At 44.4% G+C, this 72089-nt stretch overlaps 1 protein-coding gene across 1 annotated transcript; it reads right to left on the bottom strand.

Moving 5' to 3' along the window:
• Nucleotides 1-39447: 39447 nt before the first annotated feature.
• On the bottom strand, nt 39448-44001 carry LOC124696614 (PHD finger protein At1g33420-like). The gene is made up of 6 exons (XM_047229319.1): nt 43913-44001; nt 42453-42841; nt 41491-41608; nt 41080-41301; nt 40346-40957; nt 39448-40255 (listed from the first exon to the last, which is right to left on the bottom strand). The coding sequence occupies exons 1-6, from the start codon at nt 43999-44001 to the stop codon at nt 39448-39450; spliced, it is 2238 nt and encodes a 745-aa protein (XP_047085275.1).
• Between the last annotated feature and the right edge of the window lie 28088 nt (nt 44002-72089).

Raw genomic sequence — 72089 nt, 5'->3', positions numbered from 1 at the left:
CGTCCGGCGGCGCACTGGCGAAGATTTGTTCAGCGGCGGAACTTAAGCAAGCAAGTGGAGCGGCGGAGGCGTACGAGCGAGGAGCAGCAGTGCGCAAGGAACGGGAGAATGCGAAGAAGAAGAAGGAGAAGGGGCGGTTTGCCCTTATAAAGAAAAAGAGGTGGGCTGAAAAACCGCCGAACCGTAGCGGTTCGGCCCGTGGGCCGCGACGGTTCGCCCCGCATATCGCCACGTGGCGCGATGATACACGCGCGGAATAAAAGGGCCACAGGGAGGCACACACGGATCCGGAGAAGTGGTTGGGATCCGCTGAGGATCAATTAATGCGCGCGCGGAAGCCGAACGGAAGTGACTACTGACACTGGCGCGTCAGTCACAGTGCGCATGTCACTGACAGGTGCGGGACCCGATATATTCTCGACTTCGCCGAGGAAGTGTTAAATGAACAAGATGCCGGAAGATAAGCACCCGGAGAATGCCTTGCAAAGAAAGAGGGCATAAGTCCGGGCAAGGGTGCCGGAGCCAAGCAGAGTGCCAGATAAATAAAACCGGTATACAAGAACATGGGAACCTGGCATGGTCTGTTGGATAGAATCCGCCAGACTATACCAGCTTCGGGGACTAATGTTGGCGGGATGACCCCCGGTATGCCAAAGGCATGCCAAACCGGATGGTCTTATCCATCAAGATACCGGTTTAATATTTATACCGGAACTCAAAGTTAGGAATTTAGCCAAGTAAGCTAAGCCGGTATCCCCAAGAGGGGCATACCGGAACCGGGAAGGAAAGATACCGGAGCACTGGAAGGAAGAACATGTCGGCTGGCTGGTCAAAGATTCCGTCAGGAGCTAAAAGACAAGGATGAGCTAAGCAAAGTAGCTTTAAACGAAGGCCTGAAGACAAAGAAGAGGATGACGGCCAAAGAAGTCGGAGGACGTCAGCCTCCCTGTTTAAAGAAGACCCCGGTGTCATCTATGATTAAAGTAGCTTTATAAAGTATCTTTGTAAAGTAGTTTGTCTAGTCAAAGATCCCATTAGGGTTTCTTGTCCTGTAAGCCACCCTCTCCCCTATATAAGGAGAGGGGGCAGCCTCTTTCATACGCGCGGAGCAATAGAGAAGATAGAGAGAGAACCTTGTAAGCTTGAACCTGTAACCTGTGGAGATCAATGAAAATGGTGATCTAGAGCGAGTTCTTCCTTGTGTCTTTCTTCTTCAACCTCTGGCCTTTGCCAAGTTCTTGAGGAAACCATCCGGAAGTTCGTCCCATCTAGTCACAAACCCTCCCCCGAATCCTCTAGCGTCCATTCGGCCCCAAGATAAGCCATCCCATGGCATCTGTTTGTTCCCCACGACGACACCACAACATTCGATATTCATGTTTAAGTAACCTTAGAGCATAATAGATCTTTGCAAAATAGACCGAGTACTAACATAGCATACACACTGTCACCTTTACACTATGAAGGGGGAATAAATCACATCAATACTATCATAGGGATAATCAATTCCATAACCTACATGAGATTATGATCATAATCTACGACAAGAACTACACGATGCACACACTGTCACCATTACACCATGCAGGAGGAATAGACTACTTTAATAACATCACATGAGTAGCACATAGACTAGTAGCGATACAAAGCACATTGCAATCATAAAGGGATATAAATAAGCACTTCACTATGCTATTCATAACAGTGAATAAGTATTCTGTGAAATATAGCCTAAGAGACCCACACGGTGCACACACTGTCACCTTTACACACGTGGGACAACATGCATATCTCATGGATATTTGTCGATACAGAGTAATATGATGAATGCAAATAAGCAAGTATGTAAGAATGAATGCACAGTTGACACAAGTGTTTGCTTCTAAGATGGAAGGAAATGGGTAAACTGACTCAACAATAAAGTAAAAGATAGGCCCTTCGCAGAGGGAAGCGGGGATTAAATCATGTGCTAGAGCTTTTCAAGTTTTGAAATCATATAGAGAGCATAAAAGTAAAATTTTGAGAGGTGTTTGTTGTTGTCAACGAATGGTAATGTGTACTCTAACTACCTTATCAACCAGACTTTCAAGAGCGGCTCCCATGAAGGACGTTATCTCTACCAGCAAGGTAGAGCATCCCTCTTCTCTTTTGTTTACACATGTACTTTAGTTTTATTTATTAGATGACACTCCCCCCAACCTTTGCTTACACAAGCCATGGCTAACCGAATCCTCGGGTGCCTTCCAACATTCACATACCATGGAGGAGTGTCTATTTGCAAATTTAAGTTGCTTACCGATAGATCGGAGCAAAACATGTGAAGAGAATTATTAATGCAAGTTAATTAATTGGGGCTGGGAACCCCATTGCCAGATCCTTTTGCAAAATTATTGGATAAGAGGATGAGCCACTAGTCCATTGTGAAAGTCCGTCGAAGTAAATGACAAGATCGAAAGATAAAACACCACATACTTCCTCATGAGCTATAAAACATTGACACAAATAAGAGATAATAACTTTTGAATTGTTTAAAGGTAGCACATGAAGTATTTACTTGGAATGACAGAAAAAATACCACATAGTAGGTAGATATGGTGGACACAAATGGCATAGTGGTTGGCTCAAGGATTTGGATGCATGAGAAGTATTCCCTCTCGATACAAGGCTTAGGCTAGCAAGGTTTATTTGAAACAAACACAAGGATGAACTGGTGCAGCAAAACTCACATAAAAGACATATTGTAAACATTATAAGACTCTTCACCGTCTTCCTTGTTGTTCAACCCAATACTAGAAATTATCTAGACCTTAGAGAGACCAATTATGCAAACCAAATTTTAGCAAGCTCTATGTATTTCTTCATTAATAGGTGCAAAGTATATGATGCAAGAGCTTAAACATGAGCACAACAATTGCCAAGTATCAAATTATCCAAGACATTTTATCAATTACTACATGTAGCATTTTCTGTTTCCAACCATATAACAATTTAACGAAGCAGTTTCAACCTTCGCCATGAAAATTAAAAGCTAAGAACACATGTGTTCATATGAACCAGCGGAGCGTGTCTCTCTCCCACACAAGGATGAACTTATTCAGAGAATGAAAATAATCAAAACGAAAATAAAAGCACATAGACGCTCCAAGTAAAGAACATAAGAATGTGATGGAATAAAAATATAGTTTCACTAGAAGTGACCGGATAATGTTGTCGATGAAGAAGGGGATGCCTTGGGCATCCCCAAGCTTAGATGCTTGAGTCTTCTTAAAATATGCAGGGATGAACCACCGGGGCATCCCCAAGCTTAGACCTTTCACTCTTCTTGATCATAGTATATCATCCTCTTCTATTGATCCTTGAAAACTTCCTCCACACCAAACTTCAAGCAAACTCATTAGAGGGTTAGTGTATAACCAAAATTTACATGTTCAGAGGTGACACAATCATTCTTTACACTTCTGGACATTGCACAAAGCTTCTGAAAGTTAATGGAACAAAGAAACTCATTCAACTTAACAAAAGCGGCAATGCGAAATAAAAGACAGAATCTGTCGAAAACAGAACAGTCCGTAAAGATGCATCTGGAAGGGGCACTTAACTTGCTCAAATGGAAAAACTCAAAACTAATGAAAGTTGCGTACTATCTGGGGATCACGCTTGTAAATTTGCATATTTTTTCGATTTTTTTACAGAGACTTATGCCAGAATTCGTGACAGACAGCAATGCTGTTTCTGCGCAGCGATCCCAAATATAGCATCAACTTTAGCATAGAAACTTTACTTGGCACAAAAACATGATAAGGAGAGGTTGCTACAGTAGTAAACAACTTCCAAGACTCAACAAAACAAAAATTGCTGTAGTAAAATAAACACATGGGTTATCTCCCAAGAAGTTATTTCTTTATAGCCATTAAGATGGGCTCAGTAATTTTAATGATACTCTCGCAAGAAAGAAGAGTTGAAGCAAAAGAGAGCATCAAGAAGCAAATTCAAAGCACATTTAAGCCTAACCCACTTCCTATGAAAAGTAATCTTGTACACAAATAAATTCATGAAGAACAAAGTGACAAGCATAGGAAAGCAACACAAGCGCAATTTCAAGATTCTCAACATAAAGAGGGGAAACTTAATATTATTAAGATGCATATAAACACGTTTCCCTCTCTCATAATAACTTTCAGTAGCATCATGAACAAACTCAACAATATAAGTATCACATGAAACATTCTTGTCATGAGCCACATGAATAAAATTATTACTCTCCACATAAGCATAATCAATTTTATTAGTTGTAGTGGGAGAAAATTCAACAAAGTAGATATCATTATTATTCTCATCAAGTGTAGGAGGCATAGTATAATCATAATAAAATTTATTCTCCATAGTAGGTGGCACCAAAAGACCACTATCATTATAATCATCATAAATAGGAGGCAAAGTATCATCAAAGAAAATTTTCTCCTCAATGCTTGGGGGACTAAAAATATCATGCTCATCAAAACCAGCTTCCCCAAGCTTAGAATTTTCCATATCATTAACAACAATGGTGTTCAAAGCGTTCATACTAATATCATTGCTACCAGCATGCAAATAAGATTTCATAGGTTTTTTAATTTTCGCAGTAAACAATCCATGTCTTAACTCAGGAAATAGAATAAGAAGCTCATTGTTACTTTCCATTATGCCTAACTAGTGTAAACAAGAAACCAAAAGATGCAATTGCAGGATCTAAAGGAAATAGCTTCGAGTACTTACAACGGCGCCGGAAAATAGCTTAGTAGCCGAGATCCGGAGTGTGAGTACCTTTTACCTTTCCTCCCCGGCAACGGCGCCATAAAATAGCTTGATGTCTACGGGTGCTTCTATTCTTGTAGACAGTGTTGGGCCTCCAAGAGCAGAGGTTTGTAGAACAGCAGCAAGTTTTCCCTTAAGTGGATCACCCAAGGTTTATCGAACTCAGGGAGGAAGAGGTCAAAGATATCCCTCTCAAGCAACCCTCAATCACGATACAAGAAGTCTCTTGTGTCCCCAACACACCTAATACACTTGTCAGATGTATAGGTGCACTAGTTCGGCGAAGAGATAGTGAAATACAAGTAGTATGGATGTATATGAGTGGTAATAGCAATCTGAATAAAATATAGCAGCAAGTAAACATGCAACAAGAACAGTAAATAAGCGGTGTTTGCAGTATTGGAAACAAGGCCTAGGGATCATACTTTCACTAGTGGACACTCTCAACATTGATCGCATAATAAATAATAACTTCTCTCATTTGTGCTACATATACTCTTGTTTGATAATGAACACCATTCGTTGCGTAGGATTACACGAACCCTCAATGCCAGAGTTAACAAGCTCCACAACATTCGATATTCATGTTTAAGTAACCTTAGAGCATAATAGATCTTTGCAAAATAGACCGAGTACTAACATAGCATACACACTGTCACCTTTACACTATGAAGGGGGAATAAATCACATCAATACTATCATAGCGATAATCAATTCCATAACCTACAAGAGATTATGATCACAATCTACGACAAGAACTACACGATGCACACACTGTCACCATTACACCATGCAGGAGGAATAGACTACTTTAATAACATCACATGAGTAGCACATAGACTAGTAGCGATACAAAGCACATTGCAATCATAAAGGGATATAAATAAGCACTTCACTATGCTATTCATAACAGTGAATAAGTATTCTGTGAAATATAGCCTAAGAGACCCACACGGTGCACACACTGTCACCTTTACACACGTGGGACAAGGAGTCTCCGGAGATCACATAAGTAAAACCCACGTGACTAACATAATGACATCTAGATTACAAGCATCATCATATGAATCTCAATCATGTAAGGCAGCTCATGAGATTATTGTATTGAAGTACATAGGAGAGAGATTAACCACATAGCTACCGGTACAGCCCGAGCCTCGATGGAGAACTACTCCTCCTCATGGGAGACAGCAGCGGTGATGAAGATGGCGGTGGTGTTGATGGAGAAGCCTTCGGGGGCACTTCCCCGTCCCGGCGGCGTGCCGGAACAGAGACTCCTGTCCCCCAGATCTTGGCTTCGCGATGGCGGCGGCTCTGGAACTTTTCTCGTACCGTGGCTTATTCGTATCGAGGTTTTAGGTCAGGGACCTTTAAATAGGCGAAGAGGCGGAGTCGGAAGGTCGACGAGGCGGTGACACACTAGGGGGGCGCGGCCCAGGCCCTGGCTGCGCCACCCTGTCATCTGGGGCCCACAGGGCCCTCCTCTGGTGGCTCTCGTGTGTTCTGGAAGCTTCGTGTGAAAATAGGGTACTGGGCGTTGATTTCGTCCGATTCTGAGAATATTTCCTTACTAGGATTTCTGAAACCAAAAACAGCAGAAAACAGGAACTCGCACTTCGGCATCTCATCAATAGGTTAGTTCCGAAAAATGCATCAAAACGATATAAAGTGTGAACAAAACATGTAGGTATTGTCATAAAACAAGCATGGAACATCTGAAATTATGGATACGTTGGAGACGTATCAGCTTGCTATAGCAATGCATCAAAGGAAGCGCAATTAAATCGTTATTAAAAACTATGCAATAAAAGTTATCGTAGAAAGAGGCGTACCATGTCGCTGATGTTCGCGCCACTGTCGCCTCTGGTCTCGGCCTTGTTATGGTACCCATGGAACAAGTGCACCGACGCCTGGATGATGGCCCAGCCCATTGACATTGCCTTTTGGCTCCTCTTTATTATCACTTTGCGGTAATCCTTGTCGACTAGCTTCCGCTCATTGAACTTCGTCTTGATCCTTGCCCAATACTTCCAGTACTTTTGGTTGGCGCTGATGATGGAGTCATTGCTCACCATCGACCACGACTCGCAGAGACATTCATCCTCCAGAACCGTCCACTTGGGGCCTCGTGTGCCCGAGACCTTGTTCTTCCTCTTCTTCCTCACGTCGGTCGTGTCAACCTCCACGAGATCCTCTGCATCCTCTGCGACACCCTCGTCCTCGTCGTCCTCTTCGTCGCCGCCCTCTTCGGCATCCTCGTCTTCGCCCTCCACCCTCTCGTCCTCACCACCGGTGCCCTCGAATTCGAACGGGCCCCTACGGCCAGTGAACGGGGCGCTGTCCGCACTGGGTCCTGGCTCGCGATGGGGCGCTTGGCCATACACCGAGGAGTAGAACATGACGTTGGGGTTGAAGCCTCCATGCGGCAGCATATCCTCGTACCGCGGCGACAAGTTCGGCGTCATGCACCCGGGAGTGGCATAGGGGCCGTCGTTGTAGAAGCCGGATGTCGACGGGGACAGCACTCCTGGAATGTACGCTGGCCCCGACGTACTCCATGGGCTCGCGTTGGTGGCCGCGATACACGCAGCTAGCGTGTGCTGGTGCGCACGCGCCGCCACCGACTTCTTCTCCAGCTGCGCCGCCCGTCGTCCCCTCCTCTTTGCCAGCGACACCTTGCGGCGCAGGCAGTCTTGGTCCCACCGATCGTCGGTCCATCCTTTCGGCTTTTTCTTCGCAGCCGGCGTCTTCCGTGGCTTCGCGAAGTGCGCCTTTGGCCCTTTCATGTCTTTGCCCAGCGGCTTGGTGGCCGCTTTTTTGGCCATTTTTTGGGGGCCTGTCGGCGGCGCCATGGATGGGAGAGGGTGGCGGCGGCGGGAGGGACAGAGTAGCGACGGCGGGAGGGAGAAATGAATCGGTGGGATAGGCGGTGAAATCTGTTGGGAGGGCAGAAATGCGCGGCGGGAGAGGCGCAATGTGGCGGGAAAGGGGGTCGAATTTTATATGCCGCTGACGTGTCGTGCCCGCGTCTCCTCACCTCGCTTTTTGTTGTGTCCGGCGCGCCCGGAGCGTCCCATAGGGAGCGGGGACGGGCTCGGGGTGCCGGACACCATATTAGACCGCACCGGACGGAAGGAGGCTTTGAAACGCGCGGCTGGAAACGAAATTTTGTCCGGCGCGTCCCAAATCCCTTTGGGGACCGTTTTGGGATGCGGCTAAGAGGTGCTCTAATGTTACATGTAAATAAATATAAAACAATATGATAACTGGTTATCTTATATGTCGTGGATGAGATTTTTTTTTTGTTCTATGTGCAATGAAAACCAGTACTAGCTTAATTTAGAGCGGAGCAAATTTAGAACGTTAACATGATATGTTGTCTACACGGGCATTGTCTGCACGATTAACATCAGGCATAAGAGCATCTCCACCTGGACGTCGGATCGAGGGTTTGGAGACGTTGTTGCTTGGTGTCGTGTTTGAGATGCGTCGCGTCCCCAAACAGAAATTTATGTTTTCTTTTTAAATTCAACAGTAAATAGTCGAATTCATTTAAATTTGTTATATATTACCATTGATCGAATTATTCCATGAAATTTAAACCTAAATCTAAACTAGTAGTACTTGCGGCGTCTAGACATATCATAGTACTGGTGAAAGTTGTACATGTTGGACGCTGACGGGCTCGTCCTTGACCACGCCACTAGGTCTAGCTTCGTCGCCGTCGTGGGTGGGATCGACGAGCGGCATGCCATAGTCGCAGATGGACATGGAGATGAGGCGCTAACTACGAAGGTACTCCGCCACCTTCGTGGCCTCCTCGTCATCGTCCTCCTCCTCCTTCATCTCCGCCTTCGGGACGAGGAGGGTCCTGCCGCCGGAACCCGCGAGTCTGTTACTGCCGCGCCGGTTCATGAAATGTGATTCCGCTGATGATGTCGCGCCTCTGATTTTGGGGCGGCGTCGCATGCCCCTCCTTCACCTCGCACTTCGGCATGGTGTAGGGGTGGGGGCGGTGGGAGGATGGCGCTGACCGCGTCGGTTCCGAGGAAGAAGAATGGGAGGAGGGCGAACTCGCTGTCCTCCTTGCTTGCCAGCGCGCGGGAGATGTAGGCGATGGTGGCGGTGACACACGACGAGACGCTTCAATGCGCCGCTACAAAAAGTTGTGCCGCCATAACTATGCCGCTTGCGCAGAGGTAAGCAACAGGTTTAACCCCATGTCTCAATGATGCGTCGGACCCGCCAGTCACGGCACGTTTCCGTGCTTTGTTCGACGCGCCCTCAGCGCCCACTGTGGAGCGGGAATGGCCTTGGGGCACTGGACACCGTATTAGGCCGCGGCGGGTGAAAAGGCCCTTTAGAGCGCACGACTGGGGGAGGTAAAATAGCCGGTGCGCCCCAAAAAGCTTTGGGGGGGGGGGGCGCTTTGAGGGACGACTGGAGATGCTCTAAACCTAAACCGCCCCCGTCCCAACCCAAAACCGCCCTCGTGTGGTGGCGCTGCGCCGCGCCGCCGCTTACCACTCTCCATCCCACTCCGAGTCTCCCTACCGTCACCACCAGGAGAATCGCCAGGCAAAGCCCAGTCGGTGTGGTGGCGGCGTTGGACATCCCTCCTGGCGCCGAGTGGACGGAGACGACGACGCTCGTCGTCTCTTCTCCTGGTGTCTGTGTGGTGAGGGAACGATGGCCACAACAGGTACAACGGTCGCAAGATGAAGCGGCGGCGCGGTTCAATCCGCTCTGGGCCGATGGGCTTGGGGCAGGAAGGATGTGCAGGCTCTTGCGTTTGGTGGCGTGCGATCCTCGTCTGTGTTCCTTCCGCTGCATGAGGCGTCATCTGCTCTAGGCACGGAGGTGGTGGTCTTCTCTTTCAATGGAGGAGATCGACTAGTTTTGTGGCTAGTTTCAGCGGGTCTCGCGACCCGTCGTCTAGTCCCCGATGGCGAGGCGTGGCTTCCGGTGAAAGCCGACCTTGACTTCGATCATGTTGGACGATGATTACGTATGTTCGTCGCTACCTTGTTGAAGGCATCGTCTCTGCAGTCTGCGTTTCTTTTCGCCCTCCGGGGGAAACCCCAGACCCGAGTGACATGGGCATACCCTTCGGGTACCCATTATTAGTATACCTGGCTCGGCCAAATATGGAGAAGACCAAATATGGAGAAGGCCCAATAAGGCAACCCGAAGAAGTAGTCGACTAGGACTCTTGTAAAACCCTAGACTGGTTGCATATATAAAGCTAGCCAGGGCACCCGCAATAAAGAGGCCAACAGATAGACAACATAGCTCCGCTACGGCGGCACCCTGTAAACATACATATGATCATATAGAGGATTTCTAGCAGCACGTAGGGATCCTCCACCGAGGGGACTCGAAGCTGGGTACGTCGTGTGCCTTATCTCGTTCCCGGAATCTCCATCGTCGCTCTCTCGAAACCAAATCTACAATACGTAGGCATTGGCGAGGCGATCCCTCGTCAATTGGCGCCGACCGTGAAGACTGCGACGACTGAATTTTGTCATCCGGGCGGGATCATCGAGTTCTTCATCAACATCTACTCCAATCTTGCTGGTGATCAACATCAAGACCGCATCCGAGCGGGATCTTCAACTTTTCAATTGCGGCCAGATCAGGAAGAGCGCGGCTGCAAAGACGAGAAACAGCTAGCAACGGCCTGGTTGGTCGGGTGCTCAAAGATCGAGAATTTTTTTTTCTTCTTTCCGGCGGTGCTACACGAGCTCTTTCTCTCGCGGTGAAGTTTACACTGAGATTGGAGTAAGTCCCAAGAAGACGGAACCATACCGAAGTCTAATCAAAAGCCTAAACGGGTGATATCTTTCCTCTATTTTATATATACATATTGGTTGGTGTTAGATGTATATATCTATTGTAGCTTCCCCATATGTTAGGGGGCTTTCTGCATATGTGCACATGTACATGTACTATATATTGTGGTCTTTGGCCCCCTGGTAATACAACACGCATATTCTCTAACATGGTATCAGAGCGAAAAATTGATCCTCTAATCTAGTAGGTGTTCCTCCGGCCGCTCCTCTTCTCCGTTCCCGGCCGCCGCCTGTCGGATTCCGCCCCGGCCTCTCCGTCCCCGGCCGCCGCCCGCCCTCAGCTCCCGCCCGCCGCCCGCCACTTCATCTTCCTGCTTCATCTTCCCGATCTCCCCTGCTCTTCCGCTCCGCCCCGATTCCCCCGCGTGAGGCCCGACGTCTTCCGCTGCTCGTGGACCTCCCGATCTCTGCTCCCGCGGCCGCCTCGCTCTCCAGGCTGCTGGTTGACCCGCGCGACCCGCGGCCGTCCGCCCCGTTTCGCCCGCCTCGGCTGTTGCTCGATCTCCAGGCGCCCGCCCCGTCCGCCCCGATCCGTCCCACCCGCTCGATCTGCTGCTTGCCAGGATCCGCAGCTCGCCAGGACCCGACGACGCCAGGCCTCGTCGTCCTCGTCCTGCTGCACGCCTCCAGTTCCTGCAGGCCCGGCCCGCTCTGTTCTCTCCCTGCAGTTGATTTGGATCTGAGAAAAAAAAAGAAAAAAAAGAAAAAAGAATAAAAAAAAGAAAAAAAAAAGAAAAAAAGAAAAAAAACAAGAAAAAAAAAATACTGGTGTCGGCTGTTGTTATCCGATGTCTTCTTCCGCTGATCCCGCCTTATCTTTGGGCCTCCCGTCGGTACTTGGTATTTGTTCGCTGCCTCCGTGTATGACACCTAGCCATTTTTCGTCGCCGTTTGTGGCCTCTTCACGCGGCCCTGCCCGCGCTTCACCGACTCCGTCTACATCGGCTCGCCGCTCTATACCGACTTTCGCGGCCTCTTCCCTCAGCTCTGGCCGCGCTTCGCCGATTTTGTCTCCCTCGGCCTGCTGCTCTACATCGACTTTTGCGGCCTCTTCATGCGGCTCTGCCCGCGCTTCGCCGACTTCGTCTACGTCGGCCCGCCGCTCTACCTCGACTTTTGCGGCCTCTTCCCGCGGTTACGGCCGCGCTTCGTCGACTCCGTCTACGTCGGCCTGCCGCTCTACATCGACTTTCGCGGCCTCTTCACGTGGTTATGACCGCGCTTTGCCGACTCTGTCTTCATTGGCGTGTTGCTCTTCGTCACCCCCTCTGGTGGCCTCTGTGTGTGTGGGTGATAGTTCCTCGTCGGCACCTGATTGTCCGTCGACCTCTCCAGTCGCGCCCCTCTCTGCGCATTAGATAGCGCAGCTTCACCGCCTGCTTGATGCTTGGGATTCTAGTTTACGTCAGTAGCCTCGCGGTCCGAGTCTCCGCCCTCGTCCTCATTGCACCTACTGTGGCAAGGTTGGCCACACTTCCTCCACCTGTTGGACGCGGGATCCCGGCTTACGTCGGCCAGTTCGAGGATCGTCGCCAGGCCGGCTCTTCGGGATCTTCTCGCAGCTTGCACTCTCCGATCGGGACATTCTCGTGGGTCTTCGTGGTCTCGCTCGCTACTACGTGACTCTTCCTCGCCGGGCGCCGCTGGTTCGCGGACCGGCTCTTCCGGCACCGCGCGACCACCGCGTTCTACACGATCGGGTATGTCCTCGTGGTATCTGGATTCTGGAGCTTCCTTTCATATGACCTCTGAGTCTTCTATTCTATCTGCTCTTCGATCTCTTATTTCTCATGTCCGTGTTGTCACGGCTGATGGTACCTCTATTCCTGTTTCTAGTAGAGGCACCCTTTCTACTCCCTCTTTCTCTCGTCCTCGATGTTTCTCATGTTCCTCGCCTTCGCATGAACCTTTTCTCTGCTAGCCAGCTCACCGATTCTCGGTTGTCGCGTCATTCTTGACGCTGAGTCTTGTGCGGTTCAGGATCGCCGCACACAGGCCCTGGTTGGAGCTGGCCCTCGTAGCCGTAAGTCTCCGGGGCTTTGGGAGTTAGACTGGCTTCGTGTTCCTTCCGCTGCCACTCCATCTCGCCGCTTCTCCTCCGGTTGTTGCCTCTGTCACCGGCTCTTTTCAGCAAGTGGCATCATCGTCTTGGTCACCTTTGTGATTCTCGCCTCGTCGTCTTTGGTTCATCGTGGCCTTCTAGGGTCCGTCTCTGGAGATGGGTCGTTACACCGTCGTGGCTGTAGGTTAGGCAAACAGATTCAGCTTCCTTATCCTACTAGTGTGTCTGTCTCTCAGCGACCGTTCGATTTAGTCCATTCAGATGTTTGGGGTCCGGCTCCCTTCGCTTCGAAAGGGGGCCATCGATACTATATCTTATTCATTGATGATTTTTCACGGTACACACTGGGTGTTTTTCATGCACTCTCGCAGTGAGGTGCTCTCTATTTATCGGCGTTTTGCGGCCATGGTCCGCACTCGCATTCCTCACCCATTCGCGTGTTCCGTGCTGATTCTGCTGGTGAGTATATCTCCCAAGCACCTTCGTGGTGTCCTTGCCGAGGAGGGCACCCTCGCTCGCTTTTCTTGTCCCGGCGCGCATGCTCAAAATGGCGTCGCCGAGCGTAAGCATCGTCATCTCCTTGAGACCACCCGTGCTATGATGATTGCTTCTTCTCTTCCGCCACATTTCGGGCCGAGGCCGTTGCTACGTCGGCCCACCTCATTAACATCCAGCCTTCCGCTGCTCTACAGGGTGGCATTCCTCTCGAGCGTCTCTCTGGTGTTTCTCCAGACTACTCGACTCTTCGTTCATTTGGTTGCGTCTGCTATGTCCTTCTGCTTCCTCGCGAACGCACCAAACTCGACCGCTCGTCCGTTGAGTGTGTTTTTCTCGGATACAGTGATGAGCATAAGGGCTATCGCTGTTGGGACCCCGTTGGTCGTCGGATGCGCATCTCTCGTGACGTCACGTTTGATGAGACGCGTCCCTTCTATTCGCCCCACCTCGGGTACTTACCTGCTGGATGATATCTCTTTTCTTCTTTTTCCGGATGCACCCCCTGCTGTCCCTCCTCCCCTCCCTCCTACTTCTGATGCGCCCCCTTCGGCACCATCTTCTCGTTTGTCTAGTCCACCTAGTACTCCTCGTTCTCCGGCTTCGGCTCCTTCCGATGCTGTCTCTTCTTCCTCTTCTTCTGATGACTTGTCTTCTGCAGATGAGCTTCCCTCTTCACGGCCTGTTCGTCAGCGTCGTGCTCCAGCTCGTTACTCTCCTAGTCAGTATGGTCTCTCTGTCGTTTCCGAGCCGACTTCTTATCGGGATGCCGAGCGTCATCCTGAATGGCAGCTTGCCCTGGCTGAGGAGATCGATGCGCTTGAGCGCACTGGCACTTGGGATCTTGTTTCTCCCCCTTCTGGTGTTCGTCCCATCACGTGTAAGTGGGTCTATAAAATTAAAACTCGCTCTGATGGATCTCTTGAGCGCTATAAAGCGCGTCTTGTGGCTTGTGGTTTTCAGCAGGAGCATGGCCGTGACTATGATGAGACTTTTGCCCCTGTGGCTCATATGACTATTGTGCGTACCCTTCTTGTCGTTGCTTCGTTCGCCGCCGGTATGTCTCCCAGCCTTGATGTTCGAATGCTTTTCTTAATGGTGAGTTGAGTGAGGAGGTTTACATGCAGCCTCCTCCTGGGTATTCTCGTTCCCGATGGGATGGTTTGTCGTCTTCGACGTTCTCTTTATGGTCTCAAACAGGCCCTCGTGCCTCGGTTTGAGCGCTTCGCCTCCGTGGTGACCGTCGCTGGTTTCTCTCCTAGTCTTCATGATCCAGCACTTTTCGTTCACACTTCTCCTCGTGGACGTACTCTTCTTCTTCTCTATGTTGATGATATGATCATTACTGGTGATGATCCTGAGTATATTGCCTTCGTCAAGGCTCGTCTTCGGGATCAGTTTCTTATGACTGATCTTGGTCCTCTTCGCTATTTTCTTGGCATTGAGGTTTCATCCACTTCTGATGGATTTTCTATCTCTCAGGAAAAGTACATTCATGATCTTCTTGCTTGTGCTGCTCTTGGGGATGAGCGCACGGTTGATACTCCTATGGAGCTTAATGTTAAGCTTCGTCCTACTGATGGTGATCCTCTTCCTGATCCCACCCGTTATCGCCATCTTGTTGGGAGTCTTGTTTATCTTGCTGTCACTCGCCCTGATATTTCTTATCTTGTTCATATTCTGAGTCAATTTGTCTCAGCTCCTACCACTGTTCACTATAGTCATCTCCTTCGTGTTCTTCGTTACCTTCGTGGCACGATCACTCGTCGCCTTTTCTTTCCCTGTTCCAGCTCTCTCCAGCTCCAGTGCTATTCGGATGCTACGTGGGCGAGTGATCCTACGGATCGTCGTTCACTTTCTGCTTACTGTGTGTTTCTTGGTGGTTCGCTTGTTGCTTGGAAGATGAAGAAACAGGTCGCAGTTTCCCGTTCGAGTGTTGATGCTGAGTTGCGGGCTATGGCTTTGTTGATTGCTGAGGTGACTTGGTTACGGTGGTTGCTTGCAGATTTTGGGGTCTCTGTTACGACACCCACTCCACTTTTGTCTCGACAAGACAGTGTGCTATCAGTATTGCACGTGATCCGATCAAGCATGAGCTGACCAAGCATATTGGTGTTGATGCTTTTCACACACGTGCTCAGGTACAGGATGATGTTGTTGCGGTTCATTATGTGTGTCTTCAGATTCGCAGTTGGCGGATTTCTTTACGAAGGCACAGACTCGAGCGCAGCATGATTTTTTTCTCTCCAAACTCAGTGTTGTGGATCCACCATGAGTTTGAGGGGGGGGGGTGTTAGATGTATATATCTATTGTAGCTTCCCCATATGTTAGGGGGCTTTCTGCATATGTGCACTTGTACATGTACTATATATTGTGGCCTTTGACCCCCTGGTAATACAACACGCATATTCTCTAACAGTTGGCACTTAGTAGTCGGATCTTTTTTCTCTTCTTTCTTCTAGCTGGTCAGCACATGACAAAGCACGGATACTAAACATGACAAAGCATGTGTAGATCGGTTATAAATTATCTCGTATTTGCCTAGTTTACATCCACCTGTTTGCATGATCATGGCTTACCTTTACTTAGGTTAGATAAGATCAGCACGGATACTAAATCCTGACTTTATTTTTGGCTTATGCATGAGGAACAAATCAATGTGAGGCAATGCAGGTTTGGCGACTTCGGCTCCGCACACGAGCACCTCGGCGGCACGCTGCTAAAGCTGGTCGGATTGACTCAGCTGATGAAGAATCAAATTGCATATTTGCGGTTCGAATGCCGTGCGGCGCGCCCCGCCCGGCGATACCAGTCACGTTTGAGAGGCTCGCCCTTTGCAAACTTGACAACATGCACTTCAGTCAACATTACGAACTCGTCATCCGAATATTTTTTCGGCTTGTGTTGTTATTTGCGCGTAGATTTCCGCACTTCAATAAAATTAGATCACAACAAGCTGCGATTACTTAGTTGTATGCTCGGGGGTTCACTCGTCGTGAATCCGACAACACGCACTCGCCTCACCCGGCGGCTCGTCTGCCGCGAACTCGATGACTCTCTCCTCCATACCGACTACTTTCACCGTATCAAATATTTTCGGCTAAACGACACCACGGCTCCGCTGCATCAAGTACATCCGCTTCATCGACTCCATCTTCCGGACGACCTACTTCCACCTCAACTTCGCTGCATCCAACAATAAAGCTAAGTGTTCCTTTCCCAAGAGTCAATTATTATTCATTTTCGCCACACCCGGATACTCGGGGGATGCAACATTGCATTATTACAACAAATTTACCCGACATCCGGGACTGCGCCATTATTTCGTTACCACAAACATACTCGGTTACTTGGTGAATTTCTTTTCTTCGGCTCTGGATATATCTTCTCCGGCTCAGTGGAATTATTTTCTTCGGCTCAGTGGAATTATTTTCTTTGACTTAGTGGATTTATCTTCTTCGGAACAGTGGATTTGTCTTCTTCGGCTTGCTGGATTGTTTCTCTTCGGATTATTATTGGTTAACTCTTTTACAATATTACCCGATGCGTTTCCGGGACAATGGATTCATCTTCTATTGTTATTAATAGAACTGTTTTCTTCGGATCAATGGATTTATCTTCTATGATATCAGCGGATTCATCTTCTATGATTATTACTGGATTCTTCGGGCCAATGGATTCATCCTCTATGATATCGACGGATTTATCTTCAATATATGCTCTATGGCGTAATCTTCAATATGGATTCATCTCAAATACTTCATCTGGGATTCATCTTCGTATATTATTGTCTATGGCTTCATCTTAAATGGCTTCATCTTAAATGGCTTCACCAAATATGACGCCGTGACTCCATCAACTTATTTCGACGTCACGCCTAACGCTCGGGGGCTCGACAACGATTTCGCCTCGGGTCACAACTGCGACACAACAATCATAACATCACCTCAGCAACGCTCGGGGGCTCGGCTATTTCTTCATCAACAATTTCGCGGCATCCACTTTTGCTATTTGGTGGTTTCTACTTTGGCTAGATTTCTTATCTACACTCGAAGACTTCATCATGCATCGACTTCGTCGTGTCCAAAAAGATAAGTGTTCTTTTATTTTGCACAAAGTTGATTATCGTTTACTTTCGTTGCACCCGACACTTGGGGGCTGCGCGGCATATATTCACTTTACATATCATCGAATATGAGCATCTGACACCACATGCGCAAAAGAGAGTCAATGAAAAGATAGAAAAAGTTTGTTTATTTATGCAGGAGAAAGCCGACGAAATTGTCTACAAAAGAGAACCTGACGAAATTGTCCAAAGGGATAACTCGACGAAATTGTCTTCAAGAAAGAACAGGACCCGAAGAATTATCTTCAAGAAGGTCCCGAAAAATTATCTTCAACGAGGTCCCGAAAAATTATCTTCAAGAAGGTCCCGAAAAATTATCTTCAAGGAGGTCCCGAACAATTATCTTCAAGAAGGTCCCGAACAATTATCTTCAAGAAGGACCAGAAGAATTGTCCTCAAGGAGGACCCGAAGAAATTTTCTTTAAGAAAGAACTCGACGAAATTTTCATCAAGGAGGAACAAAAAAAAAGATGGACAAATCTTCGGGTCCATTGACTCGTCATATTCTTCCGAGCAAGAGCATCGGTGATGAACCCGACAATATAGAAGAATCCAATATATTCGGCTGTCTTATTGACAAATGATTACTTTGTCAATGCCTACAGATTGTAGACTAGGGTTTTGTTAGAAGTAGAGGGCAAGTAGATCTCGAAGGTTTCAGCCGAAAAGTACTCGACGATTATGAAAACTAGGGTTCTGTTGACAATAGATTCGATCCTTTCTTTGTCCCTCGACTCCCCCATATTTAAGAGGTGGAGCCGAGGGTTTCGTAATACACAAGTTTACAGAGTCCGGGACGGTTTCTAACTCATCCCGCCAGATTACAAATAACACTTCCTATTACAACTCTATCTTTCCTTAATATATCTTGGGCTCCCAAATCTTCTTATTCTTCGGGTAGTGGGCCTTCAATAAACCCCGGGTACTATCTTCGGCAGGCCCATTTGGGATGCCTATGTCAGTAGCCCCCGAGATTTTGCTTGAATCGAAGAATCAGGGAAAATCTCCACCGTTTATTTTTATTCGAGAGCTTTATCTTTTCTATACTTCTTCTCATAAAATTCTATATTGTACAGGGATAATGGTAGTTGGGGCTAGTTCATCTGACGGATCAGGTACTAGTTAACCGCTCTAGTGGCAATCCGCAAAACCTACTTCAAGATCACGTCCCCGGACATGATCTCGGATACCGGTGTAAACTTCGACAGTGCCGCTTAAGGTCTTACCATTCCGTCGAGTCCCGGCCAAATTTATCGAGTACCTAACGCGTCCGTTAGATTTTTCTTCGTATCTCGTTGATACGGATAAAAGTAGCAGCAGCGCAGTCTTTGGCGATGCCACGCCCAGCGGAACGGATCTCGGGGTCTTACCTTCGCAAATTTGTGGCATTCGAAATTGATCGCAACTTTGGCGTTCTGAGAATATATTGTCGAGTGCTTTTCGGCTTTGGAATAGCACATTTTATCGAGTCATATTTGATGACTTATTTTGTCTTTCCCGATGGGAGTATATGTAGAGTTATCTGTGTAACTCGAAATATACTCACTTCTATTTCTTTATTTTGATAGAAATTCATCGGGCACGCGAACAGCGTTCCCGATGGGAGTAGCCCCCGAGGCTACATCCAAGGACTTGTGCTTGGGTGTAGGCTCCACAGATTAATACCTGTTGTCGCTATATTTATAATCCTTCTCAACAGTTTTATATTTATCGGGTGCGCGACCAGCGCTCCCGATGGGAGTAGCCCCCGAGGCTATGAACAAATGCTTGCATTTGGTCAGAGGCTCTTGCCAGTTCTATATTGTCATACTCGAAATTTTCTATTTTTCCAAAGTAGCCCCCGAGCGTTTGGGAAAAAACTTGTATTTGATCAAAGGCTCCCAAGATAATCTTGCATTGTCGATAAACTTTTGAAACCTCATAGTCGAGCTTTTCTTTCATTTTGACGACGTCATTGCTGATGATAGCCACGATTTCTATTTTGGAAACTGACCATTGCCGCCTCTTTCACTGCCCTGTGGGTCTCAATTCCTGATCTAACGGACACGTCGTGCAAGTGGGGGACACATGTTCTCCCCTTTTTCTGGCACACGATCTGTAACCTCGTTGATGTTAAAATACTGTTTTACCCTCATCTCCACGTGGTTATCATCTCTCGCACACTTTTTCCATCCAACGGTGTATTGCTTCACCCGATTCCTATATAAACCTTTCTTCAACCTCGGTTCACTCCTTTGCTTGCGCCGCATATCCGTTCCTCTTTGCAAAAAATTTCCCTGCGCCCAATTCTCTTTGATCTTCCGCGCGCACGAGCATTGCTTTTCCAGTGCGGTTGATGCCACCGCGCACGTGACTCACTCGCCACAGTACTCCGGAGTCCAAGATGGCCGCCAAAGATCTTGAGTGGGAGAGATCTAAAATCTCCAACCAAGACCTCAACATGCTCGAAGAGGCTTGGCCTGATGAAGAAAGAGGACGCCATCCGCTTCCCACGAAGAAAGCTACCCCAACCCTCCAATGGAGTACCGGGTTAGTTTCGTTGATCACCTCATCCGCGGCCTTTCTCGCCCCAATTCACGATTTCCTCCGCGGCCTTCTTTTTGTTTATGGGATTCAACTGCACCCGCCTGACCCCCAATTCCATCCTCCATATTTCCATTTTTATCACGTTGTGCGAATGCTTCCTTGGAGTCCCTCCTAACTGGGCTCTTTGGAAACGCATTTTCTGCCTCCGCCGCAATGCCTCCCGCAACGCCACTTATAACATAGGCGGCGTTGTTATCTGTGTCCGAACGGACGTTGATTACTTCGACGTCAAATTTCCTGATTCTGTCCAAGGGTGCGCAAAAAGTGGCTCTACATACACGAAGAAAGTGCCAATTCTGTGGAACACAACATAATCCCTTTCGACGGAAATGCCAAAATTCAGCGCCGCCGCTCCTGGGATGCTCGAAGCTTCCGAAGAAGAGAAAAAGGCGACGAAGCACTTATGTCTCGTATTCATCAGCTTCAAAATACTCGAGGCAAAGAGCTGTCTGGTGTTCAAATCACTGCCTACTTTCTTAGAATTACAGTGCAGCCTCTTCAGGCTCGCAAAAATCCCCTTTGGACATATGCTGGTGGAAATGACGCCAATAGGCTCTCCAATGATCTTTCTGCAAAGGACTTGGAGAAGCTGATTCGAAGAATTTCCCGTTTGAACAAGAAGGATCCTGTTCCTTCCTCATGTCGCGTGGAACCATACAGCTCCGCCAATCCTCTCCCCGAGGTATTTTGTCTTCTCGAATTTTTATCTTGTTCCGAACGTTCCCTGCATCTCATTGTATTGATATCTCGCTAATTTTTCTTTTGTCGATATTTTTCTGCAGAACCATCCTACTATGGCTTCCCTTCCTCCCCTTCCTGAGGATGGAGAAGTCGAAGAACAAGCTATCGTTGAAAGTGAAGTCGCAGGTTCTCACAAATCTGCGGCTTCCCATGAAAAAGAAGTTGAATCTGAAGCCAGCGAGTCGACGCAATCCCTTCCTCCTGCTGTTTCCCCAACGAACAAGAGGAAAAGGGATGATGCCGAAGCTTCCGGCACCTCCAAACCCGAAGAAGCTGTTGATGTCTACGGGTGCTTCTATTCTTGTAGACATAGGTTGGGCCTCCAAGAGCAGAGGTTTGTAGAACAGCAGCAAGTTTCCCTTAAGTGGATTACCCAAGGTTTATCGAACTCGTGGAGGAAGAGGTCAAAGATATCCCTCTCATGCAACCCCGCAACCACAAAGCAAGAAGTCTCTTGTGTCCCCAACACACCTAATAGGTGTACTAGTTCGGCGAAGAGATAGTGAAATACAAGTGGTATGAATGAATATGAGCAGTAGTACGGCGCCAGAAAAGTGCTTGCTGGCGTGCAGTTGATGGTAGTAATATTGCAGGAAGTAAACATGCAGTAGTAACGCAGTAAAACAGTAAACAAGCAGCGATAGCAGTATTTAGGAACAAGGCCTAGGGATTAGACTTTCACTAGTGGACACTCTCAACATTGATCACATAACTGTAATAGATAAATGCATACTCTACACTCTTGTTGGATGATGAACACATTGCGTAGGATTACACGAACCCTCAATGCCGGAGTTAACAAGCTCCACAATTCAATGTTCATATTTAAATAACCTTAGAGTGCATGAAAGATCGATACGACTAAACCAAGTACTAACATAGCATGCACACCGTCACCTTCATGCTTATGTAGGAGGAATAATACACATCAATACTATCATAGCAATAGTTAACTTCGCAATCTACAAGAGATCATGATCATAGCATAAACCAAGTACTAACACGGATGCACACACTCGTCACCATTACATCGTGCAGGAGGAATAAAACTACTTTAATAACATTGCTAGAGTAGCACATAGATAAATTGTGATACAAAACACATTGCAATCATAAAGAGATATAAATAAGCACTTCACTATGCCATTCATAACAGTGAATAAGTATTCTGTGAAATATAGCCTAAGAGACCCACACGGTGCACACACTGTCACCTTTACACACGTGGGACAAGGAGTCTCCGGAGATCACATAAGTAAAACTCACTTGACTAGCATAATGACATCTAGATTACAAGCATCATCATATGAATCTCAATCATGTAAGGCAGCTCATGAGATTATTGTATTGAAGTACATAGGAGAGAGATGAACCACATAGCTACCGGTACAGCCCCGAGCCTCGATGGAGAACTACTCCTCATCATGGGAGCAGCAGCGTTGATGAAGATGGCGGTGGAGATGGCAGCGGTGTCGATGGAGAAGCCTTCCGGGGCACTTCCCCGTCCGGCGAGGTGCCGGAACGAGACTCCTGTCCCCGGATCTTGGCTTCGCGATGGCGGCGGCTCCGGAAGGTTTCGCGTGACCGTGGCTTCCTCCCTAAGGGTTTTCGATGCAGGGGCTTTAAATAGGCGAAGAGGCGGCGCAGGAGGGTCGAAGGGGTGGCGACACCATAAGGCGGCGCGGCCAGGGCCTGGGCCGCGCCGGCCTATGGTCTGGGGGCCCAGTGCCCCCCTCCGGTCCTTCCCGGTGTTCCGGAAGCTTCGTGGAAAAATAGGAACCCGGGCGTTGATTTCGTCCAATTCCGAGAATATTTCGTTACTAGGATTTCGAAACCAAAAACAGCAGAAAACAGAACCGGCACTTCGGCATCTTGTTAATAGGTTAGTTCCAGAAAATGCATAAATATGACATAAAGTGTGCATAAAACATGTAGATATCATCAATAAAGTAGCATGGAACATAAGAAATTATCGATACGTTGGAGACGTATCAGCTGTTCCTTCTCGTCCGAAGGCAGCTTATGATCCATACCTCGAGGCGCTCATCAGTTCGTAAGTACCCTCTCCCTTTTTTTTTTGCACTTTGAAGATTTTTGCCTATCTTGCCTTTTATGTTGTCGACATTTACTCGTAGTGATGATGAAGAAGTAGTACCAAATGTTGATGTGGCTGCTCGAACGAGTACGTCACATACATTAGTCGCCTCGGAGACGCCAGTCGAAGGAGAAGAAACGTCGCCTCCTCGACAGAATGTCGGCGCTGCGACTCCTCCGTCAAGCCCCCTTGTCCCTTCACCAAAAAGGGCAAGGATTGAAACAATTCCGGAGCCTACTCTTCAGTCGAGTAGCTCTTCTAACCTTCTCTTGGATGATGTAAGTTTGTCGATATCTATGTTTCCTCTATTTTGCTTTTTCACGCCTTCACTTTTTTTTTTGTGCCGATGTTTCTCTTGCTTTGTTCTTTTTTGACAGCCTATGATCAAAGATCTTATCCGCATCGGATCTCAATTCATTGGGTACCGAGAATATGCCAGCAAAACTGAAGGTAACAATCTTTATACTTGCCGTTCTTTCTGACTTTTTGCTCCTGTTGTTTGTCGCAATTTTTGACCTTTCCTCTTTTTTTATCTCGACAGAGAAACTTGCAGAGGCCAATAATCGTGCCGACGCACTTATTCAAAAGCTGGAGCAAAGTGAGGCGGCCCGCAAGAAAGCCGAGCTTGTTGCTAGCGAAGCCAAGGCCGAGGCTGATGAAGCCAAAGCAAAAGTCGCTAGTGTCGAGGAACCTGCGAAAAGACTTGAGGATGCTGAATCCGCTTTAAACGAGCATAAAACTGCACAAGCTGCTCGTGAGGAGGGGATCCTCAAGCGTCTGAAGTCACAAATTCGACGTACTGAAAGTAATATTATCGATCCCTTCTATTTTTTAGTGGACTTCCTGTTTCTTGTTTGTTGATTGATGTTTTGTTTCTTGCGGCAGCCCAAACAAACCAAGGTTTTGACCTGGAGAATCCCGTCAATGATCCTCTCCTTGACACACTTTCTTATCTGGAGCTTCATGGGTCCGAAATTCGTGAAGGCGTGTCAAATGCTAGTGCAGGATTGTCGACGTTGTTCCCCTACTTCTTCCCGAAGAAAGAGGAGCCCCCGACTTTCCTTACTCTCGCCAAAAGCTTCAATTCATCAGAAGACCTTGGACTGAAGATGCGCCAGGAAAACATGAAGGTTGCTGTCGAAAGCACTGTTGCCCTGGTTGCTGACAGCCAACAGACTGTTGATTGGATGAAAGTTGGCGACACCGATCAAATAGAGCAGTCGAGGTGGAGGTCGCTGATTAAGGCAGCCAAACCCAACATGAAGAAAATCTTGGCATATCTCGGGATCAAGCCATCTTCGACTCCCAGCTCATCAAGGCCGGAGGTCTAGTTTCATATTCTTTTGCTTTGTTTTTAGTTTGCCTCCTCCTTTGGTATTGTCGCTATGGTGCTCCCGGCGATGATTATGTCTTCTAGAGGTCCTTCTTTTGTAATAGACATGTATATATTATGAGAATGAATGGAAGTCGAACTTTGTCTCAATGATTGATGTCGACGTTTTTCTATTTTTCAGTTGATTTTTGACAACTATACGTCAAGTCCTGGTCCTTCTGAAGTTTTTCCTTCGTCTCTTTCGAAGAAGTCTTCTGTCCCTGTTAACCTTGTTGATGATTCTTCGAGTAAGGATCTGACAGAAGAATTGAAAGAACTTCGAGTACAACTCCAGTCCGTGAAGAAGCAATCGCTTATGCTTATGGAGCAATCTCGAGAATCTTCTGAAAGGGAGAAAATTGCACTCCAACAAGCTCGAGATGCTATGATCGAGAAGGACACCGCCGTTATCGAAGTTGCCGCAGCCAGCTCTCGCGAAAATGCCATGCTTCAACTTCGACGGATGCTAGCTTGGATATAGCAGGTATGCTTCATTGTCGTGCTTTTCTTTTCCTTTTTGCTTGTCTTCTCATTGCGCACTCGGTTCTTGGAAAAAATAGGTTCTTTTTTGGATGCTCTTACCGAGGATGAACGTGTCGAAGCTCGGTCCAATGTGCTTCTTCGTCTTGCCAAAGAGCATGGAGTACTATTTTGGGGCACGCCTGAACGAACTCGTCAGATTGTCAGATTTCAGGATCGCGCGCTTCAGGTTCGCGAGTATCTTGACTTCTGTACCAAGACCCTGTCGATGGTTTATAATTCTATGTTTCCTCGGAACATTCAACCAAAAACTCTTCCCGAGTTAATGGAAAAGTTTAAGGATTCCCACAGGATCCATAACTTTGTCAGAGCTCAACTGGTAGCTGGCGCCAATTTGCCCTTATCATGCTTCGGATCTGTCACTCAAAACTTGATCTGAACCAAGTTGTTGAGAAAGTTCACGAGAAGGTACGGCGCCGAAGAGTTGGTATCGATCGTATCAACACGAAGGTTTCACCTATAGCCGAAGAGATGATTGAAGACCTTCTTCGGATGGATGCCGACTTTTTTGCAGATGGTCATTATGCTGATTTTCTTGGCGCTGCTCCTGAAGAAAACAGAGTTACTCTTGATGATATATTGAATCAAGACTGATTATTTTCCTTCTGTAGATAATTCTTTTTTGTAAGTCATGATTGTGATTATATTGAGAAGCAAACATCATATTTCTATGTTTGTCTAGCCCCTGAGTGTTTTCGGTGGCTATTCGATGTATTTGTATAATGCGAGATTTTGAACCAAGGCATTTAAATATGTAGTTTTGGCTAATCGTCAGCCCCCGAGCTATTTTGTTGAGTACTGCTTTGTATTTTTATTGACTCACGAGGTATGTTAATACCAAGGTGAGGCTTGTCGAGCAACTATATTGGAATTCGTCGGGTCGGAGACTTTGAGCATGTCGATAAAGAAAAGTTATATTGATACTATCTTTATTATATTGCAGCACCGCGAGCCCGCCTCATTAAAAACCTTCTCCGGCCCCACTCGGTGCCCCGAAAAAGGAAAAGAGTGCGTCTGAAAACTCGCGGGCGTTTCGAGTACATTGTATGTTTACAAAGTAGACTATATTTCGGCATCTAAGCGTAGAAACGCCTCGAGTTGTGCCACATTCCGGGGATTTGGCTCGGCAATCCTCGTCTTCTTGTCTTTGATTCTGTATGCTCCTCCTTCGATTACCTCTGTGACGATGTAGGGTCCAAGCCATGGTGACTCGAGTTTTTCGTGACTTTTTTGGTTGAGTCGCAGAACTAAGTCACCAACTTGAAAAGACCTTGGGCGCAATCGTCGACTGTGGTAATTCTTCAGGTCCTGTTGATATTTGGCGACTCGTGACAGGACTTCATCTCGAGCTTCGTCAAGTGCATCGACATCGTCCTCCAAGGCTTCTCTCGAGGTTTCTTCATCATATTCTGTGACTCTTGGAGAATCGTGCTCTATTTCTATCGGCAGGACTGCTTCGGCGCCATGGACCAGAAAAAACGGCGTTTCCTGTGTCGCCGTATTTGGTGTTGTTCGGATACTCCACAATACACTTGGCAGCTCCTCCGGCCAAGTATGCCGAGCTTTTTCCAATGGTCCTAGCAGGCGTTTCTTGATGCCGTTGCAAATAATGCCATTGGCTTTCTCGACTTGTCCATTGGTCTGTGGATGTGCGACAGACGCAAAACTCAATTTGATGCCTACTTCTGCGCAGTATGCTTTGAACTCCTTGGACGTGAAGTTACTGCCGTTGTCTGTGACAATGCTATGAGGAACTCCGAATCTGAAGACGATGCTTTTTATGAACTTAATCGCTGATGCGCCGTCCGGTGAATTTATCGGCTTTGCTTCTATCCACTTTGTGAATTTGTCGACAGCAACCAGCATATACTCATAACCTCCTGGCGAAGCTTTGTGTAGTTTTCCCACCATGTCGAGACCCCATTGAGCAAAGGGCCAAGACAATGGGATTGGCATAAGTTCTGCTGCAGGAGAGTGAGGTTTGGCGGCGAATCTTTGGCACGCGTCGCAAGTTCTCACTATTTCCTTTGCGTCCTCGATTGCTGTTAACCAATAGAATCCTGCTCTGAAAACCTTAGCCGCGATAGCCCGGCTGCTCGCGTGGTGCCCGCATATCCCTTCGTGCACATCCTTCAGGATAATTCGTCCTTCTTCGGGTGTAACGCATCTTTGTAGCACGCCCGAAATACTTCGTTTGTACAACTCCCCTTTTACCACAGTGAAAGCTTTTGATCTCCTAATTATTCGCCTTGCTTCAACTGGATCGTCGGGTATCGTTTTCCTTAGGATGTATGATATGTAAGCCTGCATCCATGGAATTTGCACCATCATGACTAGCTCTTGCTCCTCTTCTTCTTCTACCGTGTCGCTGGTGGTACTCGAGGATTTCGCTTTCTTCTCCTTCTTTGTTTTTGTTGGCTTTGTTGATCTCTCGCTTATTTCTTCCCAAAACACGCCTGGAGGGATTGCGAGACACTGCGACCCGATGTTTGCAAGAACGTCGGCTTCATCGTTGCTCATCCCGTCGATGTGGTTTACCTCACAACCATCGAATAACTTCTCCAGCTCATTGTACACCTCTTTGTATGCTATCATACTTTCGTTGACCGCATCGCATTGATTCATGACTTGCTGTGCCACCAATTGTGAGTCGCCGAAAATTTTCAGTCTGGTTGCACCGCAAGCTTTCGCCATCTTCATCCCGTGTATGAGAGCTTCATATTCTGCTTCGTTATTAGACGCGTTTGGGAACGTCATCCGCAAAACATATTTCAACTTATCGCCTTCAGGTGATACCAATATCACGCCTGCTCCAGCACCTTCCAACCTTTTGGACCCGTCGAAGTTCATTGTCCAAGTTCTCGATAAGTCTGGAGGTCCCGTGTTTTGTAGTTCCATCCACTCTGCAATGAAATCTGGTAAAACCTGCGATTTTATTGCTTTTCTTTTTTCGTACGTGATGTCCCGAGGGGAAAGTTCTATTCCCCAAAGGGAGACACGACCCGTAGCTTCTGGGTTGTTCAATATGTTTGACAAGGGAGCCTCGTTGACCACTATTATCGGGTGCGCCGAAAAATAGTGTCGCAATTTTCTTGCCGTCGTGAATACTCCATATGCCAGCTTCGATATTGTGGGTACCGCTGTTTTGAAGGCGACAAGATTTCGCCGATGAAATATACCGGCCTCTCGAACTCCATGAAGCTTGCCCTCTTCTTCTCTCTCGACTACTAGAGCTGTGCTGACCACCTGAGGTGTGGCTGCAATGTACAAGAGGAGAGGTTCCTTCTCTTTCGGTGCCACCAATATTGGTGGTGTCGAAATTGCTCGCTTGAGGTTTTCGAAGGCTCTATCTCGCTTCCTCGTTCCATTGAAATTTTTCCCCTGTTTGATCAATGCATAGAACGGCAGCGCCTTTTCTCCTAGCCTCGGCGACGAATCCGCTTAAAGCTGCGACTCGCCCCGTTAACTGTTGTATTTCTTTCAGCTTTGTTGGCTTTCGCATAGTAACGATGGCCTGTATTTTTTCGGGATTAGCTTCAATCCCCCTTGCTGATACTAAGAACCCGAGAAGTTCTCCTGCAGGAACTCCAAAAGAGCACTTTGTCGGGTTTAGCTTGAGGCAGAACTTGTCGAGGTTGTCGAAGGTTTCCTTCAAGTCTTCGATCAAAGTTGACCCTTTCTTTGATGTTATTACGACATCGTCAATGTAGACTTGTACATTTTTTCCAATCTGTGTTGCTAGGCACTTCTGCATCATCCGCTGATATGTTGCTCCCGCGTTTTTCAGACCAAAGGGCATTGTTTTGTAGCAAAACACGCCATAAGGTGTGATGAACGCTGTCTTGGCTTCATCTTCTTCTTTTAATCTTATCTCGGTTATAACCAGAATATGCGTCCAGGAAGGAAAGACGTTCGCATCCTGCCGTGGAGTCGATGATTTGATCGATCCTTGGGAGGGGAAAGTGATCCTTGGGACAATGTTTATTGAGACACGTGAAGTCGACGCACATGCGAAGGACTATTGTGTGTTTTTTCGGCACCATCACTGGGTTAGCTACCCATGTGGCTTCTGTAGATATTTCTCTGATGAAACCAGCATCTTTGAGTCGATCTATTTCTGATAACATGGCTTTGCGGCTAGGCTCCGAAAAACGCCGCAAAGGTTGCTTTACTGGTCTTGCGAGAGGATCCAAATTGAGGTGGTGCTCGGCAAGTTCCCTGGGTACTCCCGGCATGTCAGCCGGACACCATGCGAAGATTTTCCAGGTGCTCACGGAGGAACTCGACGAGCGCGCTTTCCTATGCGACATCCATGTTTGCGGCAATGGACGTCGTTTTCTTTGGATCTGTCGGGTGGATCCGTACCTCTTTTGAATCCTTGGTTGTATTGAAAGTTGGCTCCTTAGAAGATCTCCCTACCTCTGGCAAGCACATCATAATCGCTGAACCTTGGCGCTGCATACTCGCTTGCATCCCGAAAGTTTCGACGGTCGATGAAAATCTTTGTCGCATTTATCGGATAGCGCAAAACTTCCTTTGATTGTGATAGGTCCCTTGGGCCCAGGCAACCTCCACAACAGATATGTATAATGCGGCACTGCCATGAACCTAGCGTACGCTGGTCGTCCCAACAAAGCGTGATATTGCGATGGGAAATCCACAACTTCGAACTCCAAATTCTCTATCCTGTAGTTTTCTCGGGTTCCAAACTGGACATCGAGGTTGATTTTGCCCAATGGGTAACTTGGCTTCTCTGGTGTAATCCCATGGAAACGTGTATCAGTTGGTTTCAGATTTGCTAGGGATATGTTCATCTTCCTCAATGTGTCTGCATACATGAGGTTTAAGCTGCTGCCGCCATCTACGAAAACTCTCGACACGTCGAAACCAGCGATTACTGCGGGTAAGATGAGTGCTGATTGTCCTGGTCGAGGAACTTGCTGCGGATGGTCCGCGATTGTGAAGCCGATGTCTTGCCCCGACCAATTTAAATACTCGATCGTTGGTGGAGGCATCTTCTCTCGCCATGAACACTTGTCGCGAGATTACCTTCTCGCGCCCTGTTGGATGGCCTAGCTTTCTGAATCATCGAGACCGCACCGTTAGAATTAGGATCAACATATGGAGGTGGGTGTGGTGCTGCCGCTATTCTGAGCTGGTGTCGATTTTCTTCGGTAATTGCTAGAGGAGGTGGAAGGTGGATCTCGCTCCTTGGCTCCCGAGGGTTTCTGTTGTTTGCTTGGGCATTTGCAATTCCTGCAGCTCGCAACATTGCTTGAAAATTACGGCAGTCTTTCTGGAGATGTCCTGACTGCCTCTTTCCATTGTTGTCAAGGTAAAAGTGCATTTGACACGGACCGTTCATCATCTCCTCGGGAGACACGTAAGGTCTTGGAATCCTTGGTCCACTATTTTGCCTGTTGCCGCGAAAATCCCCTCTACTGTCGCCTTGTTGCTCATTACTCCTTTGATAGTCATCTCGACTATTTCCTCCAGGATTTCCTCGAAATCCGGCCGATATATGGCCGGGAGCATCGTTGTTGTAGAACCGGCGAGAAAATCGCCTTCTATTTTGATAATTTCGACTACGATCGTCTTCCGGTGACCCGTGTCTTTTATTGTATATTGCGTCTTCTCCATCTCGCCCATTTATTGGCTATCTCCATAAGTGCTGATATGGTCTTAGGGTTAGTTCTCCCCAAGTCCTCGACGAAATCTCCTCGCCGAATTCCTGCCACGAACGCATCTATTGCTCGCTCGTCAGATATATCTTCTGCCGAGTTTTTTATAATGTTCCACCGCTGTATGTATTTCCTCATCGATTCGTCATGTTTATGTCGACACGCTCTCAGCTCTTCCAATGACGCAGGTTTTTTGCAAGTGGATCGAAAGTTTTTGACGAAGATATCTTCGAAATTATCCCAGCTGTCGATGGAGCCCGGGGAAGTTTCTTGATCCAAGATCTCGCGGCACCGCTCAAGTGGACTTGTATACTTTGCATAGCTGTTGCTCGGTTCCTCCTACCAGCTTCACCATCTCGAGATAATCCACGAGCCAATCCTCGGGATCTTGCAGGCCGTCGAATTTCTTGAAATTTTCGGGTAGCTTGAACCCTTTTGGGACTCGAGTTTTTCGGACTCTTCTCGTGAAACACGGGAGCCCACACATATCTTCGTCGGCAACCTCTGGTGAGTGCTGACGCTCCCTTCTTTCTTGTCGCGCTCTGTCCACTCTTACTTGAACTCGCTGTGTCTCTTGCTCCACTTGTTCTTGGGGGGTCTTGAACTGCTGCGGTGGGTCGTGGACTATTTTGCCTGGGATTTTCTTCGGGAGGCGTTGTTGCAAACGCTGTTCCCATAACTCCTACTCCAGCCATCGCCATATTGAACAATGGTTCTCTCGGGTCCCCAGGAGGTGGTCCGGATGCGAGGATGTAAGCCTGTGTTGCCATGTAACCTGCTTCTGGTGTTTTTGGGATGATATTTCCCCTGTCATCAATCGTCATGAAGGACATGTCGAGATTTTGAATTAGGTTTCCCCTCTCTCCTTCGGGTATATTTTGCAGCCGAGATCTTGCTCTCCTTCGAGCCTCTCTATGGCTATCTGCCGAAGTTTCGACCGACGACCGAGTCCTCGCTCGACGCCTGCTAGACGCGGAAGCCGCCTCTTTTCTCCTATTCAAGGATGTTGTCTCTTTTTCCAGCTCTCGACTTATTCGAGCAAGTCTATATTGATATGCTTGTAGCTCTTGTGCAGTAGCAGTGGTGGTCATTGGTTCTGAACCATCTATAGCTCTTGCAGCCCTGTCCCATGCTGCTTGCGGGAGTTGTACTCTTTCTCGAGGCGAGGACCCGACGTATTTAGTGCCTAGGCCTCTCCTGAGATTAGCGGGATCGACGTATGGATTTCCCAAATTGTCGAAAGCCTCTGATGTTTCTGGTTCTGATCGGCCTGCCTCTTCGATCGCATAGATCTGATGATATTTTGAGCATTGATTTTTATCGGGATTGGTGACACCATCGTATAGAGTGGTGAAGACCTTTCCGATGGCAGCAGATTTGTTGATGAAGTTGAAGTTGTCGACGCTATCGGAGTCGCTGCTTATAAAGGAGTCCGCAGACGACTCGAAGGATGTGTTGCTGAAGATCTTGACGAGCTTTCCCTTCGCCTTGGTGTCGATGAAGCATGGCGAAGAAAACTTCTCGTCACTCGACGAAGAGCTAGAATCGACCGCTGAAAATTCCGACGAGATCGGATCTTCGAGACGGTAGGATCCTTCCTTGTTGACGCCAAATCGGAATTCTCCGAACGTCATGATGATGGGCTCCTCCAGATAGGCACATGCATCCATACGGGAGGGCGGGTGACGAATAAAATTGACTAGATTAGTTTTTCCCTTGTTACCTCGATCCATCGCATTGCTTGCTGCCGACGAAGTCGACGATCTTGAACGTGCCATCGAGATCAGCTTCTTGCAACCTCTAATTCCCACGAGACGGCGCCAATTGACAAAGGATTACTTTGTCAATGCCTACAGCATTGTAGACTAGGGTTTTGTTAGAAGTAGAGGGCAAGTAGATCTCGAAGGTTTCAGCCGAAAAGTACTCGACGATTATGAAAACTAGGGTTCTGTTGACAATAGATTCGATCCTTTCTTTGTCCCTCGACTCCCCCTTATATAAGAGGTGGAGCCGAGGGTTTCGTAATACACAAGTTTACAGAGTCCGGGACGGTTTCTAACTCATCCCGCCAGATTACAAATAACACTTCCTATTACAACTCTATCTTTCCTTAATATATCTTGGGCTCCCAAATCTTCTTATTCTTCGGGTAGTGGGCCTTCAATAAACCCCGGGTACTATCTTCGGCAGGCCCATTTGGGATGCCTATGTCACTTATCACGCCCGAGAAAAATATAGAAGAGCCCGTACAATGGGTCATTGCATCAGCCGAACAAGGCACTCGACAATATATTCTTAGAGCGCTAAAAGTCGCGAATAATCTCTGAATGCCGCAAAACTCTGCGAAGGTAAGACCCCGGATCCGTTCTGAGCGGCGTGGCACCGTCTCTGACGTCGGTTTGCTAATTTTTTCCGTATCAACAGATACGAAGAAAATCCTAACGGGCGCGTTAGGTACCCGATAAAACATGACTGGGACTCGACAGAATGGTATGACCTTAAGCGGCACCTGTCGAGTTAACACCAGTATCCCGGGATCATGTCCAGGGACGTGATCTTGAAGTAGGTTTTTGCGGATTGCCACTAGAGCAGTTAACTAGTACCTGATCCGTCGGATGAACTAGCCCCAATTACCAATATCCCCGTACAATATAGATATGGATGTCAAATAAAAATAGCAACGGCCCGGAGTCGATAAAAAGAGGGGCTGCGCCCAGTAAATATAGTCAAGTTCTTTATCGAGTAGTACAACTTGAGCCTATGCCTAGGTGCAAGCACCTGCCCATAGGCTCGGGGCTACTCTTATCGAGAGTATTGTTCACCCTCCCGATAAGATACAAGAAAGAGGAAAAATTGTGGTGTCGATTAAAGCAAGTTGAGCCTACACCCAAGTGCAAACACTTGGCTGTAGCCTCGGGGGCTACTCCCATCGGGAGCGCTGGTCGCGCACCCGATAGAAAGATAACTTCGACAGCATCTACGGCAATTCAGGTTTGTAGACTCAACTCGATTCTACGACTTGAGTGGAGCCTACTCCCATCGGGAGCACATGGATTTCATCAAGTCTTCCAGAAATATAGTTAAGTTCTTCATCGAGTAGTACAACTTGAGTCTATGCCTAAGTGCAAGCACTTGCTCATAGACTCGGGGGCTACTCCCATCGGGAGCGCTGATTTCAAGAATCGTCGACATCATCTATGCTACACATGATCTACGACATGGACCTCGCCTTGTATTTTTTCGACTTCGGAGATGGTTATGCTTGGAGTTTCTACGCAAGTCTTCGACTTCCCTATAAACTCGGGGGCTACTGACATGGGCATACCCTTCGGGTACCCATTATTAGTATACCTGGCTCGACCCAATATGGAGAAGACCAAATATGGAGAAGGTCCAATAAGGCAACCCGAAGAAGTAGTCGACTAGGACTCTTGTAAAACCCTAGACTGGTAGCATATATAAAGCTAGCCAGGGCACCCGCAATAAAGAGGCCAACAGATAGACAACATAGCTCCGCTACGGCGGCACCCTGTAAACATACATATGATCATATAGAGGATTGCTAGCAGCACGTAGGGATCCTCCACCGAGGGGACCCGAAGCTGGGTACGTCGTGTGCCTTATCTCGTTCCCGGAATCTCCATCGTCGCTCTCCCGAAACCCAAGTCTACAATACGTAGGCATTGGCGAGGTGATCCCTCGTCACCGAGTCTCCCAGATCGGATGATGGCGGCATGTGGCGCTGTACTACCTGTTGGGGGCATCATTTTTGCAGTAGACATCGGATAATGGTAGTGCTGAGGTGGAGCGGCGTGCTTTTGCTGTCTTGTCATCGTCGAGTCTCGGCGACATGATGCATCAGTGTGTCGACGACGAACGCGGTGTGATGGACGTGCACATGATGGTGGTGTCGTCTGCATCGTGGCGGCGTTGATGGTAGGCCTGGCAAGGTCAGTGCGTTGATCCCTCTTGGAGATGGGTTCGCGGAAGACGGTGGTGGCAATTCTGCGGTGTATGCAGTGGTATGTGTTGAGGGTCTGCTAGATTGATTGTGCTCCTCAGCCGCTAATGTGCGGCTTGGGGCAGACACACGATTTTTTGATGATGTGCGTTGATGTGAGTTCAGGGTACTTCCATGTTTCTTGGTCACCCCCTTCATCGATTTTGTAGGTTTACCGAGTTGTCGCTAGAAAGGTGATTTCGAGTTGATCTTTGTATTTTTCTTATAAGGTTTTGTGAATAATTTATAAAGAAAAATTGTGTGCACCCTTTGGATGCGGAGGCGGCTAGGGTTATGCTCCATTTAAAAAAAAAATTGTATAGTTATTTCTACTCCCTCCGACTCATATTATTTGTTATTAATATAAATGTATTTGGAAGTAAACTGTATCTGGATATATATCTACACTAGAGTCAACTAATATGGATCATAGGGGTATTGTTTTTGACAAATTTCTTCACCAAAGTCTTCATACTGTGAGAGAATTAAACTAAGTTATTTGAAGAAATTTATGTTCACAATGTTTTAGTTGGAACAATATTTAGAGTATTTTGTTATAGTGTTGTTGTATTCCAATTAGATGACTTATCTGCCTTTGAAGTTAAGAATTTTAGATTGAAGCTAGCTTCAGATCACGTGCTCGAGTTTTTTCCATGCTGACTGCGGAAATATCGAAATAAAATTGTCCGGAAATCTTTTTGAGACAAGTCCGACTTGGGCAGAAACACAGCGCCGAATATCCTCAGCTCAGCTTTGCCCTTTGGCGGAGGCCAACTCAAGCCAACAAGAGCAAAGAAACGAAGAAGAGACTCGAAATCCCCTCCCAATTTCCTCTCCTCGCACCTCCGCCATAGGCGATCGACACCAGATGAAAGGCCCGGGGTACTCTCCCCTTCTCCATCAAGCTGCTCACGGATCATCTCGTGCGGAGGATGGCGTGCTTCTAAGGTTAGGTTTTCCTGCGATTCTTCGTTCCCTTTCACTTGTTCTTGTCTCCGCGACTTGATAATCCCCATGGAATGCTTAAGCTTTGGGGCTTACTCAGTCGATGTCGTGTTGTCGTTAGTACCAGGATTGTAGTCCTCCAGTTAATTGCGGTGAGCCTCAAGTAGGCTACTAATCCTGCTATTGTGTTCATATTGGTGATAAATTAGGTCATTTGTATTGGTCAATTTGATCCGAGATTAGTGCTAGTCATTGGAAGATAATCCAATAGTTTAAGCCCTATCTGGAACGCGCGGATTTCTTTTGGCTATGGTTGTATCATATTGTTCACCCCACCCGGCAATTGCATTAAAACCTATGCTCGTTTAAGCTCCCAGTTTCCTTGCATGAACTACAGGTCTACAGCTGCGTCCCCACTATGTGTACATCATGCCATGGAGATGTGTATTACTTTATATTCTCATCCTTTGATTACTTCTTCATTGTGATTAGCTACACTTTGTTAATTTTCTTCTTTACCAACTGCTTTAGTGCTCTGTTTTCTCTGCACAGTGTATGCAGAATAAGACTTCAGGCTTATTACCTTGTTTTATGATTGTTTGTTCTGGCTTGACATTTTCCTCTCTAGGTTTTCTTAAATTTATGTTAATGAGTTAAAGTTACAGAGTTTTTGCAGCAGTGGTTTAGACATGGTTCAAAATCCGAAGTTCTTGGGTTGCATTTTGAAAATGAAGCACTAATCATGCTGCTGTGCTCATGTTGGTTATAAATTAGTGCGTTTGTACCGGTGGGATCCGATGCCAAGATTAGTGCTTAAGCTCTCTAGTTGTGGGAAGATAAGTCAATAATTCAATAAGATGCGTCTCACTCTCACCTCGAGCAGAATAATGTATGTCATATTTGAATCCATAAACATACAGCAGTGCAAATTCTTCACTTGTATTGTTTTTCTTTTCAACTGGGTTCTCTGGAGCTCTCTTTGTTGGCCAACAAAGTTCATGGTGCCATCTCATTCTCGTATGTTTGTGTCTAATTCAACATTCTGGCTCTCAAACTCATTTGTGGACTCTGGAGGAACATTTTGTATGAGAACTTCTTTCACAGGTTTTTTTAAAAAACATTTGTGCTTTTATTTTTCAAAACACGATCTCCTTGTGGAAAACATGTTTGACAGTGCATTTGATAAAATTGCATAACATGCCTCATTCAATTTGGGAGGTATGAACCTCATGTTATAGTCCAGCAGTTTCTGTTCGAAGAATATATTTTCCTACTTAATGATTCATTTATCGGTTGGGTACCACAAGTTCTCCACTGGGACATTAACAATAATGAGACTCTGTTATTCCTACTGTTCCCCATTGAAAAAAGTAGGATGTAATTCTCCTGATCAGTAAGATGAACATGCAATCTCTCTCTTTCCTTATAATTTCAGAACATCCACACAACTTTGATTCCTCTTTATCATTGCAAACAAACAAAACGGAGATCCTGCTGTTCACATAGAAAATCACACAAGCAAGAACTTTACGACTTTATCTCTTCAAACCACTTAAATAATATACCTGTTACTTTTTCTCATGCCCCATTTTCTCTGAACATATCAGCTGGAAGCATCACAGAGTTTAATAGTTTGTTACAGATAAGTATGCTTAGATTTTTTTATGCTTGGAATTATATGTATCTTCATGTTTTCTGTTCCATGTATATTCTCATGTATCCTGAAAATCACTTATTTTTAATCATTAGTGGTACTATTTTGGTGACTATTTTCAAAACTAAGTTAGTGCCATCTGACTTCATAAAGAACAGTATATTTTTTCAGTTGTTTTCTATTGTCAATATTTGCACCGATTCTTTCATGTGCAGTTTCCAATTTGTATTTCTCTATCTGGCCAAGTCTTCCCTTAGAACCCAACCCATCAGTTTATCTATTATGAACTACTTCTTTTCTAAACCGTCCAAGTGTTAAGCGCAGTTTGTGGTTGCTGAACTGTGCTTATTTTATAATCTTTTGTGGAAAGTTAGCCACAACTTAAGTAAAAGCAGGTAAACCAATCACTAAAATAGGGAAAAGCGGGTTGAGCAAAAAGGGGTTCTCAAAATCACTAATTTAACTCACTAAACTAACAGAGTATGTGTCAGGTCAAGTTTATAGTGCTGTACAACATTACGGATTGTTCAGATTTTATTCTTTTATTTTGAACAAGGTTATGTGATATTAAGTTGTCGTTCTATCTTTCTCTGTTCAATTCTGAACTGGATACGTCCTTTCTCTTTTTTCCTGTGTGATAAAACATTTATCTTGTAATATGCACAGCAAAATACTACTACTGCGCAAACATACCTAACTGCAATGCTCTGCTCTGTCATTTGAAATTTGAGTTGTTATCTTCATCTCCTACTGAACTTGCAACTGCATATTCAGTTGTCTTTCTATCTTTCTCTGTTCAAATTATGAACTGGATACATTCTTCCTCTTTTGTCCTGTGTGTAAAACATTTATCTTGTATTATGCACAGCAAAATACTACTGTGCAAACATACCTAACTGCAATGCTCCGTCTTTGGAAATCTGATGAATTGCTATCTTTATCACCTACTGAACTTGCAACTGCATATTCATTCATCTTTTTTGTTCATATTCCATTTGAGATCAAGGTAGAGGTTCAGCTGAGGTATTTTTTTAATGTTCTAAATCAAGAAAACAGAAAAGCTTTCTAGATATTCATTGGCATGTGAAATTGGAAGAGAGTACTGTCATGTTGTCTTGTTTTTTTCTTTTTGACTTAGAGTAGAGTTCTGAGTTCATCTCAGGTTTGCTGCAATTATTTTGTAGTAGATTGAAATTGCACATTAAATTGATGTTTTAAACAGTTTATACTTATTTTTTAGTACCAGTTTTACAAACTGCTCTGATACTAATGTAGACAATGTTGGTTGCTGAAGGATGAAGCAAGTCACTGAATCCATGCTCAAGGGATAGCTTTGCTGGAACTTACACTAACACAGCATGCTGGTAAGTTTCTCATGAGTCAGAACCAGAATGATAAAACTGTTATTTCAGTATAGTGGTCATCAAGAATTTGCATTTTTCGTATTAGGAACTCAATTCTTGTCATTTTGTACATGCTAACTGATGTGTGACCTCCACAACCCACCACTGGCATTACTAAAAGAGCTAGCAGCCTTGCATCTTTGGTTAGGAAAACTACTATACACCTTAGGCTTCTGGAGTAATTTACATGACGACTCAAATCTGAATTTGTCCACATTTTAGCATCACAACTGTTTCTAATAATGACCTCTTTAAGAATTTTTCCCAGTATCTTTCCTATTAATTCACTATTTGTTAGGCCACAATAGTTTTAGCCAGTTAGTGTTGCAGCAGCTTGGCATTTTGTTGCAATAGGCTCTTTCACTAAATTTAACTCAACTAACAGAGTAGTATGTGCAAGGTCAGGTTTATATTGTTTTACAACGTCACAGATTGGTCAGATTTTATTTTTCTCTTATTTTGAAATAGGGCTATGGAATATTCAATATTCTTCCTCCATCTAATCAAATGTTGATCTGGATGCATCCTTTCTCTTTTGCCCGTGCAATAAAACATTTAGCTTGTATTGCACAGCAAAATACAACTGCGCAAACATACCCAAGTGAAATGCTCTGCCATCTGACATTTATTAAACTATTATCATTTCGTTTTGTTCATACTAGTATTGCATTTGAGATCAAGGGTAGAGGTTCAGCTGTGGTAGTACTTTTTTTCCAACAAGAACACACAAGCTTTCTAGATATCCATTGGCATGTGAACCTGCAAGACCGTAGTGTGTAACAGCTAGATATTGGTTCAAGTTGTCTTGTTTTCTTCAAGTTAAGGTAGAGGTCTTATTTTCAGTATCATCTTTCTAAACAGTTTCTACTTATTTTCAGTATCATCTTGACAAACTGTTGTGATGCTAATGTGGACAACATTGGTTGGTGGAGGACAAAGCAAATCTACTCATGCTCAAGGGCTACCTTTATTCAAATGTACATCAACATTGCATACTGGTAAGTTTCTCATTAGTAATGAGCCAGAAGAATAAAACTAGCAGTAGTCATCAAAAACTTGCATATTCATTTTAGGAACACTTTCTTGTCAATATGTACATGTTAACGGATATGAGACCTCCACAAGCCACCACTGGCATGACTAAAAGAGCCAGTAGTCTTACATCTCTTGTTAGAGAAACTACTATACATTTTGGGCTTGTGGAGTAATTTACATGATGCACATACATATCTCTTTGGCACCTGATCAAAATCACTAATCCCAGCGCACCTAGTGTGCTGCCACACATGGCACGAGTCACAAGATAGCATTCTCTCGCCATCATCATCCATGGCTCCACATGAACAATTAACTGTCCATTTGTCAACACCCCTCTCCATCCGATATATTGCAACCCTGCGCTCACCTCCTACACACTTGCCTTGGATGTGAACAGTCCCTTTTGCTCCAAATAAGAGCTTGACTTGAGTTGTGTCACCTGCAGTTGGACAGTCAAGAAGCTGGTTTGGCACAAAGCTCTGTAACATCAAATACACATCTCGAAATGTCCTCATAGCCTCCATCTTCAGATCAGCAACAGTAGCTGTTTGAGGAAGTGTTAGAAGCTCTGCTGGGAGGCTGGGTGGATCATCAACCTGATCCAATAGATCCAATTGGCACCAGATGTGCAACACAGATTGGTTTTGAGGCAAGAAATCCTCTTCCAAGTCATAATGATTCAAGAACTGCTTGCAGTCCAAAAGGATCATGGCAGATCTCTTGGCCTGATCATGAATTTGTTCTGGCTTGTAAGGATGCATTGTATGAGGGCAGAGGAGAGCATCATAGAGAAACTTGATGTCACGCAGAAGGTGTTCCTGGGTTGGCAAGCTCGCATTCTTTGGTGGCAACATGGTTTCATTTGTGAGCCTGCAGTGAGAAGAAAAAAGTTAGGCATTTGATCATAATACAAGAACTAGTATACTATGCAACTGACAACAAAATATCAGCGTCACCAACCTGTACTCTATTGTGTTTGTCTCGCTGTTGCAACGAACTACTACAACCATCCCATCAAAGGTTCTTGTACCACTAATGGTCTTGAGGCAGTAATCAACCAGCTCTGGTGAACCAATTGGATGGGCTGTTGCTGCCTTTAGGCTTCGCATAGCCACCCAATTATCTGCAGCACGGAGAACTTTCAGAGCAACATCTACTGCTCGCTTTATTTCCTCATCAGTCCAGTTTCCCTCTCTCAAATTGACATCATATACTATTTCCTTTTTGTGCATCGTTACAAGGTGGTTGTGCACACTTTTGTTAGCAACAAGCCCCAAAACATAGAGGAACAAATCACGGAATGTGGTGAGGGGGCGCTTTGAGAGGGATTGATAGAAAGCAATGGTATCCTGCAGTTGGTTTCGAGGAGACCGAGAGTGAGGGAATAAGTGGGACAGTGGCACCGACGAGAGGTTTTCAATAGCTTTGCAGTAGGTTTCAGATGTGATTCCAAAGCTCCCACTGCCAAGTTTGAATCCCCACTGCCCATACCAAGAACAGCCGGTGGCGACAGCATGTAAAACCCGGTAGTCAACTTCAAACTTTTTCGAGACATCCATCACTGAGACCTTCCTGAAATTTATCATGTACTTGTTAGTATCACTTCCCAATACATTAGGAAAAAGTACAGAAAGAGATAGAGCTCGTGTTTTTTTTAACAATACACAAGTTCACGTAAATTTGCCTTTCATTACCTGACTCGGAGGTATCTGCAAAGACGATCCCAAAAGTCCATCAGTTGGTATCCTGTCAATAAGCTGGAGCCACCTTGATGACCGTTAATCCGTACAAGGTGTCCAAACCCATTTTCATGAACTGTGCTGTGCAGCAAATGACTTGGATTGTCAATCTGCACATAGTCCCAATCTTCCGATTCATCAGGGGCGAACCCAGAACCATGACTGCATGACGGACACCTAATAATTGCACAACGAGATTAAACCATTGTCATATCTGAAGATACCATTGCAGTTCACAATATAGCTTTATTTGCCATCAAAATTCCTGTTGCGGTCTTTTTCCACTGATATTCTTGTCACATTTATTTGCAGTGATGTTTTTGCTTTATTAGATTGTTAATACTGAGCATTGGTGATAGAACCAACCTTGTTTGAAACAATTCAACCATGAGACCACAACGCCGGCAGGTTTTGCATCTGGGCATGTTGTCATTCCGAATTATGAAGTGGTACTTCTTTCCACAAACAGGGTGCCTGCTCCAGCCTATCAAAGTTGAACAAATGTGGTGACGTTAATTTTCATCTCAAGTTGCAAATTTTATCAGCAATTATCACCATCAGGCATCAGCTATTCACATGTGGAAAGTTCATGTGATGAAGAAAAATGACTGTTCATCTCATCAGCAGATATGGTTTTAATCTCGGAAGCAAACACTGTAGATTGCAGATCAATTTAGAACAAGTTTTTGAGGACATTTAGTTGTAATTAGTCAAGTGTTGTGTTGAAAGAGCAGATATGCCATTTAGTCAGGCAAGTTGGCCTGCCAATATCAGGTGGGAATAGGCTGTTCGAGATTTTTTATTTGTCCAGCCTCAATATGGTTTTTCCTCTCTTTTCCTTTCTTTCTTCTCTCTTTTTTGGCCCTGTGTATCCCATTCTCATGAATAATTTGTCTCGAAAGACATTATTTAGTCATAATCAGCCAAAAAGGCGGCAATTGCGGTCTTCATGATCAGGTGCAGGTAGATTTAAAAACGAGAGATGCAGAGATACGAAAGTCTTTACTCTGTCGAGATTGCCAAATCTAGTATTTCACTCATGTGGGCATGCATTTATACATATTTACAGCATCCACAAGAAGAATAAAAAAAATCTATAAACCTGAATACTCTTCACACACTACAGAGAACACTCTCATTATTCTCAAATCTACAGCTAATCCTCCTAACAGGCTAGCTATAAACTATTAATAAGATCTACAGATCAACAGGAAAAGAAAAAGGCCAAACACATGACACGGTCTGCTATACTAATCCGACGAGCATGCTGGAACAACAAACATACTACTAGAGCACGCCGGAACGACTCAAAGACGACACACACTTACCGGCAACAGTACAGTGGTCACAGTGGACGCGCCTGGCCCTGGGCACGTCCTCCTCGACGACCTCCATGACCACGACCGCCGCCTCGCCGTCCCCGCCCACACGGAACCCCACCTGCCACGTCACAGCAGCGTCACCCAGCACAGCCTCCTGCCCCCACTCGGCGGGCGAGGGCGGCGGCGCCTGGGCCGCGTGGTGGGCCAGGAACCCCCGCACGTTGGCGCGGAACGTGGCGGCGGCGGCCCGCTCCTTGGCGCCGGGGAAGGCCCGCATGTCGAGGAGGCAGGGCTCCGCCGTGACCCGCGTCCGCCGCGCCCGCTTCGTCGGCCGCCCGTGCACCGCCATCGCTCGACGCCGGCGAGGAGAGGCAGATCCGGGGACGAATGGCGCGCTCGAGGCGGGTTAGATCCGATCGGGTTGGGGAAATTTTTGAACTGGCGGTTTGGGTTTTGGCAGCGCGGGGAGTCGGGGGATTTTGGGATCGCGCCGAGGAGAGATTCGAATAATTTTTGAGATGAGATCAGATCGTGGTGGATGGGTTGTTGATAAGGTCGGGGGCTGGGATATTTATATCGGTGACGGAAGTTGTGTGTCCGTGTGTGTTTATAGGTCGGTTTGTGGGAGAGAATTACGTGTTTGCCCCTCGTGGACTTCGAGGAGTCGCGAGCGAACACGTCAGCGGTGTTTGATGATGGAAGGGTTGTAGCGGGAAAGTCGGGGAAATTTCGGGGCAAGGCGGGACCTACCATGGTTTTGACGTGTTTTGGGGGCATCTGGGCTTGGGCTGCGGAACGGATGGGAAGCCTGAAACGGATACGAAGATGGACCGGGTCGGAGTGTCGGGCTTGATTCGATTTGGAGTACTACCAAATCTGACAATAGCCGTTGAATTTGGAATGCTTTTCTTTAAAAAAATTTTTTGGAATGCTTTGTTTGGGTAACAGGATTTCAAAAAAAAAACAGGATTTGCTGATTTCGTTGAGCTTTGGTAAAGTTTGCTTGCCGCCCATATTTAGATATGTCAAATCGTGGCTATTTTTGGCAGCAGACGGAACTATTACGCAAGCAACCAAACACCATCGATCCAAAGTTGCATTACGAGTCTTCGGTTGAATCGGTCTATAAAAGTGTAAGTTTAGGCTTGTTGTTGTCGCTTTGAAAAGTCTTTTTCCCGAGGAAACTTGGGACCATATGTTAACCATTTTTAAAAATGGAGGGTGCGACCCCTTGCCTCTGCATCGAATTGATACACACAACCTTTATTGCATTTTATATTAAAATATTCAACAAATGAATGACAAACAACATACGTACATCACAAAACTCGAAGCAACCACACAACACCTACAAACTCAACAATAGACGAAAAACTGTGTCAACAGGACCACCATGTGCACAGGAAACGAAATCAATCCACCAGCTAGGAACCGAGAACAATAGCATACCCGAAACGAGAGCATACATCCGGATTAGCAGACTCTTGCTTGGTGAGCACCTAATGTACACACGACATAAGTCGTCGCCGTCGTCGAACCTCCGAGCAATCTTCATCGTTAAGATCCGCATGAACTTCGCCGAAACGGATGCTAGACAGCGCCCTCTCCCCCCATCCCGGCCCTCCACACGTACATCAACCACATCCGCCACCGGGACCCGTTAAACCATGCCGCCGAGACCCATCGTCATAAGCGCAATAGAAACACGCTAGCTGCTCCACCCCCAGACCACTCTAGTCGCCCACTCCAAACACGATGCCCTCGAGAGGGGGTAAAGATGTTAGACATCGCCATCATCTGATCCAGGAGACCCAGATCTAGGATTTCCTCCGAAGCATCCCGAGTGTAATGACGAGAGGAGCAAAGATGATGTTTTCGACAAGGTAACAACACCAAGCGAGAGTCGTCGATCTTTAATGATTCCAATGGTTGTCTCTATGAGAGTAAAAATGAAAGGTACACGAAGGAATGTAACTGATATAATAATGACCACCAAAAATATAAATTTAAGAGAACATCTTATAAGAGGTTGATCGTATTTTCCAAATAAACCTAGAAAGAGGTTAATTATGGAAGTCTAGCCATGCAACAGGTTTGCCCACAAGCATGCGCCCTAGCCTGTGGAAGCCTTCTTACGTGACATGTGGCGCGTAGAGAGGATGGACCACGGCTCAGGCGCAAGGAGTGTTTTTTGTCTTACTTTTATTCAATATATATTGAATAATTAGATCATTTCTTAGTTGCAAAAGCAATAAATTTTGAAGATCTCGTATAAATTGTGAGCTGGTTTTCCATGACTTATTAGATCCTATGTTGATGTGTTCCGTTTAATTTTTCTTATGGTAGTTACTACTCCAATTGCTTATTTGTACCGCGTCGTGTCTTGTAGTTATACTTATGTGTTCCATTTGATTTTTCGTATGGTATTTACTACTCCAATCGCTTATTTGTATCGTGCGTTGTGTCTTGTAGTTATACTTTTTTTTTGGCATGTGTAATGCTCTAATTTCTTTACGTACTTCCTTATATCTTGTAGGTGCCTGAATTACTTTTTTTTACTGCCTTCCTCTTATGTCAAAGTTTCCATGTATTATCTTAGGTGTACGGCTTCTTTTGTCGCACTTTAGTTCTCTAATTATTATTTTTCTGACTTGTGTGTACTGTTTGTCGCCCCAATTGTTTTTTGTACTTATGTAGGTGTGTTATGTTTTAGTTGCATTGCCTTATGTGTAACATGTAAATATAGTTTAACTTGCAACTTTTAAATGCATGCAAAATTAAAAAGTTGTCTATAAACAAAACCAGAAACAAATCCTAATCCCACAATAATAATAAAACCATGAAAAAACCCAGAGAACATTTAGCAAAGCTCTCAAGATGTTGGGCTCGGGCTGGCAGCTGATGGGCTAAATTAGTCAGTTGGGCAGTTCTTATAGGAAGTAATGCAAGTACCATCAGGTCCACCAATGACCGACCTGTTCTAATAAAAAACATTGACCAGACCAAAGATATAGCTCATAAAAATATAAACAACTATCCATGAGCACTTAGAACAGTGCGACTTGCAGATATGTTTAGCATAATTTCTTCTTGCCACGCAGAACGTACAGATGCTAAAAGCATCAATACATGGAAAAACACGAATGCATATGACCATTAAGCCATGTACCTACGAGTTGATCCTTTCAATAGAAGACAAATATCCTACATACATAGACAAATATCCTACATACATACATAAATAGTTCATAGACCGCGTTTAGAGTAACACTATGTGAAAACATATCGCGTTGCGTATGCGCATATGCGTTCTCTGCTTCCACATAACTAAATGGAGAAAATGAAGTTGGACTTGGCCTGTCAAAATGCACCACACATAATTAAATGGAGAAAATGCATTTCTCATTTAAATTTATGTTTATTGTGTGCTTGGGACGTTGTATATTTTCCGTAATTACATGTAAGTACGAAACAAAAACGAGGAAAACACAAAATTACTATCAAGTTTCCAAAGTTGAAAATATACCAACATTTTTTTGACCTGGAATATATACCAACATTTCGAAAAATGTATGGCATTTATTCATTTTGTAATGCAACCCCTTCACCAAAATTTATTGTATTAACACGATGTTTGTTTACAATGTTTGTTGTGGCGGGGCTCTGTTGGTCGGTGTCAAAGGTGGAGTTAGAGTCGCTGGCTCGAGAAGCGATTGCGATGGCGCTCAAAGGCAACCTCCACGATGGTCTTTCTTTGCGAGTGCGTGTTGTCCTTTGTATTTTTTGAGTTTTATTTTGAGTTTTAAAGCAGTCGATCCTGCCATCCGATTAGATAGAATAGAGTGTTTAATTACAGAAGTCTTCGCCGTAGCAAAGAGAGCAACCCAACAAAACTTAAAAACTGAATATTATGTTCTTTTTTTGACTTGATTATGTTCTTCTTTATTAATTAGATGGAGCAAAACTTCTGCCTCAGTTTTAAAACAAAAGACTGCCATTTCTGCTCGAGTAATGAAAAATGGGAATAACCCAGTTTGAAAACCATAAGTATATATGCCCTCATGAAAGAGGAAGAAAAGAGAATAGCATCTAGCCCTTGCTCAGGCATACACAACACAAAATAGACCCAGCACATCATAGTATCTCACACCCAGCTTCCTGCACACAAGTCCAAACTTAGTGTCTGCCTGTCGCCATTTGCGCTCCCCAGGGCCCATCTCCACCTTAGCTGAACAGCACGACCGTCTCCGTCTGCATATATTCCAATCCTCTCGTCTGATATGACGGTTCTGCTCGATCGGCGTTGGCTTTGCAGCTTTGGAACCAAGGTTCACGATACCCCGTCTGATCCCGCGAATTGCCGGACATCACCGTGGCGATGGCGGTTCTTTATGTATGCTGCCGATCGATCGACATCGGTCCAAGTTGTCAGCATGATCGATCCTGACGGTGACGGATGGGTACCTGGCCTCTACCTCTGCTCTTTTGCTCGTAAGCGAGAGCATGTGGGCTATTATTCCCTTCCCTGCTGGATGATGCCGATCGAACCGAGGTCTGCTCGTTGTCACGGCGTCGTTCGCTGGCTCGCTGCCTCGGCGTCGTCGAACCATTCGCGGCGTGTCACGTCAGGTGGTACCAACGAAGCCAAGACGAATCAGAGTACGTTGTGGAATAGTTATATGTACGGTTTAGGTAATCTAGGATAGAGATAAATCTCGTGTCTTCCACTCTAAGATGATCCCTGTATGCTTATATATACTCGCCCATGACGCTTAATAATACATCCAACATATTCCGCATATCTCTCTCTCTATTCTTCTATATGGTATCAGAGCGGCGCCGATCTTGACCTAGCCGCCGCACGCGCTTCCGCCCGCGCCGCCCCCGGGGAGGTCAATCTCCATGGCCTACTCCGGGGGGCCGCGCAACCCGTATGAGGGTTCGTTCGCCGATCTGCTGATCCCGCTGTCCTTGAGTCTTTTTTTTTCCAATCTGTAGATTGGTTTTCTTTTTGCTCCCCCGGTCGCTCGACCAGCGTTTTTTTTTTGGTTTACCGATCATTGATCGGATTGAGTCACCCACCCGCCGTCATCATGCGCCTCTACTCCAACCACGACGTCAACTCTGCACCGGCTCTCCTCCATCCTCCGCCCTTCACCGGCCACCGCGGTCGACTCGCTGGCTGGCTGTAGCGCCTGCCTTGGTAGGCTGCCGCGGCCGGCTCGCCCGCGTCGTCCTCGCCTCGGCCGGTCCGGCCCAGCAGCCGGTTTGACCGGGAGTGTGGCCGGCTAGTCCGGTCCAGCGCCGGTCTGACCGGGCGGATGAGCGGAGCCCCTGGCATCGCCCTACGCCGGCTCGCCCGCGTCGTCTCCGCCTCGGCTGGTCCGGCCCAGCAGCCGGTTTGACCGGGACTGTGGTCGGCTGGTCCGGTCCAGCAGCCGGTCCAACCGGGACCAGGGCCGACCGGGCCGGTCGTAGAGCCGGTTGACCGGGCCAGGCACCGCCTCCATCTACCGTGGGGCATGGCTGCACGCGATGCACATGGGACGCCGTTTGCGTCGCAGACGGCCGCCTTAGCCTGCACGGTCTCCATCGCCGGTTCGTCTTCGCCGACATCGCCCAGGACATCAACGACAACGTCGCCAACGACTCCGATCTGCGGCGCGTAGTCCACGCCATGGCACGTGTAGCGCCGCCGTCAGTCTGATCAACCGACCCCGCCCACGTCTCCGCTAAGCACGTCCCCGAGCACACGCATACCACCGATTGAGCATCGGGTTGCCGCTGCGTCCCCCCTTCGGGTCGCAGCGCCGCTGCCTTTGGTCCATGCTGCTAGCCATCGACACGCCTTCTGAGGCGCGTACGTCGCTGGTGGCGTCCCGCCGCTGCACCGACTCGCGCCCGCAGCCTACGCCGGCCCTCGAGCCGTGGCGTCGCCGCACGCGGTCACCTTCGCCGTCCCCCGCGCATCGACGTCCGAGGCCACCACAGCGCCGCCCCTTCGGCGCGGGTCGCCTCCGTCCGCGCATGGTCTTCGTCACGCCGCCGGGTCTTCCTCGTCTACCTCGTGTACCGCCGCCGCGCCTTCACCTCAGGTCGCCGCTGGGCTTGCCAACCACTCCAGGTCATGTTGGGCTCGCCGACCACGGCAACGCCTGTCTAGGCGTCCAGCATGACCACCCTAGGTCACCGCTGGGTTAGCCGTCTTCTACGTCTTCGTACACTACAGCTTTACCGCCAGCGTCCTCGCCTCTTCCCCGACTACGTCACCTGCTTCTCTACTCCGACACCCGTCGTTGATACGTGATGTCTACTCACGCTTCTTTTCCTGTAGACAGTGTTGGGCCTCCAAGAGCAGAGGTTTGTAGAACAGCAGCAAGTTTTCCCTTAAGTGGATCACCCAAGGTTTATCGAACTCAGGGAGGAAGAGGTCAAAGATATCCCTCTCAAGCAACCCTGCGATCACAATGCAAGAAGTCTCTTGTGTCCCCAACACACCTAATACACTTGTCAGATGTATAGGTGCACTAGTTCGGCGAAGAGATAGTGAAATACAGGTGGTATGAATGTATATGAGCAGTAGTAACGGCACCTGAAAATAGCTTGATGCTACAACTGGCTTGTGGTTGATGGTGGTAATATTGCAGGCTGTACGGATGCAGTAAAACAGTAAACAAGCAGCGATTTCAGTATTTAGGAACAAAGCCTAGGGATTATACTTTCACTAGTGGACACTCTCAACATTGATCACATAACATAATAGATAAATTCTATACTCTACACTCTCTTGTTGGATGATGAACATCACTAATTGTGTAGGATTACACAAACCCTCAATGCCGGAGTTAACAAGCTCCACAATATTCGATATTCATGTTTAAATAACCTTAGAGTGCACGATATATCAACACAACTAAACCAAGTACTAACATAGCATGCACACTGTCACCATCACATTATGAAGGAGGCATAGATCACATCAATACTATAGCAATAGTTAACTTCATAATCTACAAGAGATCACAATCATAACCTACGCCAAGTACTACACGATGCACACACTGTCACCATTACACCGTGCAGGAGGAATAGAGTACTTTAATAACATCACTAGAGTAGCACATAGATGAATAGTGATACAAAACACATTGCAATCATAAAGGGATATAAATAAGCACTTCACTATGCTATTCATAACAGTGAATAAGTATTCTCGTGAAATATGGCCTAAGAGACCCACACGGTGCACACACTCGTCACCTTTACACACGTGGGACAAGGAGTCTCCAGGAGATCACATAAGTAAAATCCACTTGACTAGCATAATGACATCTAGATTACAAGCATCATCATATGAATCTCAATCATGTAAGGCAGCTCATGAGATTATTGTATTGAAGTACATAGAGAGAGATTAACCACATAGCTACCGGTACAGCCCTTAGCCTCGATGGAGAACTACTCCCTCCTCATGGGAGACAGCAGCGGTGATGAAGATGGCGGTGGAGATGGCAGCGGTGTCGATGGAGAAGCCATCCGGGGGCACTTCCCCATCCCGGCGGCGTGCCGGAACAGAGACTCCTGTCCCCCAGATCTTGGCTTCGCGATGGCGGCGGCTCTAGAACTTTTCTCGTACCGTGGCTTATTCGTATCGATGTTTTAGGTCAGGGACCTTTATATAGGCGAAGAGGCGGAGTCGGAAGGTCGACGAGGCGGTGACACAACAGGGGGGCGCGGCCCACACCCTGGCCGCGCCAGCCTGGTGTGTGGGGCCCCCAGGGCTCCCCTCTGGCGGCTCTCGTGTGTTCCGGAAGCTTCGTGGGAAAATAGGATGCTCGGGCGTTGATTTCGTCCGATTCCGAGAATATTTCCTTACTAGGATTTCGAAACCAAAAACAGCAGAAAACAGGAACTGGCACTTCGGCATCTCGTCAATAGGTTAGTTCCGGAAAATGCATCAAAACGATATAAAGTTTGAACAAAACATGTAGGTATTGTCATAAAACAAGCATGGAACATCAGAAATTATAGATACGTTTGAGACGTATCAAGCATCCCCAAGCTTAGTTCCTACTCGCCCTCGAGTAGGTAAACGATAACAAGAATAATTTCTGAAGTGACATGCTACCATCATAATCTTGATCAATATTATTGTAAAGCATATGACATGAATGGAGTGATCTGAAGCAAAAGATTGCTAACAAAAGATGATGACTAAACAAATGAATCATATAGCAAAACTTTCATGAATAGTACTTTTGAGACAAGTATCAACAAGACTTGCATAAGAGCTAACTCATAAGCAATAAATTCTTAGTAAAGGCATCGAAGCAACACAAAGGAAGATATAAGTTTCAGCAGTTGCTTTCAACTTTCAACATGCATATCTCATGGATAATTGTCAACACAGAGTAATATGATGAATGAAAATAAGCAAGTATGTAAGAATCAATGCACAGTTGACACAAGTGTTTGCTTCTAAGATGGAAGGAAGTAGGTAAACTGACTCAACATAAAGTAAAAGATAGGCCCTTCGCAGAGGGAAGCAGGGATTAAATCATGTGCTAGAGCTTTTAAAGTTTTGAAATCATATAGAGAGCATAAAAGTAAGTTTTGAGAGGTGTTTGTTGTTGTCAACGAATGGTAATGGGTACTCTAACTACCTTATCAACCAGACTTTCAAGAGCGGCTCCCATGAAGGACGTTATCTCTACCAGCAAGGTAGATTATCCCTCTTCTCTTTTGTTTACACATGTACTTTAGTTTTATTTATTAGATGACACTCCCCCAACCTTTGCTTACACAAGCCATGGCTAACTGAAACCTCGGGTGCCTTCCAACATTCACATACCATGGAGGAGTGTCTATTTGCAAATTTAAGTTGCTTACTGTTAAATCAGAGCAAAACATGTGAAGAGAATTATTAATGCAAGTTGATTAATTGGGGCTGGGAACCCCATTGCCAGCTATTTTTGCAAAATTATTGGATAAGCGGATGAGCCACTAGTCAATTGTGAAAGTCTGTTAGAAGTAAATGACAAGATCGAAAGATAAAACACCACATACTTCCTCATGAGCTATAAAACATTGACACAAATAAGAGATAATAGCTTTTGAATTGTTTAAAGGTAGCACATGAAGTATTTACTTGGAATGACAGGAAATACCACATAATAGGTAGATATGGTGGACACAAATGGCATAGGTTTTTGGCTCAAGGTGTTTGGATGCACGAGAAGCATTTCCTCTCAGTACAAGGCTTTGGCTAGCAAGGTTGTTTGAAGCAAACACAAGTATGAACTGGTACAGCAAAACTTACATAAGAACATATTGCAAGCATTATAAGACTCTACACTATCTTCCTTGTTGCTCAAACACTTTTACCAGAAAATATCTAGACTTAGAGACACCAATCATGCAAACCAAATTAAACAAGCTCTACGGTAGTTCTCCACTAATAGATTAAACTACATGATGCAAGAGCTTAAACATGATCTAATGAGAGCTCAAAACAATTGCCAAGTATCAAATTATTCAAGACCATATGAAGCATTTTCTGATTCCAACCAAATAACAACAAGTGAAGCGATCAACTTTCGCCCTTGAACATTAAAAGCAAAAATGAAGAACACTAGTGTTCATATGAAAAAACGGAGCGTGTCTCTCTCCCACACATGAGCATGAATTTATTCAGAGAATGAAAATAACAAAACGAAAATAAAAGCACACAGACGCTCCAAGTAAAGTACATAAGATGTGACCGAATAAAATATAGTTTTAATAGAAGAAACCTGATAAGTTGATGAAGAAGGGGATGCCTTGGGCATCCCCAAGCTTAGACGCTTGAGTCTTCTTGAAATATGCAGGGATGAACCACAGGGGCATCCCCAAGCTTAGGCTTTTCACTCTTCTTGATCATATATCATCCTCCTCTCTTGACCCTTGAAAACTTCCTCCACACCAAACTTCAAGCAAACTCATTAGAGGGTTAGTGCATAATAAAAATTCACATGTTCAGAGGTGACACAATCATTCTTAAAACTTCTGGACATTGCACAAAGCTTCTGAAAGTTAATAGAACAAAGAAACTCATTCAACATAGCAAAAGCGGCAATGCAAAATAAAAGGCAGAATCTGTCAAAAACAGAACAGTCCATAAAGACGAATTTGGCAGGGGCACTTAACTTGCTCAAATGGAAAAACTCAAAACTAATGAAAGTTGCGTACATATCTGAGGATCACACACGTAAATTTGCAGATTTTTCTGAGTTACCTACAGAGACTTCTGCGCGAATTCGTGACAGACAGCAAATCTGTTTCTGCGCAGTAATCCAAATCTAGTATCAACTTTACCATAGAGATTTTACTTGGCACAAAAAAATGATAAGGAGTGGTTGCTACAGTAGTAAAAAACTTCCAAGACTCAACAAAACAAAAATTGCTGTAGTAAAATAAACACATGGGTTATCTCCCAAGAAATTCTTTCTTTATAGCCATTAAGATGGGCTCAGTAATTTTAATGATACTCTCGCAAGAAAGAAGAGTTGAAGCAAAAGAGAACATCAAAAAGCAAATTTAAAACACATTTAAGCCTAATCCACTTCCTATGAAAAGGAATCTTGTACTCAAATAAATTCATGAAGAACAAAGTGACAAGCATAGGAAGGCAACACAAGCGCAATTTCAAGATTCTCAACATAAAGAGGGGAAACTTAATATTATTAAGATGCATATAACCATGTTTCCCTCTCTCATAATAACTTTCAGTTGCATCATGAACAAACTCAACAATATAACTATCATATAAAACATTCTTGTCATGAGCCACATGCATAAAATTATTACTCTCCACATAAGCATAGTCAATTTTATTAGGTGTAGTGGGAGCAAATTCAACAAAGTAACTATCATTATTATTCTCATCAAGTGTAGGAGGCATAGTATAATCATAATAAAATTTACTCTCCATAGTAGGCGGCACCAAAAGACCACTATCATTATAATCATCATAAATAGGAGGCAAAGTATCATCAAAGAAAATTTTCTCCTCAATGCTTGGGGGACTAAAAATATCATGCTCATCAAAACCAGCTTCCCCAAGCTTAGAATTTTCCATATCATTAGCAACAATGGTTTTCAAAGCGTTCATACTAATATCATTGCTACTAGCATGCAAATAATATTCCATAGGTTTTTTAATTTTTGCAGCAAACAATCCATGTCTTAACTTAGGAAATAGAATAAGAAGCTCATTGTTACTTTAAATTATGCCTAACTAGTGTAAACAAGAAACCAAAAGATGCAATTGCAGGATCTAAAGGAAATAGCTTCGAGCACTTACAACGGCAACAGAAAATAACTTAGTTACCTGGGATCGGAGTATGAGTGCCATTTACCTTTCCTCCCCGGCAACAGCGCCAGAAAATAGCTTGATGTCTACTCACGCTTCTTTTCCTGTAGACAGTTTTGGGCCTCCAAGAGCAGAGGTTTGTAGAACAGCAGAAAGTTTTCCCTTAAGTGGATCACCCAAGGTTTATCGAACTCAGGGAGGAAGAGGTCAAAGATATCCCTCTCAAGCAACCCTGCGATCACAATGCAAGAAGTCTCTTGTGTCCCCAACACACCTAATACACTTGTCAGATGTATAGGTGCACTAGTTCGGCGAAGAGATAGTGAAATACAGGTGGTATGAATGTATATGAGCAGTAGTAACGGCACCAGAAAATAGCTTGATGCTACAACTGGCATGTGGTTGATGGTGGTAATATTGCAGGCAGTACGGATGTAGTAAAACAGTAAACAAGCAGCGATTTCATTATTTAGGAACAAGGCCTAGGGATTATACTTTCACTAGTGGACACTCTCAACATTGATCACATAACAAAATAGATAAATGCTATACTCTACACTCTCTTGTTGGATGATGAACACCACTAATTGTGTAGGATTACACGAACCCTCAATGCCGGAGTTAACAAGCTCCACAATATTCGATATTCATGTTTAAATAACCTTAGAGTGCACGATAGATCAACACAACTAAACCAAGTACTAACATAGCATGCACACTGTCACCATCACACTATGAAGGAGGCATAGATCACATCAATACTATAGCAATAGTTAACTTCATAATCTACAAGAGATCACAATCATAACCTACGCCAAGTACTACACGATGCACACACTCGTCACCATTACACCGTGCGGGAGGAATAGAGTACTTTAATAACATCACTAGAGTAGCACATAGATGAATAGTGATACAAAACACATTGCAATCATAAAGGGATATAAATAAGCACTTCACTATGTTATTCATAACAGTGAATAAGTATTCTGTGAAATAGAGCCTAAGAGACCCACACGGTGCACACACTGTCACCTTTACACACGAGGGACAAGGAGTCTCCGGAGATCACATAAGTAAAATCCACTTGACTAGCATAATGACATCTAGATTACAAGCATCATCATATGAATCTCAATCATGTAAGGCAGCTCATGAGATTATTGTATTGAAGAAAATAGAGAGAGATTAACCACATAGCTACCGGTACAGCCCTTAGCCTCGATGGAGAACTACTCCCTCCTCATGGGAGACAGCAGCGGTGATGAAGATGGCGGTGGAGATGGCAGCGGTGTCGATGGAGAAGCCTTCCGGGGGCACTTCCCCGTCTCGGCGGCGTGCCGGAACAGAGACTCCTGTCCCCCAGATCTTGGCTTCGCGATGGCGGCGGCTCTGGAAATTTTCTCGTACCGTGGCTTATTCGTATCGATGTTTTAGGTCAGGGACCTTTATATAGGCGAAGAGGCGGAGTCGGAAGGTCGACGAGGCGGTGACACAACAGGGGGGCACGGCCCAGACCCTGGCCGCGCCAGCCTGGTCTGTGGGGCCCCCAGGGCTCCCCTCTGGTGGCTCTCGGGTGTTCTAGAAGCTTCGTGGGAAAATAGGATGCTGGGCGTTGATTTCGTCCGATTCCGAGAATATTTCCTTACTAGGATTTCTGAAACCAAAAACAGCAGAAAACGAACGGCACTTCGGCATTTCGTCAATAGGTTAGTTCCGGAAAGTGCATCAAAACGATATAAAGTGTGAACAAAACATGTAGGTATTGTCATAAAACAAGCATGGAACATCAGAAATTATAGATACGTTTGAGACAATAATTTCTTATGTTCCATGCTACTTTTATGACAATACTTGAATGTTTTATACATACTTTACAGCATTATTATACATTTTCCGGCACTAACCTATTAACAAGATGCCGAAGCGCCGATTCTTGTTTTCGCTGTTTTTGGTTTCAGAAATCCTAGTAAGGAAATATTCTCGGAATTGGACGAAATCAACGCCCAGGGTCCTATTTTTACACGAAGCTTCCAGAAGACCGAAAGGGAAACGAAGTGGGGCCACGAGGTGGCCACACACCAGGGAGGCGCGGCCCAAGCCCTGGCCGCGCCGGCCTAGTGTGTGGGCCCCTCGCGTCGCCCCCTGACCTACCCTTCCGCCTACATATAGCCTTCGTCGCGAAACCCCCTGTACCGAGAGCCACGATACGGAAAACCTTCCGCAGACGCCGCCGTCGCGAATCCCATCTCGGGGGATTCAGGAGATCGCCTCCGGCACCCTGGCGGAGAGGGGAATCATCACCGGAGGGGCTCTACATCATCATGCCCGCCTCCGGATTGATGCGTGAGTAGTTCATCCTTGGACTATGGGTCCATAGCAGTAGCTAGATGGTTGTCTTCTCCGCTTGTGCTATCATTGTTTAGATCTTGTGAGCTGCCTAACATGATCAAGATCATCTATTTGTAATGCTACATGTTGTGTTTGGCGGGATCCGATGAATATAGAATATTATGTTAAGTTGATTATCAATCTATCATATATGTGTTGTTTATGTTCTTGCATGCTCTCCGTTGCTAGTAGAGGCTCTGGCCAAGTTGATACTTGTAACTCCAAGAGGGGGTAATTATGCTCGATAGTGGGTTCATGCCTCCATTGAATCTGGGACAGTGATAGAAAGTTCTAAGGTTGTGGATGTGATGTTGCTACTAGGGATAAAACATCAATGCTTTGTCTAAGGATATTTGTGTTGATTACATTACGCGCCATACTTAATGCAATTATCTGTTGTTTACAACTTAATACTGGAAGGGGTTCGGATGATAACCTCGAAGGTGGATTATTTAGGCATAGATGCATGTCTGGATAGCGGTCTATATACTTTGTCGTAATGCCCTGATTAAATCACATAGTAATCATCATTGATATGTATTGAATCTTTATTTGTCAATTGTCCGCTCTGTAATTTGTTCACCCAGCATGTTAGTTATCTTATTGGAGAGACACCTCTAGTGAACTGTGGACCCCGGTCCATTCTTTTACATCTGAATACATTCTACTGTTTTTACTGTTCTTGCAAACAAACACCATCTTCCACTCGATACGCTTAATCCTTTGTTTTCAGCAAGCCGGTGAGATTGACAACCTCACTGTTACGTTGGGGCAAAGTACTTTGATTGTGTTGTGCAGGTTCCACATTGGCACCGGTTTCACTGGTGTTGCGCCGCACTACATTCCTCCACCAACAACCTTCCCGTGCTTCTTGGCTCCTACTGGTTCGACAACCTTGGTTTCATACTGAGGAAAACTTGCTGTTGTGCGCATCATACCTTCCTCTTGGGGTTCCCAACGGACGTGTACCTACGCGCAACAAGCATCTCTTTTCTGGCGCCGTTGCCGGGGAGATCAAGACACGCTGCAAGGGGTGTCTCCACTTCCAATCTCTTTACTTTGTTTTTGTCTTGCTTTACTTTATTTTATTTACTGTCTTGTTTGCTTCATATTAAAAACACAAAAAAATTAGTTACTTTACTTTCTGTCTTATTTACTTGTTCTATATCAAAACACACAAAATTAGTTACTTGTCTTTACTTTACTTGTTTAGTTTACTTTTTGCTTATTTCATCATGCTTCATCCTAAGTTTACTCTGGAAAAGATACCGGTAGGATGAGGGTGTATCATTGGAAGAGATAATATAGAAGAATTTTTCACCCATGTTAGTATGGATGAAGATTTTGAAGATATACCATTATTAAAAACTACTCCTACTTATGAAAGTGCTTCTGCCTGTTTAATACACATGTTGGAAACTAGATTTGTTAATCTCAATCCCATAATACAACATATGTTTCTTACACTTTCGGATATGGAGATGGGAGAAAAGGGAAATTTTGTTTTAAAAGTCCTTGTTAGAGAATTTGAGGATATAGCTAAAGAAGCTAGAAAAGTTTTTATTAAGCATAAGAGGCTTGGTTTCTTTCCTAAATTTAAACAAATACTTGAAAATATGGATATGGATAGAATTAAGTATACTAATAATGTTAATGATGGTAGGGAAATTAACGCGCCAATACCTAGTAAGCTCCTATGGATGCATGAAGCTTTGGAAAATAACTATGCTTGGCTTGTTCCTGAAAATTTGTTTGATGAGAATAGTAAGCCTAGGAGCAATGAGAGAGGAGTTACTTATATAGACCAGATACAATGCATTGTTGAGAAAACTCCCAATTCCCAAGGTAATAATGTTGATGCATCATCTCTTGAAAATACTTGATTTGCACTTTCTGCGCCTAGCTGAAAGGCGTTAAAGAAAAGCACTTCTTGGGAGATAACCCATGCTTTATTTTATTTACTGTATTGTTGAGTCTTGGAAGTTGTTTACTACTGTAGCAACCTCTCCTTATCATGTTTTTGTGCCAAGTAAAGTTTCTATGCTAAAGTTGATACTATATTTGGGATTGCTGCGTAGAAAACAGCATTGCTGTCTGTCACGAATTCTCGCAGAGCTCCCTGTAAAAAAATCTAAAAAAGCTGCAAATTTACGAGCGTGATCCCCATATATGTACGCAACTTTCATTAGTTTTGAGTTTTTCCATTTGAGCAAGTTAAGTGCCCCTGCCAGATTCATCTTTATGGACTGTTCTGTTTTTGACAGATTCTGCCTTTTATTTCGCGTTGCCGTTTTTGCTATGTTGAATGAGTTTCTTTGTTCCATTAACTTTCAGAAGCTTTGTGCAATGTCCAGAAGTGTTAAGAATGATTGTGTCACCTCTGAATATGTGAATTTTGATTATGCACTAACCCTCTAATGAGTTTGCTTGAAGTTTGTGTGGAGGAAGTTTTCAAGGGTCAAGAGAAGAGGATGATATACTATGATCAAGAAGAGTGAAAGGTCTAAGCTTGGGGATGCCCCGGTGGTTCATCCCTGCATATTTTAAGAAGACTCAAGCATCTAAGCTTTGGGATTCCCAAGGCATCCCCTTCTTCATCGACAACATTATCAGGCCACTTCTAGTGAAACTATATTTTTATTCCATCACATCTTATGTTTTTTACTTGGAGCGTCGGTTTGCTTTTATTTTTGTTTTGTTTTGAATAAAGTTGGATCCCACCATTCTTATATTGGAGATATTACGCTCCGCTTTTTCATATGGAACACTTGTGTTCTTAATTGTGCTTTAATGTTCATGGCGAAGGCTGAAATTGCTTCGTTAAATTGCTATTTGGTTGGAATCAGAAAATGCTGCATATGGTTTGGCAACTTGGCAATTGTTTGAGCTCTTATAGATCATGTTTAAGCTCTTGCATCATGTAGTTTAATCTATAAATGAAGAACTACCTGATGACCCACAAGTATAGGGGGTGTATCGTAGTACTTTCGATAAATAAGAGTGTCGAACCCAACGAGGAGCAGAAGGTGTTGACAAGCAGTTTCGATGAAGGATTCACTGTAAACGCTCACAGACAAGTATTCAGGGGGTTTTGATATAGCAGATAAATTAAGTACAAGTAAATAAAATGCGAGAGAAATAATTGCAGCGAGTGGCCCAATCCTTTTTAGCACAAAGGACAAGCCGGTTTGTTTACTTATAATGACCAAACGTTCTTGAGGACACACGGGGATTTTAGTCTAGTGCTTTCGCTTCATACGGCTGATTAATCTTCATTGTTTTGATAAGTGTTGTGTGGGTGAACCTATGCTAATGCACCACCCTTCCTAGGACTAATACATACTTGTGATTATACCCCTTGCAAGCATCCGCAAATACAAGAAAGTAATTAAGATAAATCTAACCACGACCTTAAACTGCGAGATCCCGCTATCCCTCCCTGCACCGATATACTAACGGGGGTTTAGGTTGCTGTCACTCCGGCAACCCCACAATTAGCAAACGAATACAAGATGCACTCCCCTAGGCCCATAAAGGTGAAGTATCATGTAGTCGACGTTCACATGACACCACTAGAAGAGTAACACCACAACTTAAATATCATAACATTGAATACTACTCAACAATAATTCACTACTAACATCCGGACTTCACCCATGTCCTCAAGAACTAAACGAACTACTCACGAAACATCATATGGAACATGATCGGAGGTGATATGATGATGAATAACAATCTGAACATAAACCTTGGTTCAATGGTTTCACTCAATAGCATCAATAACAAGTAGTAATCAACACCGGGAGAGTTTCCCCTATCAAACAATCAAGATCCAACCCAAATCGTTACAGCGGTGACGAGATGCAGCGGTGGAGATGGCGGTGTAGATGATGGAGATGATGGTGATGACGATGGAGATGATGTCCAGCTCGATGACGATGGCGATGGCGTCGATTTCCCCCTCCGGGAGGGAATTTCCCCGACGGATTCCTGCCCGCCGGAGAGCTCTTTTCTCTCTAGTGTTTCTCTGCCCCGCAGAGGCGGCTCTGTCAATTCTCCGTCACTCCCTAGGTCTTAGGTTTTCGGGACGAAGAAGTACGCGAAGGAGAGGCAGCCAGAGGGGGCTGTGGGCCCCCTCCCCACAAGGCGGCGCGGCCAGGCCAGGGCCCGCGCCGGCCTATGGGGGGGCCCATGGCGGCCCCTCTCGGCCCCTCCTTTTGGCTCCCTTCATCTTCTGGAAAAATAGGAATTTTCGTATAATTGCCGTCAATTGTTGATCTTCAGAAATATGGTGCCACGACGGTGCTTTTTCCGGCAGAATCCTGACTCCGGTGAATAATTCTCCAATGATCATGAAACATGCAAAATAGATGAAATAACATAAGTATCATCTCTAAATATGAAATATATCAATGAATAACAGCAAATTATGATATAAAATAGTGATGCAAAATGGACGTATCAACTCCCCCAAGCTTAGACCTCGCTTGTCCCCAAGCGAAGCTGAGCTCAATAAACAAGACCACATGTTTATGGAGTGAGGAGTCGATAAATAAAATACGGACAAGAAGCATCATATTGATTCACACAAGATATGCTAGTAAACATTCTCTTTATATAACTCAACTTGAAATAAGTAAAGAGAAATCACAAACAGAGGTGCATAGGAAATCATGATTGGTTATGGCAAACTTTGTTCTTGGTCAGAGAACTACTAACGAATTGCACTTATCTTCTAAGCAAAGCTTTCATATTAGAATTTATATAGCAGGGCTTTCATTCTCAATCATAACAATCTCCTCATAATCATTGATAACTTTCAAAGTAATATTCATTCAGATAAAATTTGTACTAAACAAGAAAGCATAAAGACATGATTAACTGAATCATAGCATAAATGGTTGGTTCACAACAACTCAATTGCTTGCTTAAGATAGAGGGAAATAGGTTTACTGACTCAACATAAAAGTAAAAGATAGGCCCTTCGCAGAGGGAAGCAGGGATTAAATCATGTGCTAGAGCTTTTCAAGTTTTGAAATCATGTAAAGAGCATAAAAGTAAGATTTTGAGTGGTGTTTGTTGTTGTCAACGAATGGTAGCGGGCACTCTAACCCCCTTGCCAAACAGACCTTCCAAGAGCGGCTCCCATGGAGGACGGCATCTCTACCAGCAAGGTAGATCATCCCCCCTTCTCTTTTGTTTACACATGTATTTTAGTTTTATTATGGATGACACTCCCCCCAACCTTTGCTTTCACAAGCCATGGCTAACCGAATCCTCGGGTGCCTTCCAACATTTCTCAAACCATGGAGGAGTGTCTATTGCAAAATTAAGTTGCTTACTGATAAATCAGGGCAAAACATGTGAAGAGAATTATTAGTGAAAGTTATTAATTGGGGCTGGGAACCCCGTTGCCAGCTCTTATTGCAAAATTATTGGATAAGCGGATGTGCCACTAGTCCATTGGTGAAAGTCCGCCCAACAAGATTGAAAGATAAAACACCACATACTTCCTCATGAGCTATAAAACATTGACACAAATAAGGAGTAATATAGTTTGAATTATTTAAAGGTAGCACATGAAGTATTTACTTGGGGTGGCGCAAAGTACCACATAATAGGTAGTTATGGTGGACACAAATGGCATGGGTTTGGTCTAAAGTTATGGATGTATGAGAAGCATTCCCTCTCAATACAGGTTTTTGGCTAGCAAGGTTTGATAGCAAGCATAAAGGTTGAGGGAAACAAACAAATATACATGTGATAGAAACAATCATGCATCTTTCTCATGAGCACAAGCAATTTTAACTTCAGAATACTAACTCATTAGCATAAAGATAATAGAGTAATATATCTACATGTATTTCCTTTTTCTAATTAAACATCAAAGTGTTGTTGCTATTGACCAATGCTAAGTTTGCCAAAACCAAATAGATTTACTTGATGCTCCCAAAGTGATCTCAATACTAATGTCAAGAGTAATCATATAATGGAGATTGCAAACTAAAATAAGGTGTGCAAAAAGTAAATGATAAGACTTCTCATTAATATTCCATAACGATAACTCACACCAACGGATACATAGATAACCAACTAAGAGAGATACTTCCACATTGCAAACTATTCCATATGATAACTTCCCTACTCATGATATGACACTACTTGATAGTAAAAGATAAAGGTAGTGATGATGTGATACCGCGGCACTCCCCCAAGCTTGGAACAAACCAAGGGGATGCCAATACCGATGATGAATTACTCCTTCGGTGGCGATGATGGTGGATTCTTCTCGTCCTCGATCTTCCAGGGAAGAGGCTCTCCATCAACAAACGATGTCTTGGTCTCGGGAATCCCGAAACTAGCGAGCATCGCTAATGCGTTTAAACCTGTTTTCATACTCACAGTTTTGATTCCAAGCATCATAAAGTTGCGCCTGAAGTTGGTTGGTAGTGTTGTGAAGTGAGAGGATATCGCTCCACAGCTTTGCAGTCTCCTTCTCATGTTCACCAATGAGCTCGGACACAATTCTGTGGAAGATGTCCACTTCACGCTCAGCCATCTTCTTGTAGGTGAAGACCTCTTGTTCTAGTTTCTCCATCCTGTCCTCCAAGCTTCCTTCTCCCTTAGGTCCACGAACATCTTCTATCTGCAACTCTCCATCTACAAGCAGCAATTCCTTGGGATGCATCTTCAACTCGCTTATGTATGGGTTGACGACGTTCTCAAAGAAGTTGTCCTTCGGAGGCTCCGACGAAGACATGGTGGCTCTAGATCTGAAAACAATATCCGCGGAAAACAGCTCGAAACAAAACACGACGAGAAAACGATATACGGACTTCTGGAGATCCGGGGGATTATATAGCAAATATTTTTACGACAAAAGGAAGATTCCAGGCCGAAAACGAGTGGAAACGGGACGCCGAGGGGCTGTCCCCATAGGGCGGCGCGGCCAGGGTGGGGCCCGCGCCGGCCTATGGTGACAGGCCCTCGCGCGTCTCCTCCACTCCGTTTCGATCCCGTAATTTTTCATATTTTCCAAAAATAGCAGAAATATTGTTCGGAAAGCTAAACGCGGACTTTTTATTACTAAAACTCTTACCTATTCAAAGTCGGACTCTGGAGAACTATCAATTTGATCTTTGATGAAAGCTTCCGGAGTTATCACTTGAATAATATCAATATCTTCATTATAAGAATCTCCAGAAATATAATGCTTGAGTCTTTGTCCATTCACTACTTGTGTGGCGTTACCTTCCAAAGAGCTAATTTTTATTGCTCCTGAACGATATACCTCCTCAATAACATATGGTCCTTCCCATTTTGAGAGTAATTTCCCGCAAAAAATCCGAGACGAGACCGATACAATAGGACTTTATCTCCAACATTAAATTCTCTTTTAATAATTCTTCTGTCATGCCACTTCTTAACTTTCTCCTTAAAAAGTTTAGCATTTTCATAAGCTTCACTTCTCCATTCATCTAAAGAACTCAATTGTAGCAACCTCTTCTTACCGGCAAGTTTAAAATCTTTATTAAGTTCTCTTACAGCCCAATAAGCTTTGTGCTCTAGTTCTAAAGGTAAATGACAAGCTTTTCCATAAACCATTTTATAAGGAGACATGCCCATAGGATTTTTATAAGCAGTTATATAAGCCCACAATGCTTCCTTTAACTTACTAGCCCAATTCTTTCTAGATTTATTAACAGTCTTTCCCAAGATAGCTTTAATTTCTCTATTTGATAATTCTACTTGCCCACTAGTTTGAGGATGATAAGCTGAAGCAATTCTATGATTAATACCATATTTGGCAAGAGTTTTTCTAAAACCACCATGAATAAAATGAGAACCTCCATCAGTCACAATATATCTAGGTACTCCAAATCTAGGAAATATAACATATAAAAGCATTTTTAAAGAGGTCTCACCATCAGCACTTTTTGTAGGTATAGCTTCTACCCATTTAGTAACATAATCAACAGCGACAAGTATATGAGTATTACCTTCTGAAGAAGGGAAAGGACCCATGAAGTCAAATCCCCAACAATCAAATGGTTCAATAACAAGAGTATAATTCATAGGCATTTCATTGCGTCTAGAGATATTACCAACTCTTTGACATTCATCACAAGATAAGATAAACTTCCTTGCATCCTTGAAAAGTGTTGGCCAATAAAAACCTGATTGTAGAACCTTTTGTGCGGTTCTATCTCCGGCGTGATGTCCTCCATAAACACTCCCATGACATTTACTCAATATCTCTTGTTGTTCATATTCTGGGACACATCTTCGCATAATACCATACACTCCTTCTTTATATAAGTGTGGGTCATCCCAAAAATAATGCCTCAAATCATAAAAGAATTTCCTCCTTTGCTGAGCTGAAAAGGTTGGAGGCAAATACTTCGAAACAATAAAGTTAGCATAATCATCATACCAAGGGCTCTCTCGCGAGCTCACCTTTATTACAGCCAATTGTTCATTTGGAAAACTATCATTAACATGAACAGGATCATAAGTAATATTTTCCAATCTAGACAAATTATCGAGCAACGGGATTATCGGCACCTTTCCTATCTACAATATGTAAATCAAATTCTTGCAAGAGAAGCACCCATCTAATAAGCCTCGGCTTAGCATCTTTCTTTTCCATAAGGTACCTAATCACAGCATGATCAGTATGAATTGTGACTTTTGAATCAACAATATAAGGTCTAAACTTATCACATGCAAAAACTACGGCTAATAACTCTTTTTCAGTTGTAGCATAATTTCTTTGAGCAGCATCTAGAGTTTTACTAGCATAATGAATAACATTTAATTTTTTATCTACTCGCTGTCCAAGAACAGCACCTACAACAAAATCACTAGCATCACACATAATTTCAAAAGGTAAATTCCAATCAGGCGGTTCGACTATAGGAGCAGTTGTTAAGGCTTTCTTTAGAGTTTCAAAAGCTTCCTTACAATCATCATCAAAAACGAAAGGTACATCTTTTTGAAGAAGATTAGTAAGAGGCTTTGAAATTTTAGAGAAATCTTTAATAAACCTCCTATAAAAACCAGCATGACAAAGAATACTACGAATACCTTTAACATCCCTAGGATAGGGCATCTTCTCAGTTGCTTCAACTTTAGCTCTATCAACTTCAATACCTCTTTCAGAAATTTTATGTCCCAATACAATTCCTTCATTAACCATAAAGTGGCATTTCTCCCAATTAAGAACAAGGTTAGTTTCTTCACATCTCTGCAAAACTTTATCAAGGTTTCGCAAGCAATTAACAAAAGAATTCCCATAGATAGAAAAATCATCCATGAATACCTCAACAATATTTTCACAAAAGCCATGAAAAATAGCAGACATGCATCTTTGAAAAGTAGCAGGAGCATTACATAAACCAAAAGGCATACGCCTATAAGCATAAGTTCCATAGGGACAAGTGAAAGTGGTTTTCTCTTGATCTTTAGCTCTAACAACAATTTGTGAAAACCCAGAATATCCATCAAGAAAACAGAAATGAGTATTTTTAGACAGCCTTTCTAACATTTGATCAATAAAAGGTAAAGGGTAATGGTCTTTCTTAGTAACTTTATTAACTTTTCGAAAATCAATACACATTCTATACCCTACAACTACTCTTTGAGGAATAAGCTCATCATTATCATTAGGCACAACAGTTATACCTCCTTTCTTAGGAACACAATGCACGAGGACTAACCCATCTACTATCGGCAATAGGATATATAATACCTGCTTCAAGAAGTTTTAATACCTCATTTCTTACCACATCCTTCATCTTGGGAATTAGACGACGCTGATGTTCAACAACAGGTTTTGCACCATCTTCTATATTAATAGCATGTTGGCAAATAGCGGGAGAAATCCCCTTCAAATCATCAAGAGTATAGCCAATAGCTCCTCGGTGCTTCTTCAATATTTCCAATAACCTTTCTTCCTCGATATCTGAAAGCTTAGCACTAATAATAACAGGATATGTTTTCTTCTCATCAATATAAGCATACTTAAGATTATTAGGTAATGGTTTCAAATCAAATACAGGATCTTCCTTTGGTGGTGGTGTTACACCTAAATCTTCAACCGGTAAGTCATGTTTAAGAATAGGCTGACGAAGGAAAATTTCATCAAGCTCATCCCTTTCTTCCCTAAAAACTTCACTCTCACTATTCTCCAAATGTTGCTGCAAAGGATTACTAGGAGCAAGAGCAATAGATGCACACTTTGTTCAACTCTAAAATCTTCATTAGGCAAATCGGCTTTATAAGGAGTTTTGGCAAATTTAGAGAAGTTAAACTCATAAGATTCACCAGCAAATTTAGTAACAATTTTCTCTTTCTTGCAATCTATAATAGCTCCACATGTATTTAGAAAAGGTCTACCAAAAATAATAGGACAAAACTTACTAGCGGCGAGAACCAAGTACCAAAAAGTCGGCAGGATATTTAATCTTACCACATAGAACTTCAACATCTCGAACAATACCAATGGGAGAGATAGTTTCTCTATTAGCTAGCCGAATAACCACATCAATATCTTCAAGTTCACAAGAACCAATTTCATGCATAATTTCCGTGTAGAGCTCATAAGGAATGGCACTAATACTTGCACCAATATCGCATAAACCATAATAGCAATGATCACCAATTCGAACGAGAGTACGGGAACAACGGCTTTCATAGACTTATTAGGATGCGAAACAATATTAGAAGCATCTTCACAAAAAATAATATGACCATCTTCCACATTTTCAGTAACAAGATCTTTAACTATTGCAACAGCAAGTTCAACTTTTATTTGTTCTTCAGGTTCTATGGGTTTCTTTGAACTTTTATTAACTACACTAGTTATAACAGAATACTCCTTCATTTTAGCAGGGAAAGGAGTTTTTTCAATATAAGCTTCAGGAAGAACGTGATCAACAGTTTTAATTTCAATACATTTACCTTTAGGTGAATCAACTTTATCTTTATATGATTCATGATACTTATCAAAATTCTTCCTAGGCAATTCAAAATGAGAGGCAAAGGCTTTATAAATATTTGCAACAACTTGAGAGTCAAGACCATATGTAGCACTCATATTACGATATTCATCGGTATCCATAAAAGTTTCAATGCATTCATAATTATAATTTATACACGACACTCTACCTTTGTCGTTCTCCCATCCTTCAGTATTTTCTTGGATTCGATCAAGAAGGTCCCATTTAAACTCTTCTTTATTGCGCGTGAATGATCCAGAGCAAGAAGTATCCAGCAAGGTTTTATCTTGAAAAGACAGTTTTGCATAGAAATTATCAATAATAATAATACCAGGAAGCTCATGAATGGGGCATTTGAGCATTAAAGACTTCAATCTCCCCCACGCTTGGGCAATACTCTCTCCATCATGGGCCAAAAATTATATATACGGTTGCGGTCTTTGTGAATTTCACTTGGAGGATAGAATTTAGATTAAAATACACGCACAATATCCTTCCAATCAAGAGAACGCCCATCCTTCAGCAGTTTATACCAATGCGCCGCTTTACCAGATAGCGACATAACAAATAATTTCTTCCTGACTTCATCCATTGAAATACCTACACATTTGAATAACCCGCATAATTCATGTAAAAACAGTAAATGATCTCCATGATGCACAGTTCCATCCCCTTCATAGCGGTTATCCACAACACGTTCGATAATTTTCATAGGTATTTTATATGGTATTACTTCCTCACCTGGCGCCTCATCCACTACCGTTGCAGTAGTAGTAGATTTCCCAAATATAAATTCAAGGGAGGATCTCTCCATAATGACTTATAGTAGCAAGCAGAAACAAAATCAGCACGTACAGTAAAAGTTTCCTTACCAATTCTACTTACCAATAGCGCTTCACTCCCCGGCAACGGCGCCAGAAAATAGTCTTGATGACCCACAAGTATAGGGGGTGTATCGTAGTACTTTCGATAAATAAGAGTGTCGAACCCAACGAGGAGCGAAGGTGTTGACAAGCGGTTTCGATGAAGGATTCACCGTAAACGCTCACGAGACAAGTATTCGGGGGTTTTGATATAGCAGATAAATTAAGTACAAGTAAATAAAATGCGAGAGAAATAATTGCAGCGAGTGGCCCAATCCTTTTTAGTACAAAGGACAAGCCGGTTTGTTTACTTATAATGACCAAACGTTCTTGAGGACACACGGGGATTTTAGTCTAGTGCTTTCGCTTCATACGGCTGATTAATCTTCCTTGTTTTGATAAGTGTTGTGTGGGTGAACCTATGCTAATGCACCGCCCTTCCTAGGACTAATACATACTTGTGTTATACCCCTTGCAAGCATCCGCAAATACAAGAAAGTAATTAAGATAAATCTAACCACAGCCTTAAACTCTGAGATCCTGCTATCCCTCCTGCACCGATATACTAACGGGGGTTTAGGTTGCTGTCACTCCGGCAACCCCACAATTAGCAAATGAATACAAGATGCACTCCCCTAGGCCCATAAAGGTGAAGTATCATGTAGTCGACGTTCACATGACACCACTAGAAGAGTAACACCACAACTTAAATATCATTAGATTGAATACTACTCAACAATAATTCACTACTAACATCCAGACTTCACCCATGTCCTCAAGAACTAAACGAACTACTCACGAAACATCATATGGAACATGATCAGAGGTGATATGATGATGAATAACAATCTGAACATAAACCTTGGTTCATTGGTTTCACTCAATAGCATCAATAACAAGTAGTAATCAACACCGGGAGAGTTTCCCCTATCAAACAATCAAGATCCAACCCAAATCGTTACAGCGGTGAAGAGATGCAGCGGTGGAGATGGCGGTGTAGATGATGGAGATGATGGTGATGACGATGGAGATGATGTCCAGCTCGATGACGATGGCGATGGCGTCGATTTCCCCCTCCGGGAGGGAATTTCCCCGGCGGATTCCTGCCCGCCGGAGAGCTCTTTTCTCTCTGGTGTTTCTCCGCCCCGCAGAGGCGGCTCTGTCAATTCTCCGTCACTCCCTAGGTCTTAGGTTTTCGGGACGAAGAAGTACGCGAAGGAGAGGCGGCTAGAGGGGGCTGTGGGCCCCCTCCCCACAAGGCGGCGCGACCAGGCCAGGGCCCGCGCTGGCCTATGGGGGGGCCCATGGCGGCCCCTCTCGGCACCTCCTTTTGGCTCCCTTCGTCTTCTGGAAAAATAGGAATTTTCGTATAATTGCCGTCAATTGTTGATCTTCAGAAATATGGTGCCCTGACGGTGCTTTTTCCAGCGGAATCACGACTCCGGTGAATAATTCTCCAATGATCATGAAACATGCAAAATAGATGAAATAACATAAGTATCATCTATAAATATGAAATATATCAATGAATAACAGCAAATTATGATATAAAATAGTGATGCAAAATGGACGTATCACTACCGTAGAGCTTGTTTAATTTGGTTTGCATGATTGGTCTCTCTAAGTCTAGATATTTTCGGGTAAAGTGTTTTGAACAACAAGGAAGACAGTGTAGAGTCTTATAATGCTTGCAATATGTTCCTGTGTGAGTTTTGTTGTACCTGTTCATACTTGTGTTTGCTTCAAACAACCTTGCTAGCCCAAAACTTGTACTGAGAGGAAATGCTTCTCGTGCATCCAAACACCTTGAGCCAAAACCCATGCCATTTGTGTCCACCATATCTACCTACTATGTGGTATTTTTCTGCCATTCCAAAGTAAATTACTTGAGTGCTACCTTTAAAATTTCATTCCTTTATCTTTGCTATATATAGCTCATGGGACAAATAGCTTAAAAACTATTGTGGTGATGAATATGTAGTTATGTGTCTTAATTCTTATAAGTTGCTTGTTGAGCGGTAACCATGTTTACGGGGACGCCATCAACTTTACCTTTGTTGGATATCATGTGAGATGCTATGCATGTTCGTCTTGTACGAAGTAAGTGCGATTTCATGATCAAATGGTTTGAGTATGCATATGTTAGAGAAGAACATTGGGCTGCTAACTAAAGCCATGCATCATGGTGGAAGTTTCAGTTTGGACATACAACCTCAATCTCTTATGAGAATATTAACTGTTGTTGAATGCTTAAGCGTTAAAAGAGGAGTCCATTATCTGTTGTCTATGTTGTCTCGGTATGGATGTCTAAGTTGAGAATAATCAAAAGCGAGAAATCCAATGCGTGCTTTCTCCTTAGACACTTGTACAGGCGGTATAGAGGTACCCCTTTGTGACACTTGGTTGAAACATATGTTATGCGATGATAATCCGTGTTTTTCGAGCTAAGTAGGACAAGGTGCGAGCACTATTAGTACTCTATGCATGAGACATGCAACTTGTAGGAAGTATTATGCATAGCACATATGAATTATTACTACCGTTGACAAAATTGTTTCTATGTTTTCAAAACAAAAGCTCTAGCACAAAAATAGTAATTCATGCTTCCCTCTGCGAAGGGCCATTCATTTACTTTATGTTGAGTCAGTCTACCCACTTCTTTCTATCTTAGAAGCAAACACTTGTGTTAACTGTGTGCATTGATTCTTACATGTTTACTTATTGCACCTGTTATACTTCTCTATGTTGACAAATATCCATGAGATATATATGTTACAAGTTGAAAGCAACTGCTGAAACTTCATCATCCTTTTTGTTGCTTCAATGCATTCTACTTTGAATTTATTGCTTATGAGTTAGCTCTTATGCAACTCTTATTGATGCTTGTCTTGAAAGTACTATTCATGAAAAGTTTTGCTATATGATTCATTTGTTTAGTCATTATCTTTGTTAGCAATCTTTTGTTCAGATCACTCCATTCATCTCATATGCTTTACAATAATGTTGATCAAGATTATGTTGGTAGCATGTCACTTCGAGAAATTATTTGTGTTATCGTTTACCTACTCGAGGGCGAGTAGGAACTAAGCTTGGGGATGCTTGATACGTCTCAAACGTATCTATAATTTCTTATGTTCCATGCTACTTTTATGACAATACTTGAATGTTTTATACATACTTTAAATCATTATTATACATTTTCCGGCACTAACCTATTAACAAGATGCCGAAGCGCCAGTTGCTGTTTTCTGCTGTTTTTGGTTTCAGAAATCCTAGTAAGGAAATATTCTCGGAATTGGACAAAATCAACGCCCAGGGTCCTATTTTTACACGAAGCTTGCAGAAGACCGAAAGGGAAACGAAGTGGGGCCACGAGGTGGACACACACCAGGGCGGCGCGACCCAAGCCCTGGCCGCGCCGGCCTAGTGTGTGGGCCCCTCGCGTCGCCCCCTGACCTACCCTTCCGCCTACATATAGCCTTCGTCGCAAAACCCCCTGTACCGAGAGCCACGATACGGAAAACCTTCCAGAGACGCCGCCGTCGTGAATCCCATCTCGGGGGATTCAGGAGATCGCCTCCGGCACCCTGCCGGAGAGGGGAATCATCACCGGAGGGGCTCTACATCATCATGCCCGCCTCCGGATTGATGCGTGAGTAGTTCATCCTTGGACTATGGGTCCATAGCAGTAGCTAGATGGTTGTCTTCTCCGCTTGTGCTATCATTGTTTAGATCTTGTGAGCTGCCTAACATGATCAAGATCATCTATTTGTAATGCTACATGTTGTGTTTGGCGGGATCCGATGAATATAGAATATTATGTTAAGTTGATTATCAATCTATCATATATGTGTTATTTATGTTCTTGCATGCTCTCCGTTGCTAGTAGAGGCTCTGGCCAAGTTGATACTTGTAACTCCAAGAGGGAGTAATTATGCTCGATAGTGGGTTCATGCCTCCATTGAATGCGGGACGAGTGACGGAAAGTTCTAAGGTTGTGGATGTCTTGTTGCTACTAGGGATAAAACATCGATGCTTT

Source organism: Lolium rigidum, chromosome 3 (assembly GCF_022539505.1).
Source record: "Lolium rigidum isolate FL_2022 chromosome 3, APGP_CSIRO_Lrig_0.1, whole genome shotgun sequence".
NCBI classification, from domain to species: Eukaryota; Viridiplantae; Streptophyta; class Magnoliopsida; order Poales; family Poaceae; genus Lolium; species Lolium rigidum.
This window is presented reverse-complemented; position numbering and strand designations above follow the sequence as displayed.

Coding starts and splice junctions, on each gene's coding strand:
- LOC124696614 (XM_047229319.1), bottom strand. CDS start 44,001: ATGAAGATTGCTCGGAGGTTCGACGACGGCGACGACTTATGTCGTGTG. Junction 41,609..42,452: donor TGACCACTGTACTGTTGCCG/GTAAGTGTGTGT, acceptor CAACTTTGATAG/GCTGGAGCAGGCACCCTGTT. Junction 41,302..41,490: donor GTTGAATTGTTTCAAACAAG/GTTGGTTCTATC, acceptor TGCAATTATTAG/GTGTCCGTCATGCAGTCATG.